This window comes from Microtus oregoni, unplaced genomic scaffold (assembly GCF_018167655.1).
Source record: "Microtus oregoni isolate MIOR12 unplaced genomic scaffold, Mior012 000054F_ref0000373, whole genome shotgun sequence".
Taxonomy (NCBI): domain Eukaryota; kingdom Metazoa; phylum Chordata; class Mammalia; order Rodentia; family Cricetidae; genus Microtus; species Microtus oregoni.
This window is the reverse complement of record NW_024543830.1, coordinates 9,249,621-9,310,568: the sequence shown is the minus strand read 5'-3', so window position 1 is coordinate 9,310,568 and position 60,948 is coordinate 9,249,621. Positions and strand designations below refer to the sequence as shown.

Sequence of the window (60,948 nt, the reverse complement as noted above, 5' to 3'; positions counted from 1 at the left end):
CCTCAAACATCTGCCTGCCTCTGCCTCCCGCGTGCTGAGATTAAAGGCTTGCACCACTACCACCTGGCTCAATGTTTAGATTTCTTTATTAGGTCTCAAATGCTGGCTTTCATAGACTAACTTAAATACAGATAACCTTAGGGTAGACAGAAGAAGGAACCCACATCTGAAAACAGCTGGAATTGAGGCCTGAGAAGACAGCTCTATCTAGACACACCCCAGGGGAGAAGGTATTTATTCCTTAATAAATGGGCCTCAAAACATCTTTGTGACAAAAAAAATACATCCATATTTCACTGTGCTGTGGAATTCTACACCACTGATGTGGCAAGACGCTAGCAGAGGTGCAGCTTCTCAAGGAAGGAATTTACGATCCCAGCCTTTCTACAGGGCAGGGAAGGGCTGGACCCTAGTCAGCTGATTAGGAGAAGGTAAGGTGGTGCCTGAGGCAGCAGCCACCCTAGGGCATGCTGGAGGGTAAAATTAAAGGGAGGGAGGGCGAAGGCTGCTGTTTGAGTCACGTGGAATCAGTAGAACAGGTTATTCAGAGAAGGGACTGCTTAGTCAATGCAATTGGCAAAAGCATCCATCTCATGATGCTGTCTGCAGTGAGGGGACATCCATCCTGTGATGCTCTCGGGTGAGCAGTGAGCGGGCAGTCCAGGGGCCCTATGTCTTGTCTTGTTCAGAGCATCCCAACCTGCCTCGTGGAGCTGGAAGCTTATTCCTGTAGGGCTGTGTATAAATGATCAGAAGATCCAAGTTGCTTCTAGAACATGGACCCTTTTAGGAGGAGTCACGTTGACTCAATGACTGAGCCAGCGGCAGCTGCACCCCAGGGCTCCTGGGAACAGGTGCTGGAATTGACAGATAACTTGTATTTGTCCCCCCCCCCCCCCCCCTGAACTTGTTTTTCCTTGGACTTTGTTTAGCAAAGAGACCTGACACACTGTCGCTACTGTTCAGTGTCCCAAGCTTCAGGTCACCATGACAAAAATATTCAGGCTTCTGCCATATTGTCCTCAGAACTGTCAAGTGGGTGAAAACAGGGGACTAGGGACAGCATCCCTCCCAGGGTCACAGCTAGGAGTAGCAGTGTCGAATCTAGTTTTATAGGGTGACAAAACTTACGCCCGTACTTGCTCCTCCTGCTTCCATGAGGGACAGATTTCAAGAGGGAGCCATGCTGTCTGGAAGACTGTTACCCACATCCCCACCTTGCCCCTGGCTCCTTGAACACGGGGCAGCTGAGAAGAGCAGGCACAGAGAATTCAGATTAGTTATGGATTCCCATGTTTGTGGGAGGCATGGAGATTTTTTTTCTCTCCAGTATGAAATCAGTGAAGAAAGACATTTGTCATCCAAACATCCATGCCTTCACGGCAGGTAAGACATCATCACAATGGTAGACTTTTGGGGTGTCTCTAGAGGTCGCTCTTATTAATTGATTTGGGCACACTGTTGACTTGCGTTGCATTGGGGTCCATTCAGAAATCTGAGGGCTAAGGCATTGTAAGTAGGCGTGGGACAATCAAAGATCAGCGAGGCAGGTGTCTCAAGCTGTGAACCTTCTCGGTCTTCCACCCGACTGGGGTACATGTGGCTAGGGAGGGGGGAAAGACTGCAGAAGAATCTGTAGTATTTCAGGAGGGAAAAGGCTAACGTGAAACTCGAGGGAGACCTCAGGTATTCCAATCTGGGCAAAGGGCTAGTAACAGCCACATTTGCTTCCTAAGGAGCACGAGAAATGAGATCATCTTGAGAAATGAGATCTTGGAAATTTTGGCTAAAATTTTGAAGAATTCTGTGACTTCTAATCACCCCTCCCCCAGCACATTCATCATGACTAAAAACCCCTGCTATGGAGAAGAAACACGAGTAAAAGCATGGGAACATTTCCTTCTAGAAATGTCCAGGGCAGACCACCCGGCCTGCCAAACACCATCAAATTTTCTTTCATATTCCACAGGAAATCCATTTATTTTATGGCCAGTATCCTTTAGCCTTAGAATCGTTCAAAATATTCCCTAAAGACACTTTCATGCCTCCTAAAGTCTTCGTAATAACAGTCTTAGCCTCAGAGAAGCACCCCCATTTTCCTCATGCAACATAAATGCTAGCAGCCTATGTTGTAAATCTGCTTTGATGATTGCTAATTGTTTATTAAAATCTCGCTTAGTAGGGCTTACAGTAAGGTGTGCCACTCAAGCCCTGTTCAAAGAGCTTTCAAAAGGGTTTGAACTCAGAGATACCCCTGATTCTGCCTCGTCAGTGCTGGGATTAAAGGCTTTTGAATATACTTCTCATTTTGACCAGCAGCTCGTGCCTACAGTGGCAGTTAACCAGGAAGCTTGAGACAGGATGGTCAGCTGAATCTAGCAGCTGCCAGTCATTCTCAGTAAAATCAAAGCAAATAAAATAAAAGGCTTAGGGTGTGGCTGGGTGACAGATTCTGTGCTTAGTGTAAGAGAGAGGCCCTAGGGTCAATCCCCAATACTCCTAAAAGAAACCTTGGTGGTTTTTGTAAAGATTTCTTCCTAAAGTAGCCTCTTTGATTAGAGCCCCTTCGTTTGCCAACAAAACAAAGTAACTGAGAAAAGGGGCGTTTAAGAGGTCATTTCCCTTTTGTTTATGGTTCTAGAAGACCTGTCATTTTCCCTGGAGGAATGCCTGTGAAACTCCCTCCCCTGGGGCAAGCTGACTGCTCCTCCCACTTTTTGGAGGAGTTCTGGGCCTGAGGAGGAGGCTGCAGCCTTCCAGTGGGAGGAATGGGAGATTACCCAGAAACACACTTGCTCAGTCAAAGGACAGCAGACCTTCGGAAGCAGGTTGAAGGGGTAAGTGTGGATGAGAGGGAACTGCGGGCTCGTGTGTGTGTGTGTGTGTGTGTGTGTGTGTGTGTGTGTGTGCGTGTGTGCACCCATTCATCGGTGCATCCACGAATGTGAGCACATGTACAGTGCAGGAGAAAACCCGGCACCCTGGCTGAGGTCTGCTCTACAGAGGGAAAGGCGGCAAAGGTTTTTCCAGACTGCATGTGGCCCCAGAAGAGTGTTGCCCTTGTTCAAATTATGGGAGCCCAAGGGAGTCTTAGGTGATGATCGGGAGACAAATGCTCATGCATGCTATGGCTATCACTTCTAGGGTGGATGGGCAGACCACATCAAAGTTCATTGGCAGGCTGCCACAGCTAGTTCACAGAAGCTGGTTCCGCCTGTATCTTTGCCATATGCTCTTTTTCTTTCTACTTTATATACTCGCTCTGAGCAAGCTTGACACTACCATCCTGGAATATTGAGTTCTGTGATTTGTAATATTCTTTTTTTTCCTCTTAATTATTGGTTATAAAAATATGTTGGGTGATACAAGAGAAGCTAACATTGAAAACACTAGTGAGGCATGGAGGTATAAACCACTAAATCCTACCTCTGGAGAGACTGAGGCTGGCAGGTAGCGAGTTCAAGCCAGCCTGGCATACTTAAAGAACTTAAGGCAATGGCTCTCAACCTTCCTAGTGCTGCGACCCTTTAATACAGCTCTTCATGTTGTGGTGACCCCCCAACCATAAAATTATTTCGTTGCTACTTCATAGTTGCAATTTTGCCACTGTTGTGGACTATAATGTAAAGATCTGATATGCAGGATATCTGATAGGTGACCCCTGTGGGGGTTGCGACCCACAGGCTTGAGAACCACTGGGGTAAGACCCTCCATCATTCAGCTAAAAGGGAGACCCCGTCCCAACAAAACAAAGAAAAGCTGAGTACAGACTGAGCAGCTAGCGATAGCCACGCCTAAGGTTTTGTGCACGTGTGGGTAATGCTTGTGATGCTTCTCACAAGCACTCCTTGTAGTCAATATCTTTCTAATTTACTTCTTAAAGCCTGCAGAGTTTGAGGCTGTGTTGTAGTTTACTTAGCCAATGTCCAGCTGTTACTTATTTAGCTCCTGTCTAATTTTCTTGTGTATAATGAGGCATGCAGAGAATCCCCCTCCTGCTTTTCCTTCTAATAATGTACTGGGTCAAGGCGCACAATTTAAAACGTTTTAATGAAAACATCTATGTAAGATGATCCTGCTACTTGTGATATACGAAGGCCAGGTTCTCACAGTCTCTTGAACACTGGGATGTTTTCTGCCTCTTTGTCAAACTATCATCTGTGGCAGGGATGTCTGCCGGGAGGATAAGGGGCTGTCTTATTGGTAGGGCTGAACTTTGCACATCAACATAGGTGGCTAGAGATAGGGCCTTTTTAGGGTTATTAAACATTTCTATTTCTTCACTTGAAGATTGCTTCTTCAAATTTATGGGTTTCTAATTTTGAAGTATATATGTGGATAACAATATAAAGTCAATCTTATAGTCCATGAGCATGGGATACATTTGTATTTATTTATATTTTAATTTCTGCCAGTGATGTTTTATAATTAAATCTATTCCTATCTGTTTTCTTCTCTTGGGAACAACCACAGATGAAATTGTTGCCTTAATTTCATTTTCAAATTGCTCATGGTTAGCATAGAGTAACAAAACTGACTTTGCTTCCCTTTGATGGTTCTATCCCTCAATTTAGCGGCTGGATGTGTTTATTGGAACTAATAGGGTTTTTTTGTGTGTATATATGTGTGTGTGTGTGTGTATGTATGTAGATTCCTTAAGACTGTCTGTAGGCCAGATAAAGCAAGTGAAAATAGTGTTGCCCTTCCTTCCCAATTCAAATGTCATTCATGTTTTTACGTTGCCTAGTTACCATGGACAGACTAGAGAATGATTTGGAGCAGCAGTGCTGAGAGTGGGCATGGCGGTCCTGTCACTGATCTTAGGCTGGAAGGTTCCAGCTTTTCATTAGCAAACTTCTTAGCTGGGCTTTGAATAGTCACCATCATTTGTTGAGTTTGTTTGCTTAGTTTTTGTTTGTTTGTTTGTTTTGAGTGTTTGGGGGCTTTTTTTTTTTTGAGAGGGTCTCACTGCATAGCTCTGGCTGTCCTGGAACTCACTCGGTAGACCATGCTGGCCTTGAACTCACAGAGATCTGCCTGCCTCTGCCTCCTGAGTGCTGGGATTAAAGGTGTGCACCACCACACCTGGTTTGAAATTTTTTAATCATAAAAAGGTCTTTTGTTGCTGCCACTTTATTTATTTATTTTATTGTTAACTTACATAATTAGTTATTGAGACAGAGTTTCAATAAACAGCCTAGGCTAACCTAGAACTCACAGAGCTCTTCCTGCCTCAACTTCCCCAGTGCTCAGGTCAAAGGCGTGTGCCATCACGTCAGCTCCTTTCCATCTTTTACAAAGAAGAGCTTGTGACTGCCTAGAGGCCTGTTTGGTGATGGTGGATTTCCTCTGTGGTGCTCTCTGGTCCTAAGGCTTTCTTTCTGGGAAGTTTTTGACAAGCAAGCCAGTCTCTAACTGTCCCTTCAGATGTTGATATCCTGCCTTGGCAGTTTGTAGCTTTCTAGAAGTCTGTTTTATCTAGGTTATCTAATTGTGACATAAAATAGTTACCGGCATTTTCTTATGGCATTTGGTGCCTCTTTTGCTCATCCTAGATGGTGTCAGTTCTGTCATTCACTCTGTCTTTCTTTTAGTACTTTGGGTGTGTGGGTCCCATTGCCACTCGCCTGCATGGCCTCTGATAAAAGGTGTCAATTTTCTTGAGACTTCTTTGCAGGGGACACGATGAGTCACCTCTCTTGAGGTTTTGAAGATTCTCTTCACATTTCAACAGTTTTTTCTGTGTCTGAGTGTTTTCTGTTTGGAGTCCAGCCAGTTTCTTGGCCCTGTACATTGTTTCTAATCCAATACAAGAATTTTTCAAGTATTTTTGCCCCTAATTCTTCTTCTAGGTTCCAGTGTGGATTTGTTTACAAGCTTGATTGACCAACAGGCATGTGAGCTTCTGTTGATGGAAAAATATTAGAGATTTGTTTTACTTTCTGTCTAAGAGTGGTTTTGCCCAGATGTATGCATGTGCACTGCAAGTGTGTCGTTGTATTTATTTATGTTTTTCTCCCATTAGCCAGACTGAATAATCTCATTGATTTATTCTAAAGTTGTCTGTTCCTTTATGCGTTTTATTTAGATCTTATGTTGAAGATTTCAGAGAAGTTTGTGTTTTACTTATACAGTTTAACACCAGGATCTCTGTTTGGTTCCTTTTCATAAATTCTGTCTCTTCATTGATATTTGGTTAGGCATTGCTCTCCCATTTTCTTTTGGCTTTTAGGTTATGACTTGCCATAGCACTTTGATATATTTAATAGATTTGAAGTTTGGGCTTCATAAATCCAAGTCTGGGCTTCTAGGAACAATTTATACTAATTACTTTTTCCTATGAACTGCTCATAATTTTTGGTTGGGAAAATGTAACTTTGAAAGATAGAAATCAAATTCCTCTTGCCCATTGTTCGTTTCTATTACTGTATGTTACCAAGGTTGTTTGGTGGCTTTTCTCAATTAATCCTGTAACAGCGATCTTGACTGTGTATGACCACTGACGTCTCTGTTCATGCAGTGTAATCGTTTATCAATTAATAATTGGGCAGCTTTTCTAGAGCAGTAGGAATCAGTAAGTCACCCAGCTGTTGCCAAGAAACTCTGCTGTGGTTTGGCCCATGTCTTTAAGAGCATCCAGGATGCTGACAGTTCTGACCCCATTTTCCCCTGCTTGGGCGGAGCTCAGGGCCTCCTTGGATCTCCAGACTTGGGCCTGGGTTCGACTGACACATCACCCTCTCTTAAGTTCAGAAATAGGAAGATGCTTACTAGAGCCCTGTGGACATCCCACCCCCTAACCTTTCTATTTAAGCTCTTGGGTAATGTGTCATCTCTCTTATTGTCCATTTGTTTGGGCAACTATGAAATTAAACAATTGCTTATAATTGTTTAGGAAAATCCCCTGAAGGAGAAGCTTTTAGCAGGGATGGCATCAAATAATGGCAGGTCTATGACACTTTTTGTTTGGTTGGTTTGGAGGTTTATCTGTTTTTACTATTTTTTGAGAAATTCATACATGAGTACTTCCCCCCACCCCGCTTCCCTTCCCTCCAACTCCTCCATGTGCCCCCTACTCAATCTCCAACTCATGACCTCATCTTCAGTTACTATTGTTGCATATACATGTAAAGAAGTGTGTATTGTGTGTGTGTGTGTGTGTGTGTGTGTGTGCAGACACACAACCCACTGAATCCATTTAGTGGCATTTACGTGCATGTATTCAGGATTGACCACTGGGGATTATGTAATCTGTCAGTGAGCTTGACCCTAGAGAAGACTGATTCTCCTTCTTTTGGCAGGCATTGGGGGCCTGTGGCTCTTCACCTAGGGGTGGGACCTTGTGAGACTCCCCCCATCCACACTGGCATGCCAGTGGGTGTTGTCGTGCAGGTCCTGTTTACGTGACCATATTGCTGAGATGTCAGGCACAGCTTCTCTGTCATGTCTAGAGGACACTGTCTCCCAGCAGTCATCCTGGTCTCCTTGCCCTTACAATCTCCCGTGCCCTCTTCTGCAAGGTTCCCTGAGCATAGGGATTGGATTAGAGATGCCTGTATACCCCATCGACAACTGTTCTCTGTATTTTTGACCAGTTGTGGATTTCTGTGATGGTCTCCATCTACTGCAAGAAGAAACTTCATGGAGGGTGAGAGCTACACGATCAGGCAAGGCTGGGGCAGGAGCTGCCCACCCAGGCTTAGGGAATGTGGAGATGGTTCTGGAGAACCTCACCAGGCAAGACTGGGGCAGGAGCTGAGTGACAGGAGCCAGGCCTGGGAGTGTGGGAACGGGGCTTCAGGTGAGGCTCTGGTAGATGACACTTTGAAGGCAGGAAGTCCCCTTTCTTTTCCCGGGACTCACCAAGACGCTGGGTTTTCACCATGAGTCTGTGTTATTGACGTGCAGCGCTACAGAAGAGCTAAAAAATCAAATATGAATTAAGCTAATGAATAAACCAGGAACATCAAAACACACAAAACTCATTCTCCTTACCCAGAAACCGTCTTTTTTTTAAAAAAAAATAATTCCCAAGATTGCCAAAAATCTTTTGTTTCCTATTTAAAAAAATGCATTCTGTCAATGTTTACCGGTTTTTCATTGTTTTTGAGAGTGTGATTTTTATTTTTCTTTTTGTAATGTATTCCTATTGGTGTATTTTTATTGTACCTGGGAGTGGGTTGGATGGCAGCATTTCTATACAGGTATAGGCGTTCTTTGAGGATTGTTCTTGCCCCCCACACACACACACCCATCTACTTCCTCATCGGTCCTCTTTGTTCCCCTAGACAGTTTTGTTTCTATTGACATACCATGTGCTCATATGCAATTCGGTGTATTTATATAAACCCAGGAAGCGCAAGTGAAAGAGAACAGGAGCTGAGGCTGAGGCTGGGAACTTTAGAGGTCTTTGTCTTTCCCCGACATCACTGGCTTTTGGTCTTCAGCCTGCTTATATCTAGAACATCGTTCCTGTCTGGGTTGTCTCACCAGTCTTTCTACCTTTCGTGACTAACATCAGCTTTCTCCTGTGACTTCCTAGTCAATATTCCCATACATGTACGGCTGTGACACCCTAGTCAATATCCCAGCACGTGTGTACGTCTGTGACACCCTAGTCAATGTCCCAGCACGTGTGTATGTCTGTGACACCCTAGTCAATATCCCAGCACGTGTGTATGTCTGTGACACCCTGGTCAATATCCCAGCACGTGTGTACGTCTGTGACACCCTGGTCAATGTCCCAGCACGTGTGTACGGCTGTGAAACCCTAGTCAATATCCCAGCACGTGTGTACGTCTGTGACACCCTGGTCAATGTCCATGCACGTGTGTACGTCTGTGACACCCTAGTCAATATCCCAGCACGTGTGTACGTCTGTGACACCCTGGTCAATGTCCCAGCACGTGTGTACGTCTGTGACACCCTGGTCAATGTCCCAGCACATGTGTACGTCTGTGACACCCTGGTCAATATCCCAGCACGTGTGTACGTCTGTGACACCCTGGTCAATATCCCAGCACGTGTGTACGTCTGTGACACCCTAGTCAATATCCCAGCACGTGTGTATGTCTGTGACACCCTGGTCAATGTCCCAGCACGTGTGTACGTCTGTGACACTCTGGTCAATGTCCCAGCACGTGTGTACAGCTGTGACACCCTGGTCAATGTCCCAGCACGTGTGTACGGCTGTGACACCCTAGTCAATATCCCAGCACATGTGTATTTACTTAAATTTGACTGTCCCCCTGCCTTGCAGTTGAGTGTCTCAGCCTTGACCAGACCCTTTCTGCTCGTCTATCTACAACCCTGCTGTGTGGCACCAAAAGTGTAGAGTGTCAGCGATGTCCCCCTGGCTGCGCACAGAGGCCCTCTGCTGCCTTGAGAGACTTAAGGCTTTAAAGAGGGGAAATGTGAAACCCTTTTGCCAGCAGAATAAAAGCAAGTTATCAGTGGACCTGAGTACAGACAGAGGTGTGACGTGTGTATTCTGTTTACCTTAGCTGCGGTCTTTCTGGAAGATCTGGGCTCTTCTGTGACTTAGAGTCATGGTGGAAAATGATTGTAGCTCCTTAGTAATTTCAGTCATGCCTCAGTGTACCGTTAGCTGAATCTTTCCACTAACCTGAGGATGTTATAATAGATATTGTGGTGTGGAAGCTTCTAGAAGTAGTTAATCAAAAGGAGTTATAGAGCCGGCCTGGGCACAGAGCTGGAGGTGTGACTGAGTTGGATCCTTTTTCATGTTTTCCTTTCTGAGGGGCCTTTTGGCTTCCCTGTGTTACTCAGCTTTCGTGACCATTTTAGTTTCGTTTAATAACTACGGCAAAGACTGGGCTGGGAAGTTGAGGTTTATGTAATCTTGCCCTTAATTGAGCATTAAAGAGGAAACTGAAATCTGAGAAGTCCCTGATGCCAACAGCCCAGAAGCCCTTGGGCTCTCCAGTGTTATAATAGGACCAGACCTCACCAGGAGACAGATCATTATTTGAAATGAAACCACAGGAGCTGGAGATAAGAGCCTCCTTTGTCCTTCTGTTAGACACTGTTGTACTAGTTGCTCATGATTCATGGGTGTTGCCATAGAGACAGGAGAAAATTCACTGGGAAGTGGCCGTGATGGAGAGCGCATTAGAGAAGAACGAAAAGGCCTATACATCATTTGTTCATAGGACTTTGTCCATAGCCTTTCATTGACTAGGTATGACGTGTCGTGTGGCCCCATGAGGGCCACGTTATGACATGTCACATGAAGATAGTGCAAGAATCCTACAGCTCTGCAGATCAGCTTGTCCCTGTCTCTACTGCATTCACCTATGATCCTAAGAACCTTAGGCACCAAGATAGAGACCTGGTTCTGTGTTTTTTACAGTTAGTTTAGGAACTAACATCACTTGGAAACCAGCTATCCGAATTGGTATCTGTCACTAGACCTTGTGTCCTGGTTATTTCTATGAGCAGTTTAATAATGAAGACTGACTGGTGGTGGGCGTCGTAACTCATTTCCCCTCTGTCCTTCCTGCCATTATCCTTTGCGTGGATGGGCTGACCTCGATCGCTTTTATTGAAAGGGTACTTGGCCTTTGGGCCAGTTTTATTTTCTTAACATCCATTCTAGCGCATATGCTCTGACAGACCTGTGTGGGAATAGCCACGCTTGCCTTGGCATTTGATTTTCTCAATTGTATGTCAGCATAAACCCTGTGGTTGTGGTCTCTAAGCGTGGAGTGGGGGTCTGGTGAGGCCTCTGGCATTACTCCAGAGATTGTTGTCTCTGCCAGGAAGAACACAGTCTATCCAGTGTAGCCTTTGTGGGCCTTCCTACTTTCCCGAAGTCCTGAGATGTTAGAATACTTGAATAGTCCACTTGAAACCACTGTGACAAAATCTTGAAGCTGGGTGATTTCTTAAAGACAGTGACTTGTTAAATTCCAGTTCTAGGGGTTCAAGAACATAACACTCCCTTACTTGGGCCTTATGTTTTGATTTAGGACTCTATGACAGATGTCACCATGGCAATCACAAGGTGGGACACAAAGCCAGAATATGGAGAGGAGCCAGGCTTGCTCTTTTGTAAAGAGCCGCTCATGAAAACCAACCCCAGATGCCATGAGAATGTTATAAATCCACCCAAAGGCGATGGTCCCTAAGACTGAGTGACCTCTCAGTAGTGTGCACCTCTTCGGGGCCCCCACTTCTTCCTAATGTCAGCACACAGGAGACCATACTGCTAATACATGAGGTTCAGCATGGAAGGCCTAGAGGGTGTACTCACTCCTTCCTATACCATAGCTGATGTCTAAGATTTCTGATGAGAAATTGTGGAGGGAAGAGTTCTCTGCGGGGAGGGGTAACAGCCATTTTCTTGTGGCCAAAAGGGGGAACACAAAGCTGTCCTCAGAGACTTGTGGGGGTGAGGAAAGTAGCAGAGACATGTTTCCGAAAAGTAAAACACCCAAAGCAGGCTGGGGATATAGCTCCCTGGCAGAGAGCTTGCTCACCTATCATGGGTGAGGCCCACCTAGGGTTAAGGGAACAAAGTCGGACACAAAGGCTTTGAAGGTGCTGCTGAAAGGTTAAAGTCTGGGAATGGGGCAACTGATGATGGCTTGGTCGGTGACAGAGGATGAAGTAACGGGTGGAGCCGCTAAGATGCTTTTGCCTAGCCCTGGTCAACACAAGTGGGTGCTTTCACAGAGGAGCACCCCTCTTCCCGTGCGGTCATAGAACGCCACAGACTTGGCCAGCTAAGGGGCAGAAGTCTTCCTCACACTTCCAGAAGGCAGAAGGCCGAAGTCAAGGTGCGGTTACACTTGGTTTCTCCTGATATTTTTTTTTTCCTGTGTATGCACACCTGTTGGCCATCATGTCCCTTTTATAATGAATGATGTCACTTCTAAGAACTCTTTGTTTAACCCAAAGGCACAAGGGTTTATCCCACCTTTCCTTCTACAAGCTTTAGATTTATGCCTTTCACTGAGGTTTATGAGGCATGTCCAATCGGTCTTTTAAAAAGACTGACTTCCTTTTCTACACTAGACCCATTGCTCACACCGCCCGCTGCACATCTTTTCTTCAGTGGGCTGTGTCTATTCTTCGTCAGAGATCAAATGGCTGTATTTGCATAAATCTATGATGGGAAATGTTTGTCTCCCTCTACATCCTCCTGCTGGTCCCTTTCGAGGAAGCAATCAGATCTGTCATGCTTCGTGAACACCAATGGGTGGGACGGGGAAGGGAGGCTTTCCTCTGAACACCCCAGAGGTAGAACTGTGGATTCCACTAACCAGGTGTTTCCTCCTGACTCAGACATCCCAGAAACTGAGGTGAGCAGTTACCAGACGGCATAAAGAAAAAAAAAATGAAGGAAAAGCCATCCACTTCCTGAACTGCCACTCTCCTCTCTCCTCCTCTCACTTTCTCTGGAGATAGCAACTTAAAAATAGCTCAGCCTCACGTGACTGGGGTGGCATCCTGGATTCAGGAGTTTTGAATGTAAATACAGTGTGCTTTATTTCTTTCTTTTTCCTAAATAGGCAGAGAGATGGGATTTGAAAATCAAGTGTTAGCCAAGCTTCATGGCCTTGAAGACTGTCCTCTGTGAAAACACCAAGTCCCCGGGCAGGTTTCTGGGCTTAGTCCACGGGATGAGGAAGTCCAGAAAAGTGTGCTAGTGATCTTGTGGCACTTGGATGGACACACGAACCCACAGGCACAGGCCTGGGAAATGTCCCTGCCCCCATCCACCCTGAATCATTTCTCATTCTTTCTCTCTTGTTAGACATTTTATCTTTGTAACTTTGTAAGTGTGTGTGTGTGTATTCATGCTTGTATGTGTGTACCCTGATGAGAGCAGGTGTCTAGAAGAGGTTATCAGATCTCCTGGAGCTGGAATCACAGCCGATGTGAGCTGTTGAATATAGATGCTAGCAACCACACTCAGGTCCTTTCTAAGCAGTGCATCCTCTTAAGTGCTGGGCAATCTCTCCAGCCCCACTTACTGGACATTTTGCACCTACGCCACACTATCTTTGCCCAGTGAACAGCTTGAGCTCACAGCCTGGCTTTCCCCACTCTCACCGACCTCAGGCTGCACCCCGGGAAGAGCCCTGGCCATTAAGCAGGCATCGTTATCTTTTTCTCTGAGGGGTGCTGTTATTTCTGGGAGTGCTGGGATATCCCGTAGCTAATAAACAGTATGATGTTCTTCAGCTGGCTAGGTGCAGCCATGGCTTTCACAAAGACTTGAGGATTCTGGGCTTCTAGCATGTTCTCAACATTGGGCTGTTTTTCAGCATTCCTGCCAGCATTAGGCTGTGAAAAGTGACTTCCTTCAGGTGCAGACACATCTGCTCCTTCTGCTTTGCTCCTTTTGGGTTGGAGTTAGCTCTGTGTGTGTGTGTGTGTGTGTGTGTTCATGTGAGTGTGGAGGTCAGAGGTCAGCCTCAGGCCCGGAGCTCTCTGAGTAGGCTAGCCTGGCTGGCCAGCAAGGCCCAGGGAGCCTCCTTTCTCCATCTCCCCAGTACTAGCATGGAATACCACACTTGACATTTTACATGGGCTCTGGGGAATCAAACTTGTGTCCTCGTGCTTGAACCACAGCTCCTTTACTGACTGAGACATCTCTCCTGCCCTGGGTCTCACCTTATTCCATTTCTACACCATCCGGGTTTGTTTTAGAGTCTGCCTTGCCCACATAAGTGTGTGAGTATGGGAAGCCTTGGCCTCTGAATCTAGGCAAAAGGTCAAATGACCTCAGTGCAAGAGGAAAGGAGACAGTACTCTTTGGTGGAACTGTGATGAATGACCCATGGTGTTGTAATAGGAGCAGTGGGCTGCTTCCCGCCACCCGGCTAGCTTTATACCCCAAAGTAATTACACGGAAACTGTATTCTTTTAAACACTGCCTGGCCCATTAGTTCCAGCCTCTTATTGGCTAGCTCTTACATATTGACCTAACCCATTTCCAATATCCCTGTAACACCATGAGGTGTCTTACCAGGAAAGATCTTAACCTGCGTCTGTGTCCGGTAGGAGAATCATGGCCACCATGGCATGATCTGACCCAACAGAAACATGGAGGATGACCCATACATGTTACAAGAAGGCCCTTTGTCTTCAGTGAATAAAGCAGAACATGAAGATAAACATTTACTAAGATCCTATCTTTTGCCGCATCCAATGTGAAGTTCCCTTATGTCAGGCTTTTCATAAAAGAAGATGATAATTGAAGTGACCACAGGACCATGTGTGTAGTTGGATTTAGAACACATAAAGTGAATGTTTTGTACCTTACAATATTTTGTTAATTATAGATAGATGGGATCCATGGACATTTCTAGAAACACGGATTTTCCCTTCTTCTTGCCCAAACTGGGATCATTGTTTTTCTTTGTTTATTTGTTTGTTTGGTATTTGGGGGAAGAGGGAGTTGGGAAAGAGTCTCACATTGAGCCCAAACTGGCCTAGAGCTCAAAGCAGTCCTCTTGCCCCAGCCTCCCTAGTGCTAAGCTGCAAGGTGAAATTGCCATGCCTTGCTTACCACTTATTTCTCTATAATTTTTATAGTGCAATGCCACAGATTTTAAGGAAGTATTTGATAATATTTACTGACCAACCTTGTGTGCACTAGAGGCTTCCCTGGACACGGAGAGCAGCCTGGGACACTGTTGCAGATGGTTCGCTATTGTGGGTTTCTTCCATCATCCAGTCTCCTGAGTCGCTTGGATTTGACTCTTCCTAATTAAAGCGAATCCGTGAAGGAATACGTTAGAATTTGCAGCCCTGACGTTCTTGAGTAAATCTGCACATTTTAGATTGATTTGGGTCAGGCTAATCTTTCCCCTTCTTGCCATGAAATGTTTAACCATTGGATAAACCAGTAAAAACATTGGGTAAGCCTGGATGGGCGTGGTCTTCCCAAGAACCCTCATTGAATACTAGATTTGGTTTAAGATTTTTGAAAATCTTGAGCTGGCTCCCTTAGTAGGGTTCTTGCCTTGAAAGTGTGAGGACATGAATTTAGACCCTGGGACCCATGTTAAAAACTGGCTGCTATGCCACATGCCTGTGATCCAGCAATGATGACGTGGGAGGTAAGACCCAGAGGTCCAGGAGCTCGACCTACACGACAAGGCCCCTGGACAGTGAAAGACTCTGTCTCCAGGAAAAGGTAGAAGGCACCCAAGGACTGACCTCTGACCTCTGTGTACACACCATGCTACCAGACCCCAGTACAAAACTATCAGGAACATTTTTTGACTACTTTGTTAAACAGACATTAAACGTGTTATTGGTCCTGATAATCTATTACATTTATCTATTATGTGTGTATGTGTGTGGAGGTGTACAGGAGGCAGTGTCCTGGGAGGTGGGGAGAGATGGAGCTTCGGTCTTCAGAGTCAGACTCAGTGGCAGACATATCTGCTGAGCCATTTAACCTGCCCGGTCCTCAAAGTCTAAACTGAGAGAGAGCTGGCTTCCATTTTCAATTTGCCTTGCATGTAAATCATGAAAAATGAGATTTTTTTTTGAATTTTCCAAAAATAAAGGAAAATTTGAATTAACTGGATCCTTCTTGGTGGCCCTAGGCACACCCTTACCCACCAGATTTTTTTTGCTGACCTATTGTCCAATTAACTAGAGACCTGTATCTGCTAGGCAAGCCTGTTTTCATCAGCCTTTCTGCCAGGAGCCACAAAAGCCGGTGCCCAGCCCTGTGCTGTGGAACCGTCCCAACTAGGAACTGGGCCATGCAGTGAGTCTATGCTGTGTTCATACAACCCACCCACCTGCTCTCTAGTGGGAAGGCGCCTGCAGGCAGCTGCCCTGGACTCACAGCTTATCCTTCTCCAGGTTCCTCTCCTGTAGCTCAATGATCTGATTTCCCTGTTCATACCTGGCCAGAATCTTTCCCTCTTGGAACAAGAGAAGTTTCCGAATACAACACTTTAACCTGCAGTACGGGGGTAACAGATGGCTCGGCATCTGAGTGAGAACCGAGGAAGGTGCGGATGTTTGATTCCAGAAAGCCAGGGCAGCTTTACTATTATCAAGAAAAGTCTGAGAGGAGAGGGATTGAGGTCATGGTTCCAGCAAAAGCAGAAGCCAAGGGCAAAACCAAAAGTATGCGGGGGAGAAATGGGGACTTTGATGCCGTTGAAAGTGACGCGGAGAGAGAATTCCAAAAGGCGGGTTAAGGGGAAGAGGCCCTTGTTTCATTTGTGAAGAAAACTCATGTGGTCGATTGGAATGTTGACCAGGGGAACAAAGTTCAGGGAAGAAGAGTCTAGATTATCTGAGAGCGTGTGCCCTAAAAAGAAGGGGATTTCCATGACACAGAACAACAGGTAGAAAATCAAGGAAGTGTGGAGGGAGTCTGAGGATCCCGGCGGAAGCTGTCACTTTTCAGGACGTGTTAAAAGTTCTGCATTGTCAGATGGAGCCTGAGCCAGGCAGCCTGAACACCCAGGAGAAGGAGGTGGGTGGGGTCTGATGTGGCTCTCACCTGGAGCTGTCTGGGAGGCTATGCAAATGCAGGGCCACAGGAGAGAGCAGAAAGGCGGGGTTGGCAGCTGTGGAAGAGCGCTGAGGAGGGAGGTTTGGGGAGCTGCCTGCCTGGAAGCCCAGACGTGAGCTGGGCTGTCAGTCCTTTGGATCACAGGCAATACACAGTGATTTTAACCAGCTTCAGGAAGATCAGGCTACTAGGATTTTTTTTTTTTCCCCTATAGTAAAACTATCCCCGGCCAGTCAGACTGGGGACATACTGCCTGAGCTATTGTCTAGAATGAGTTTTACTGGTAAAACGAGATGTGTTCTAGACTCTTTAGGGGACTGTTTATACTGATGTTATTTTGAATGTCAGCCATCAAGTGGGACAAGGAAATCACATTCTAAGGTCAGCAGGTGAGAGGCAGGACTCTGCCCTACTTTCCTCTGCGTGTATGTGCCTGTCTGTAAGCCTGCCTTTCTGTGTGTGTGTGTGTGTGTGTGTGTGTGTGTGTGTGTGTGTGTGTGTGTTCTCTGTGTCTGTTTAAGCTTGCCTCTGTATGCACGAGCTCGTGCTTTTCCAAATACTGATCCTGGCTCTCATCTGATTGACAAGGCTTGCACTGGGCATGGTGGTGAGACACCAGATGGCTTGTTTGCAATTTCTTATTTGTTTATGGTAAAGAAGTAAATCAATTTCAGAATTTTCTGGATTGGAGGGCAGGGGATATTTACTGTCAACAGGATAAGAACAAGGAGATGTAAAGACGCTGGGTGCCAAGGTACACCTGGTGTCAGGACAAGAGGATAAAAAAAGACAGGATAAACCAACATCGGGTAACGACAGGTGGGCTCCAATTCATTTCCATCAAGTCTCCTTTTAATCTTCCTGTAATTCCCTGGAAGATGGCAGATGGATTCGCTCATATTGGAAAGGAAAACTGCAGTGAGCCTGCGAGAAGAGGCCAAGTCTCTGGTCCGTGCTCACAATTCCAGAGAAGTTTCATCCAGAGAGTAACACTGCTGGGAAGGCTGCCCACCAGCTTTGTCCTCCATCGTGAAAAGAAGCAGAAGGTTGCTGCTATCCTGGGGATTGACCAAGACACCATGAAGTCTCTTCCAGAGGGAGACTTACAAGATTGCCTTCTGAGTAAGGTAAGCTGGGGCTGGCCTCTCCCGGGCACGCCCTCTTCCTCTCCATCCCACTGACACTGATCCAGAAGGATTCTCCTGCTTCTGGAGATCACAAGATGGTCCTTGGGAACACAGGACCACTAGCCTCAACATGTGGAGAAGGTCTCTGAGGTTCTAGTGCCCAGAACTGACCTCTGACTCTGCCCATGGCTGACACTTATGTGGTTGGTTACTCTATCTGAGCCTTAGACTTATTACCATAAAACCAGGGTCTGAATGCGGTCACTGGACAATGGCCAGCCAGGCACAGACACAATGGTACATACCTGTGATGCCAGCATTTAAGAGGTGGAGGCAGGAGGATCAGAAGTTGAAGGTTTCCTGGGCTACATAGGACCTTGCCTCAAAAAGAGAGAGAGGGGGGGGGGAGGGAGGGAGGGAGGGAGAGAGAGAGAGAGAGAGAGAGAGTGAGAGAGAGAAGAAAAACATTTTAAAACTGCAAAACTGATAGTTTGAAAAAATATTATTTGGGCACTGGAGGGAGAGCTTGGCAGCTAAGAGCGTTAGCTTCATGGGTGCCAGGCACTCTTGTGGTGCACTGACCTGCATGCAGGCAAAACACCCATACGTGTAAAATAAGAGTAAAATAAATACATCCTTAAAAGATAATATTTCATTTGTAAGTTGGTCATGGTGATGCACAGCTTTAGTCTCAGCGCTCAGCAGTTAGAGGCAGGAAGATCTCTGTGAGTTCAAGGCCAGTGTAGGTTCTTCTGATGATGGACTTTGTAGGGACCTTAAATATTATTTAATGTAAGATGACCCATTGTTCCACTCACGCATGAAGCTTCTAAAGCAGGCGGTTAATGTTTAAACGAGAGGGTTTAAGCTGAGAGGTAGGGACTGGTCTCTGGCTTTCAGGCCTTTGTATGTAAACAGAGCAAAGATCGTTATCACAGTGAGCCCTGAGTGCACTTTTCAGACAAAACCATCAAGGGAAAAAAAAATCTACGTTTAAAAAAACAGTAGCAAACAAAGTGACTTCCCATCACCCCTACACAGAAGCAGTGTTGATGGGCATCTTCCTGGGGTCCTGTGTTTTCTGGAAAAACAAAATTCCACCTTTTTTAGCTTGACATTCAAGTGATTTCACTCGCCTGGTTCTCTGACCCTCTGCCTCCGGGCGTTCCCACCAGCAGAAATCATAAATGGTATTCCTGATGTGGAATCCAGTCTGGGCTCATGCATGGTCTCTTCAGTCTATAAAGCATTTTCTAAAGTTTCCTTTCACAGATATTTCTGACACTTAGCACAGGAATCTGGATTTCTGTCTCCCATGGGGAGTAAGAGTCAGGGTACATGGCAACCACTGGTCTGGTGTCTGGCCTGGAAACCATGGGCTAAGTGTTTGTTAGAAATTGTGTCTGTCAGTTCTCAGAGGTTGGAGCGTCTTGCTCCCAGTCTGACAGAGCCTTCCTTGCTCCATCTCTTGTCCCTGAAGGGGAACCCGCCTCCACAAGTGCCCTGTAAGAGCTTTGCCCTAAAGGACTTCAGACCTGGATTTGTTTTTGTTTTTGTTTTTCGAGACAGGGTTTCTCTGTAGCTTTGGTGCCTGTCCTGGAACTAGCTCTTGTAGACCAGGCTGGCCTCGAACACACAGAGAACTGCCTTCCTCTGCCTTCTGATTCTGGGATTAAAGGCGTGCGCCACCGCCGCCCAGCCTTATTTTTTTTTTTTATTTTAATCCTTCTCATATAGCTCAGAGTTGGCTTAAAGGTTCCCCTAACACCTAGGCAGAGAGCACTTTGCAATCCTGGGAACTTTGGAGCTGATATTGTTTATTGATTGAACACTGTCTCCTCCAAGCATGGCTTTGGTTGCTGACTTGTACCCTGGAAGGTTTAATTCCTTCCACCTTATTAGAGGGACCAACAATGTCCTGGGTACATTCCTTTTCTTCCATATTCCCAGAGTATCTTGCACAGATGTGGCCTGAATCCCTTTGGAGTTCACTGAAGATGAGGAGAAACTGTGATAGGTTGAGGTGCAAGAAACACTTACTTAATGTAGCTGTCAGCGAACCTCCTTTTCTACAGAAGAAGAAAGACGTTCGTAGAGATGAAAGGTTTTTGCTAGAGTCCAGTGTTATATGGGGAAGGTACTGAGGTCTCATCACAGCTGCTTGGGCCCAGAGGCCATCTCTCCTCTGCTAAAGTCCTCTATCTCACAGACACATGCAGAAGCCCCTGCTTTATGTCAAATCCTGCTCTGTGGTTTGGAGAAGCTCAGGACTAGAGCCGTGGTCTGCTAAATGGGAAAGAAGTGCTGTGCCTGCCAGAGGGCTGGCTGGCCACACCCGCAGATTCTGTATTAACTCCCCAGGAAGAAGGGGACATCCTGTACAGTCACTGAGTGATGTCTGCAGTGCACACAAGACCCAGGGTGGCAATGAGTGCCTTGCAGAGCAAAAGGAAGGGGCTTGGCTCTGCTGGGAGAAGTGGTCCACAGAAAGAGGAACGGAGAGGAGGGCTTGGAGGGTGTGTCAGGTTTCCACAGAGGAAGAGGAGGAAAAAAAGCCCAGGAGGAAATCCAGTTTACCCACCCACCTCATTAGTCAGAATCCAAGGTGGCAAACACAGCCTGTCTGTAACTTCCTAACTTTGGTGCAAGCTGCTTCCTGAGCCTCAATTTCCCCATCTATAAAATGGGAATCATTATTGAATGCTACAATAAAGGAGGCTCCGGTACTCCTGTTCATATGAAGTGCCCAATACCCAGGAAGGACTGAGTGACCCCAGCTCCACAGTGCTGCTGCTGCTGTTGCTGCATTTGAAGCCACAAACACCAGAAGGTCTAGGCATTCCTCACAGAATTGAGCAGAGAAGAAGGCCCACTGTTCCCTCTGTGTCTGTCAGTAAATGTATAAGGTTTTCTCTCTTTAAACTGGCAGGCTCTAGAGAACAGGGAGGGTTCCTATTTTGTTTTAACTGATTATTGGATTTAAAGCAATTCCGAGATTAACAGCCCAACTTTCTGCTGTCTGGGAGGATGTTTTCAGCCATTTGTTCCAACCTGCCCTCCACCTGGGTGATGCTCATCTATGCTGACCACCTGTTCTCGGTACAGCCAGGACCCGTACAACTTTTCCCACATGCTGCTTACTTGGCCCTCCATGGAGTTCAAGGAAGAGGATTGCGACACCCGTGAGTCAGCACGGTGTTGTTACAGGGAACAGCCTTGAATCCCCAATCATTTATATTTGAAACAGTAAATTATTCGCAAACCTGAACTATTAATAGCAGCAAAGGACTTGTGTGTCAACAATAGCCCAGAAGCTCTGGCTGGGAAGGAGGGGAGGGAGCCTCGGATGAGACAGGGACATGTGGGAGGGCACGTAGACACACCTGGAGAGGAGACTGAGGACCTGGAAAGTTGTGGCTCAAAGGTGTCATCTGCTGCCCCAGGTGACCTTGAAGCATCCAGCCTCATGTGCCTGGTTGATTCAGTGTGGCTCAATTCTGCCTGGGACCTGCCGCACCCACAAATGCAGCCCTTGAGAAAGAGAAGGGACCCTTTTTGGTCCATTGACTTTAGCAGCAGAGGTGGTGGATAAAACCTGGATCAAGCTCGGATTGGTTATGCTTTTGAGTGCATTTTCTTCAAGTATCCCATTTCCTCCTGTTTCTTTTCAAGCTTTTTGCTGCCTGCAAGGCAGTTGGTGATGAGACTGTATGTATGGCTGGCCTGCTGACATTTGAAAGACTGTAAAGAAAAGGGGTTCTAGGGTTGGGCTTGGAGGGGCCTGCCCTTGTATAAAGGCCTCCATCTTTTATCAAAATGGCTCTGCAGTCGGCCTCAGGGCTCATCTCTGCATTTCTTCACCCAGACGTTGAAACTTCTTGCTCTGTCTCCCTAGGTTCAATCAAGAGAAGTGGGGGGCAATAGTTGAGGGGGGCTGTCAGGTTCTAGGTTGAAGTTGCAACCTGAGCCTGGGCCTGGGAACCCCAGCACAGAGCAGTTGGGGGCTGTAGATTGCTCAGGGATGCTGTCATCATAACAGCCTATCCCTGTGTGTGTGACCAGTAATGTGGGGGTAGAGCAGATATCACCTGATAAAGTTGTACCCAGCTTCAGCAGCCTAGGCACTGCAGGGACAGCCTACCTGGGGTTCTGGTCCATGCCTGCATCACTGTCTGGCCCCTGCTGTATTACCCTAGTATGCCTGTGGGATACAGGAATAGTCTGGAGCTCCCACCAATGGCAGCTCTAGACTGCTGTTACATGGAAGAAGAGAAGGGGTGGGCTCCACTAACAGCACTCGGGTCCTTGAGGGTGTGGCGGAGAATACTGGAAAATGGCATTGGAAACCCCGTGCATGCATGTGGTCTAGTTCTACTAATTGTCAGTGTAATGCAGGAGAGCCACCTGCTGCTCCGGTATTGTTCTGTTCAGTGACACCAGGTAAGATGATTTCTGAAGCTGGAATAATTCTAAGTTTAAGGCACCTAAGTGTAAGAAGTGCCCAAGAAGACTTTGTAGTCTTAGCTTCCAGACAGCACAGTCCTCCAGTCTGATTTTCATACCTGCGGATCAGAACACACAAGGAGGGTGAGCTAAGCTCCCAGATAATGAGTGATGATAGCTACCTTCCAGGGTGTGTTCAGTCTTACTCTGCCCAGTCACGGTCCAGTTCGTGGTCAAGCTCACCCACAGAGAAGAATTCTTGTTGAATTTTTTTGTTCTGAAGAAGGCTGTTCCCTGGGGTGTTTTGCATCCCTGCTCCCAGAGCCAACACTATAACGGATCTTAGTGTGCTGATTCGGGTTTGCCATTTTGACAGAAGCTTGAGTCCTGTTGCTGTTTTTGTTTTTGTTTTTGTTTGTTTCAGACAGAATTTCTCTGCATAGCCATGGCTGCCCTGCAACTCGCTCTGTAGATCAGGCTGGCCTCAAATTCAGGGATTTTACTGCCTCTGTCTCCTAAGAGCTGGCATTAAAGGCGTGTGCCACCATGCCTGGCCTAGTTAGAGTCATTTTGAAGAGGGAACGTCGATTGAGAAAACGCCTCCATCAGATTGGCTTGTAGGCAAGTCTGTGGGGCATTTTCTTGATTGATGATTGGTGTGGGAGGGTACAGCCCACTGTGGGCAGTTCCACCCCTGGGCAGGTGGTCCAGGACTGTTTAAGATAGGTAGCTGAGCCAGCCGTGAGGAGCAAGGCAGTAAGCAGCATCCCCCCAAGGTCTCTGCTTGAGTTCCTGCTTGCAGGTTCCTGCCCTGCTAGAGTTCCTGCCCTGACTTCCCTGGTATGGGAATATGATTGGAGTGAGTAAGCCAAATATACACTTTCCTCCTCCACATTTTTGGTTTATGTTTTAACATAGCAATAGAAATCAACTTAGGACACTTAGTTTATTAATGTGAGTGTGTGTGTGTGTGTGTGTGTGTGTGTGTGTGTGTGTAATCATATCCATGAGCTTAAAGATTTGGGGAGTTTTGGATTGTTAGCCTTGGCCCTCCATGCCTTCTGAGAATTTAGCTACTCAGCGCCATACCCTCCCAGTCACCCCTTCCTAGCCACTGATGACCACGGTGCTCTACCGAGTCAGAACATCTTGCATGGCTCCTTTATTGCGGTACTTGTAATACTTCTATGTAATTTTCCCTCACTACACTCGTTTAGCAGATTCGCCCCTGTTCAGTGCCCTGTAATCTACCAGCCTGGCTATGTGCATTTCATCCTCAGGCTCAAAAATCCAACTTAATGATGGAAACCCCACCAAGCTTCCACCCCTCCAACTCTTTCCTAGCCCTAGCGTACCCCAAACTGAGAGCCTCAGCCTGACCTGGAGGGTTAAGCAGGGCTTCAGACTATCAAACAGCTGAACCCACTCATACCCATAGCCTCATGGGCCTCACCATGCCTACTACTCCTTACTTCCCTCTTTACACAAGTACCCAAGCCGTCCCTCATCCCTCATCCCTTGGGAAGCTGGTCTAGTCTACTGCCTGGAATCTGGTCCCTGCCTCCTCTCCAGCTTCTTGTTACATATTGCCTCCTCTCCTACCCTGTGAAGAAAACAGATTTCAAGTAGGAAATGTCTTCAATCCCCACCACCCCCTCCCTTTTCACTAGCTTTCCTAGTCTTCTCAACTGAAGCAATGCAATGGTGAGTTACTGGGCATTTATTTGCATGACACTTTCCTCCAGGGAAATCCCTCCTCTCCTCAGTGTGTGGGCTTCTTCCTCCTGCACCAACACTTCCCTCCATGTTTGAACATGCCTAAGCCCGGGTGTCAGTTTGAGAGAAGCTGCGGCTGGCCCTCCTGATGTTGCCTAATTTGTTTGTTTCCATGGTCAAGCTTCTTGAAGTGGTGATCCTTGGTCCTCCTGAACTTGTAATGTGTCCCCATTCGCTCCCCTATTCTGGCTGGGAAACTCCACAGACCCTGGGAGCCACTGGCCTCTTCTTTTTTTTTTTTTTAGGACCTGCCACCCTGCACATGCATGCTGAGACAAGGTCCCATGTATCCCAGGATTTGCTGAGAAGCCACAATTGATCTTCCTGCTTCCCCTTCCAAAGCACTGGGATTATAGACTTGTACACTCAGTTTCTGTACTGATGGAGGCTTCATTCACTGTACCAGAGCCAGACCCCTTAGCCCCTTGGCTGACTCCCTCTGACCTTACCTTCCACCTCCAGGAAGGACCCTTTTCCTCCAGTTTAGACAACTGTCCTTTTGCTGGGCATCCACAGCATCCTGTACATGTCTTTCCCCAGCTCCTGACCTTGACAATTTCAATCTGTCTCACTTTGACAGTCTCTCTGTAAATCTTTTGCCATTCAACCAGTACACAGTCTAGCAAGAAGTAGGCATTCAGTGAAAACATGTACTTGATGTTTCCAGTGAGGTTCGCAGGTCTGTAGAGTTGGGGGCCTCCTTTGTCTCTTGCTACTCAGTGTAGCATGAGCATCTGAACAGTACAGATTTGTTTCTCAGAGACAGCACTTTGTATATGGAATTGTACATATCCAAGAGATCTGTGCATATAGATTAGGGATCCCCTCTCTTCTGTATCCTGCAGCACCCCACACTTTCCAGGGAGGGAGCCCCCACGCTAGCATTCTCTTCCATATGGCTTCCCCAGCACTGTAAGCACATAGTCATGTCTCTCTCTCTTGTTCCTGGACCCAGAATGAAGCGGTACCCAGCATACAGTGAATGCCAAATAAATATTTGTCAATGGGCTGACTCTGTGGGCCATGAAACCTGTGCAGATAGGTTTGTTCCTAGCCTTGCATTCTGTCTCTATGTGGGATGGCTCTGTAGGAACTCTCTGGTGTCTGGAGTGATGGGTGACTTAGCATTGGTCCAATCTCTTTCTACCACTTGGGATTTTCTTATCTGGCTGTTTTGAGTAGTTTGGGAATCTGTTTTCCAGATCTCTTTCCATGACTCACTCAAACGTCACCTTCTCTGACCACGCCTTATCCACTTCTCTTTATCCTAACTTGGCATTCCTTATGACGTTTTTCAAAACTGGTATGTATGGTATTACAGTTTGCACGCGCAACTATGTGTCTTCAACCAGAAAACAACATCTGTCTAATCCGTTGCTAAGTTTTTTTTTTTTGCTTTGTTTTGTTTTTCAAATTTAACTTTTTATTGATTCTTTATTGGATTTCACATCATGCACCTCAATCGCATTTGTTGCTAAGTTTTTGAGACAGGGACTCATGTAGCTCATGCTGGCCTTGAACTCACAGCAGAGTCAGGGCTGGTCCTGAACATCAGATCCCCCTGCCTCTACCTCCAATGTGCCCGACTATAGGTGTGCAATGTAACCCCCCCTCCCACCTTTGCTGTTGCCTTGATTGCTACTATGTCCCCAGCCTCTGCCTAGGAGTTAGTCCTGGATAAATATTAAGTGACCATACATGTTTTAGAAGGAAATAGTGTCCTTCTGGTCACTGTCAGACATAAATAGCTCAACTCCCTTGGAGTCCTGGGAGGCAAGACTTTGGTTTTGAACTTGGAGCAGGCTTTCCCGTGCTTTTGCCTTGTCCCCTATGCTGGTGCCTTGGGTCCCGTAACTGTTTTTCTGATCCCCCTCACATCCAGGTGGACCTGAGGCGCCAGCATATTTCTCAGAGTGTGGAAGAGGTGCAGAAAGTTATCCACCATCTGACAGCAGAGATCAGCCACCAGGATAGCCGATTCCAAGCCGTGCCCGCCTCTAACACATACAACAACAGCATTAAGGTAAGCAGGTCTCTCTGAGGTGCTCCAGGAAGCACCCAGGCCCTGGGATCGGAAGGGCTCCATGTGTAAGAGGGGCTCACCCCACTGAGAACATAGTACAGCTGCTCTTCCAGGCACTGTTCGCACATACACACACAAACACCATGAAGTTTTCCCTTGCGAGAGCCCACACACTCCTAGACCACAGAGGTTAGGGTAGAGGAAGCCAAAGTACTTTTCTGCAAACAAATCTCTTTTACTTCGCATTAGTTCGACATGTCCTGTTTCCCCACCAGCCTGTAAGATCCTTGGTTTTAAGACCATGCTAATTGGTTGCTTCGTTCCCAGCATCCAGTCCACACACCTTTGGCCTCTGAAGAATGAGCCTGGCCACCAAGATCTATACTGACCCGGTGCGTCCCAGACTGTGGATGCAGGGTTCAAAGACCTGTGGGTTTTGAGGCAGAGTCAGATTTCAGGAAACTTATTCTAGGAGGAAGATTGTAAAGCTGGCTTTGATCCTGTCATTTGAGAACACTTGCCCACCTCTTCCTCCCCGGGGCTAGTGTCAGTCAGGCAAATAGAACGCCAGGACTAGAGAGAGCAAGACTGTATCACTCTCCCCTGACCTGGACCATAAGAGTTCCCTGCTATGGTCCCAGTTAGATTGATAGCTCAGAACATATCCTGTGTTGACTAGCACCTTGTGCTGTTTATTAAGCTTTAAAATAGGGTTGGAGATGTGGCTTGGTTGGTAAAGTGCTTGCCGAAGCCCTGAGTTTGATCTCCAGCACACACACCTGTGATCTCGGCGCTTGGGAAGTGGAGGCAGGAGGATGAGACGTGCGTGGTCACCTCTGATTTCTGTATTAGCTTGCTGTTTACTGTACTGTTGCTGTGATAAAATGTTGCAATCAAAGCAAACTTTGGGAGAAATAATTCTTGAGCTGATTATGATGGTAACTTGGTAACACGGCAGCAAGCAGCAGGTGTGGCCACAGGAACAGAAAGCATCTTCAACCACAAATACGACACAGAATGAAGTGGAGGTAGAGCCAGGTTCCGAATTCTCAAGGTCAGCTTCCAGTGGCATGCTTCCTCCATACTACCTCCTCAAAGAGTGTCACCAACTGGGACCAACTGAAAAGACCTGAGCCTATGGGGGACGTTCTCATTCAAACCACCAGAGAGCCACGTCAAATCTGAGACCAGCCTGAGATACAGGAGACCTTGGAGAGAGAGAGAGAGAGAGAGAGAGAGAGAGAGAGAGAGAAGAGAAGAGAAGAAAGAGAGAGATACATAAAATGGCTTTAATTTTCATCTTGAACTAAATTTGATAAGTATGTACTTATCGAACACCATTTGTGTAGCTAGCGGTGCATTTGACGTCGTTGGGGATGTGGGTGGGTGCTTTTGTACCTGTTCAAGTGTGTGCTCCGTGCGTGTGGATGTGCTAAGAGAAGCCATAAGCTATATTAGATAGTGGACAAGTCCTAGGGATCCACCTGCCTCTGCCTCCCCAGCGCTGTGATTACAGGCATGCCCTCCACACCTGACTTTTTGTGCGAGCTGGTGACCAGAACTCAGATTCCCATGCTTAAGTGGCCAGCACGGTATGGTCAGAGTCATCTGGGCAGCTCCACCCGTGGACTTGTGAACCCATGTGAAGTAGGGGATCCAAATGCATCTGTCGTTTAGGGGTTTGTCCCCCCTATTTAACCCAGCATCAGGATGCCGGAAGGTATACGGTGCCATCGTCTAAACCATCAAATGTTCTCGGAAAGTGAGGCAGGATCAGCTCAGTCGGTCACTGCCCAGACCAAAGCAACTGTTGCTGCATTCCCCATAACTTTCTTCAAAGAAGAAACATGTGGCTGAATGGACAAAGAGGGTGCCAGTTCCCCGGGTCCAGCCAGAGTTCAGGGTCCCTCTGGCGGATCTGCAGTGCCAACTGGCTTACTGTGTCCTTGGCATTGTGTGTCTGCTGCGTTTGCTTTCTTCCTGATCACCGCTTAACTGGTTCCCAGAGAGTGGGAGTGGGTGGATTTACATCCATTTTTCCATTAAACACAGAATCAACTCAATGGCTCACATTGTCCAGACAGACAGGCTTTCATTTCACCTTTGATTCTGCAAGGGTTAGTCATTCAGACTGACCCTGGGTCATTGTGACGGGCAATGAGAAAGGGTGGGTGGCACTTCAAAGATCTGTCACCTTCGCTCTTTCACATCGGAGCGTTCAGCTATCCCAGGACATCGTTTTTGCTGCAGAACTAGCCCAGGGTAGAACCGCTGAACAAACAGCCAAAAGAACTCAATTAAAATTTCCACTCTTCTGCTTGCTGACAGCGTCCCTGAGGAATCTGCAAGCCCCTCTGAGTCTTAGGTTGCTCACTGAGGAGGTGGTATCAAAGTTACCTCTTGTTTGACCTCGGAGAAGGAAGTGGCTCAGTGGATACATTTCCCTTCCCTTTCTTCTCTCTTAAACTACAAGTCCCTCCAGGATTCCGAGTTTTCTTCATACTGAACTTGAGGTCGTACAAGACCCAGAACTCCTTAAGTCACCTCCTCTGCCACAGCCTCAGATGGGTTAGTGGCAAAACAAAACAAAACAACAACAACAACAAAAAAAAAAAAAGACGTAATTCTCAGTAATCCCTTGGTCTCTTTTCTGCAGGCCTCATCACATTGCTGAGGCTTGGACTTAAGCTGCCTGGTGGGATAGGTCAGCACCTCTCTACGTCACCACCCCCACTCCCGTGGGTGAGCTCATCTCTTCCCTCTCTTTTCTAACCCCAGGCTTTGGCCCCCAGCCTGTTCCACGTCACAGTTCCACTGAAAGGCCTTGCGGGATACAAGGCGGCCGGGGCACAGCGCTGGCGCTACTATGACCTGCAGGGCGCCAAGCTCACCTGCCCTCTGCGTGACCCCGAGGGCCTGCAGCAGTGGCTGGAGACCGAGCAGTTCATGAAGACCCTGTGGCAATGGCACCAGGCAGACGTGAACATAGAGGGGGACATTGTGCCTGCCAAAGTCCTCCAGGTGTTCCGGACACTGGTAGAAAACGCAGTGAGAACCTGTCACCTCTCAGGTGAGCTGATGATCAAGGAAAGCGACAAGGGACACAGTAGCCAGTTTTCTTTTACACTGTGGCAATGGGGGATGAGGGGCGGGGTGACCTGCTAGTCTGTTAACGAAATCCGCAGGGTAGGGATTCTTACTTAGGGAACACTTCTGGGACTTAGAAATTACCAGAAATTACTGCCCTGACATACCTTAGGCTGTGGGTTTTGTGCCCTTCCCAAACCTCAGTGTACATATTTATAGCAGCCATTACTCACCCCCCATACCCACCCCAACCCTGCCTCCCACCATGGTTACCGGGACTTTGTATACAACTCAGAGCATCTAACTGAACACAAGGTGTGGAGAGCGCATGCTTGGAAACTGCCAGCTTCCTACAGCAGCAGCCCTGAAGCCTTAGGACCCATTGACCTCGACAACTGCAAACACAGAAGGCACAGCACAGGGCGACATGTGTGCATGCATAAATGCACATGTGTGAAAACTGACTAAATTCCTTAATTACAGAAGTAGTTATACACCAGGAAGGAAAAAGATGAGCTGAGCAAGAGAACTAATGACACACAAAGCAAAACAGACTCAAACAAACAAAAATTCAGAAACAGGGATTTGGGGAGAAGAATATAAACGATTTTAAAAAAGGAAAATGTTGATTTTAAAAATATTAAAAATTCTAGCAGATTGCCAGGCGTGGTGACTGGTGCATGCCTGTAATTCCAGCACTGGAAAAGTTGAGGCAAGAGGATTACTACAAGTTTAAGGCCAGCCTGGGTTACAGAGTCAGGCCCTGTCTTATGAAATTAAACAATCAGCTACCAGGACAGGAGAAATGCACAGTTGTTAAAAGCCATGACTGTACTTACAAAGGACCTGAGTTTAGTCTCTAGCTCCCACCTCAGGTAACTCACATCCCCTTGTAACTTCAGCTCCAAGGGATCTGACACCACAGCTGACCTCCCGGGGTACCTCATGGGTATGTACGTACGTACAGTCTCTCTCTCTTTCTCTCTCTCTCTCTCTCTCTCTCTCTCTCTCTCTCTCTCTCTCTCACACACACACACACACACACACCACCTAATTTAAAATAAAGTCTAAAACAAAACAGTAATTACGAAGAATCCCAGCAGCAATAAAAGCATATTAAAAACGCCTAGCCGATTAGCAGCCGTGTGAAGTGTGAGAAGCATGCTCTTACTGGGTGAAGGGTGGGGCGGGTGAAACAGGCATTTCCGTGCTGTTCTTGGGAGCAAAAAAAAAAAAAAAAATCACTGTTTTGTTTTGAAAGCGCCATTTGCCCGTTATTTATTCTCTATGATGTGCTTACTTGGCAATTCAACGAATAAACGTTTGCAAACACACAAAGAAATATGGCCAAGACTATCCTCTGCCCTGGGTTGGAAAATAGTAACTAACTAGAAAAAAACAAAAAAACAAAAAAACAAAACTAAATGACTACTCAAGAAAATTGGCCCAGTAAATGATGGTGCCCTTGCCTGGCAGACCGCGTGCAGCCTTTGCTGAGTGAGACATAGGCAGGCACGTATGTATTATGAAAATTACACAGGCTGCAGGACTCAGGGTCAGATGATACATTTGTAACTGTTTGCTTGTCCGAACAGAACAGCTCTGAAAGCCTCCATCCTGGTCATGTCTCATGGATGTTAACTTCACAGAAAGTGGATGGGTGGGTCATTTAATTCTTGTGGCCGTTTTAGGCTCGGGTAACATGCAGCTTAGTTGATAACTATTTGCCTGGCACGCAGAACAGCCCAGATTCAAACCCCAGCACTACATCCATCAGATACATCGGCACACACCTCTGATCCCTGCACTCTGCCAGGTGGAGATGGGAGGATGAGAAATTCAAGGTCATCCTTTGCTGGAGTACTTGGCTAGGGTCACCCTTCAGCAAAATCCTGATATCAGAGAGTCCTTGCTCTCACCTGCCTTCTCTCTCAGACCAGCATTGGCGTGCTTGGGTAAAACAGAGCAGGCCTATACGTGTTAGACTCCATCTCACAATAGCCAATATGATCCTTTCCCATCTTTCCCATAGCTTCCCTTCGTTGAGCCTTCTGGAAAGAATCTATCTCTTAAAAAGAAAACCTCTGGGCTGGGATTATAGCTTGGAGGCATTGTGATCCGCGTGTGTGAGACCCTGGGCTCTATCTTCTGCAACACACACACCCACATGCTCACACACATATGCATGCTTGTGTGCACACGTACACACACACACACACTCGCACGCACATATGCACACACACATATGCATGCAGTGTGTGCATGTACACACACACACACGCACGCACACACACACACGCACACACACACACACGCACACACACACACGCACGGACACACACACACGCACGCACACACACGCACACACACACACGCACGCACACACACACACACACACACACGCACACGCACACCCTCTACAATAACGTGCTGAAAAGCTCTGGAGTAGTGGGGAGAAAAAGGAGAGACCCACTGACCATGAACTTTCCCTGCAAGGCTGTGACAATGACTGACTGGTGTCAGTAAAACCAGCACCGTGTGACAGACACTGAAGGCTGCCCAGACCATCTGCCCTGATGCTAGTGTAAAGCAAGGGCGTTCTTCCTCTTTATCAAGTGTCTCTCTGGTTGCTTTCCCATCAGGCAAGGTCAGCGTGCTAACCAACCGAGCTGCTGTTTGGGTTGCCATGGAAACGTCCACAGGCCAGGTGGAGCTAGAGCTGGCCCCTACTGTGGAGATCCCCACAGCCTGGTCTGAGAAAGCCCAGTGGCCTAGGTGTTTGAAGCGGTGGCCTCCCCCAGACAGAGTGGAATGCATCAAGGTATGGGTGGCCAGGCGGGGGCTCATTCTGCAGAGTGCTAAGGGCTGTGCTGATCTCGTTACTGACAATGTAACAGCTTACTGGGGAAGCAGGGGCTTCCTTAGAGCTGCTCCAAGGCGTGTGCCCCCCTCAAGCGGCAGCATCACCCCTGCTCTTACCAGAAGTGCAGGTTTCTCATCAGGAACCCTGGGCCTGCCAGGTAAACATGGGACAAAGTCCTGTGACCCAGGAAAGGCTGCTAAGTCCTCAAGGACTCTGACTCTGCTGCCTAAAGTGGTCTGAGCCTCCCCTGCCCCTTGTGTGAACTCAAAATGCTTTGTGTTTTTCCACGCTGCCCTTTGGCCTCTGTGTTTTGCCATCCACATGTGAGTGAGAATATTCAGTATGTGTTTGTCTTTCTCTGAATGGCTGCTCTTTACACCTTGGACTCCAATTCCATCCATATCTGTGAATGGCTAGATATGATCCTTTTTGTTGGCTGAATAATACTCCATCTCACAGACATACCCTACGCCGGGGGCCGTTGGGTCCCTCAAGCTATGCGCACTCATTTTCTTCCCAATTCTTTCTCTTTGCAGTCATTTGGGTTCAACCTGGTGGCCCGGTCCAGCTATCACTGGCAGCTAAGTTTCCCCCAGGCAGAGCAGATGCTGTTGGAGCAGTTGGATGAGGATGGGGGCTGCCGCAAGCGGTGCTTTCAGGTCCTGAGGCAGCTGAAGGAGGATGTGTGGTGTCCAGGGAAGAGGCCAGTCATCACCACCCACCACCTGCAGGTGAGCACGGGGTGTGGCGGGGGGAATCAGGGCAACTGTCTCTAGGTGGGTCCCCATGTGTGATGGGATCGGGAGGGGGCCGTGGGAACTGTTTTCAGTCCCAGGGTTTCCACAGGGACTGTGTTTCTGCTCAGGGAGCCTTGTAAACCCCAGCTGTGTGTCATGCCAGGGCTGACAGCAATTCTACTTTCTTTCCTCCCTCCCTCCCTGACTGCCCTTTCTCTTCCTCGTCTTCTCTGCCCCTCTCTCTCCTCCTTTCTGGTTCTGATTCAACATTAGGGATGATCTATTGTACAAATAAACACCTTATGTCACCTAATAGTTTGACATCCGCCACGGAAAGCCTCAGTGACCAGCATGTCTCCTCAAACTTTCGTCTTCATGTCGGAAGCCTTTGCACGCCTCTGGGTATTTCAAAACAGAAAGAGTCGCTGTCTGTCAACCTCGGGCACATTGCTGTGCCGGCGAGGCTTGAACTATCCCCCTGTAGTTTTTATATTACCACCCAACCTTCCTCTGACCCTTCTCCCTCCGTTTCTAACTTCTCATAAGCGCTGTTTTCCCCTCTGCTTCTGTGAGACCCTCCGTATTAGTGCACATGTGACTGGGAGCACACGGAGTCTGTCTTCCATTTCCTTTATCTCGCTCAGCATAAGTTCCCCGTTCCCTCCACGCTGCTGCACAGGGCGAATTCCACTCATTTTGTGTGTGTGTGTGTGTGTGTGTGTGTGTGTGTGTGTGTGGCTGAGTAGTCGTTCACCATACAGGTGTACCACATTTTCTCTGTTCTTCTATTAATGGGTACCTAGGCTGCTCTTTTTTTTTCTCGGCTACTGTGAATAATACTACAATAACCAGAGTATCAGTATCTCTTTAACATTCTAATTTCATTTTCTCAGTATGAATACCTGAATTTTAAGTTTTGTAGGAACCTCCAATCTGTTTTCTGCAAAAGTTACACTAATTTATATTAGTTCCCCTGTCCTTACTGTCTTCTCATTTTACTCCATTTTGCCCGCCCCCCACACTTTTTTTTCTTTTTCAAGGCAGGGTTTCTCTGTGTAGCCCTGGCTGTCCTTGAACTCACTCTTTAGACCAGGTTAGACTGGAACTCAGAGATCCACCTGCCTCTGCTTCCTGAGTGCTGGAATTAAAGGCATGCACCCCCAACACCCAGCTCATTTTGTCTTTTAAACAGTAGCCTGGCATTTCCCTGAAGACTGACTATATACTTGTTGTCCATCTGCGCGTTTTCTTTGAAGAAATGGCACGTTCTCTCATTTATCCGCTTTTCATGGTGGTTTTGTTGTTGTTATTTGGTTGTTGAGTTCTATGTTTATTCTGAATATCAACCCCCTCAGGAATACAGCTTGCTAACATTCCCTCGCACGCCACCTCACCCTGGTGATGGCTCTGCAGAGAGGATGCCTCTGAGTTCAGTGTGTTCACAAGCATCTATCCCCGCCGCCCCTCCCCCCCGTGCTGTTGGGTCTTCTCTGAAAACCTGTTATCAACAGTCTCATGAAGCATGTTCCCGCTTTCTTCAGTTCCATAATTTCAGGCCTTATATTTCAGTCCCATGATCCATTTTGAGTTGGTTTTGTATCATGTGAGAGATGTGGTTAGTTTTATTCTGTGTGTGTGTGTGTGTGTGTGTGTGTGTGTGTGTGTAAGCTCGTGTGCATGCACACCGTATTCTCTTTCTCCCTCCTTCCCTCCTCCCTCACTCCCCAGTTTTCCCAGGTCCACTTTAGTTGAAGATATTATCTACTTTTTAAAATCTCAAATGTGTGTTATTATATGTGTGTGTGTGTGTGTCTGCCTATGTGAGTATGTACCACGTATGTATAGGTGCCTGAGGAGGCCAGAAGAGGGCATCAGATCCTCTGGAGCTGGAGTTATAATCCATTGTGAGCTACCTGAAAGGTGTACTGGGACTTGAACTCATGTCCTCTGAATGAGCAGCAAGTGCTCTTCATTAATCCAGGACTTTAAATATACAGTTTCTTAGAATTGATGATTTTATTTTTGATTGGCGTGTTTGTGCATACTAATTGGGTCTGGTGTGACATTTTTATATGTGTGCACAGGATGCACCAATCACACCCAACCTTCCTTTGCACTGCCCCCCTTTGCCCCACCCTTTCCCCAATTCCTGGTCCTCAGCACACCACACTCAGATCAACTTCATTTCTTAGTTTCCATTGTGAGAAGCACCGTGCCGTGTTTGTCTTTCTGTGCCTGGCTCATTTTACTTAACACATGTCCCTCCATTTTGCTTCCAGCCATTTAGATGTAGAGAGGACAGGGTTTCATTCTTTCTGGACAAACAGTTCTCCATTGTATCTTTGTGTCCTGTGTGCCCTGGCCAGCCACCATTGCCACTTGGGCTGGTTCCATCTTGTTCATGATACCTGCATCTGTCGAAAGGCTGGCAAGCAAAGCAGGGGCCAAACCTCACAGAGCATGCTAAGAATTGCATTCTCAGCCAGGTGTGGTGGCACCCACCTTTAAGCCCAGCCCTCAGGAGGCTGAAGTAGGAGGTTATCTGTGAATATGAGGCCAGCCTGGTCTACACAGCTCCAGGCCAACTAGGGCTACATAGTGAGAAACGTGTTTTGTATTTTAGTTAATCAAGAGTGAGAGGAACTGTTAATTAGATAACAAAAAAAATCATGAAGATTTATACTTTAAAAATAAACAACAAAACCCATACAGATTGGCTGGTAACTGGAATAAGCACAGACAGCTTAGACTACTGCCAAAGAGGGTGAGACACGGTGGGGAGGACAGTGGGAGGGGAACGAAGCTGAGTGGCAGGGCTGAGAGACCAATGAGCAGGAAGATGAACCAGGTTGAACTGTGAGTGACAGGGAGGATGCTGCCCCAGGTTGTGTCTGGCACTGCTGGCTGGATAAGCAGGTCTAGAGGCAGAGCAGGTTTGTGGGGAAAGGCCACGAGTTCAGTCTGGGCATGTTGGAATGGAGGGAACTTTTCCATACCCAAGACTAAGCAGGTCAGAAGCATATTCTGGGCTGGAGAAGGTGCGGTGTGAGTTTGCCATCTTTCTAAGAAGGAGGGAAGCTAGCACTGAGCACCAGGCAGGGGAGAGGTAGGTGGGGAGGAGGGGTCTCCTTAGAAACCCCAAGGCAGAGCAGACATAGGTGGGTACAAGCAGAGGAGTAGCTGGGGTGGAGGAGAAAGTCTGGAAGAGCATTGTCTTAGGGGTCAAAAGAGCAGCAGTTAGAAAGGCAGGGTGTAGTCGACTGTCTGATCCTCTGATAAGAGGTGTGAGGCTAGAAAGTGCCTGCCCTGCCTTTTGATGCTGGGAGATCTTGGGCTAAGAGAGCAGCCTTCAGGATTAATGGCAGAAGACTCCTTGTTTGAAGAGTAGAGGGAGGCAGGGAATGAGTGAGAGGAGAGGAAGTTAGCAGGGCACCTGGACTTGCTGGAGCAGAGACTGCCATGGGAGAGCAGGAAGACAATGACTAGGCCAGGAGGACATCTTCAAAGAAGGGGGTCCCAGGAGTCCTATAGACCCGGGCAGAGGCCCATGAGAAAGTGGCAGATGCAGCGACGGAAAGAGGAGACCACCATGATGGCAGTAGTCTCTGGTCCAGGAGAGGAGGGCTTCCTTGTTCCCTGTATGCCAGAAGGCAGAGGGCCTCTACTCGAAGCAGGGAGTATGTCTCTCTGGGAGAGCATAGAGGAACAGGAGAGAGAGTAACTCGGAGGTGTGAGGCAGCTAGTTAAGCCCCAGGCCCCAGGTGAGGCAATGGATCATGAATTTCCTGGGGAATCCAGTTTTCCCAGGATGCCTTGCTCCTCCTCCCAGAGCCCCGAAAACTCAACTCGTTCCCACCATCTTTCGTCCACAGACCGTGCTCTTCTGGACCTGTGAGAAATACCCAAACCTCAAGGACTGGCAGGTCTTCCACCAAGGGCTCTTGCGCCTGGCCCGGAAGTTGCATAGATGTGTGAGCCAGCACTTCCTGAAGCACTATTTTGTCCCAAAGAGCAACCTCCTTCAGTCAGCCAACCCGAGTGAGCTGGATGCTGTGGCCCAGAAAGTGGCCTTCTTCCTAAAGAACCCACAGGTCTCTTTGCCCTGAGGTGGCCCAGGGAGCCCTGGCTACATTCCCGCCTGCTGATTTGGTTCTCAGGGCGGTTCCTCAGCCAGCTGCCAGGACCCTACGAACAGAGAGGCCAACAAAGCAGACCAGCAGCTCGCGCATCAGAGGCAAAAGCTCCTACCCCAGGTCCATGCAAGCAAACATTTCGTCTTTCCTACCTCCCCCAGGGACAGCTCCCTCCAGCTTCCCCAAGTGGTTGATTTTCCTTGCTCCGGTTCTTATTGTCTGACAAGGGGAATGGAGATGGGTTCAGGGAAGGCCAGGTATCAGCCTGCTGCCCGAGAATATTCCAGCTGGCTGGACCAGGACCCACACACTGACAGACGGCCCACCCGGTTGCTGTCCCTTCATGAATCTCTCTCTGTCCTCCGGCTCCAAGCAGGGCCAGCGGTCCAGGCTCTTGAACTTTTCTGGTGTTCCTCTATCAGTTGTGTGGAGCCTTCCTAAGGGTTAGCGAAAATCCAAGAGAAGAAAGCAGCTGGGACCCACCTGTCATGTGACTCTAGTCAGCCCGCTCTTCTGTGGTCAAGGAACTTGCTTCCACTCCAGGAATGAGCTCCATGCTGTGGCCTTGCATGGACCCACCCCCAGGTCACTCACGTCTGGATGTCTTCCTTCGCTCAGTCCACTAATTTACTTGTGAATACATAAATACTCTCTGGGTACGGAGAATGCAGGCGAGAACAAGACAGACTCCCTGGAGAAGACAGGAAGTGAACAGCACATCGGTGACCATAGAAGGAAGTCTACTAGAATAAGGTCACAGAAAGATCCCAAGGGAGAACATGTGGGCAGGCTGGGGTGGGTAGGCATGGGTCCCTGGCTGTGAAAAGCTGGGGAGTAGTTGGTATTACTATGTTCTGGGATCCAAGGTGCAGTGTTTACCTCTGACAAGCACACTTCAGATGATGGCTCTGGTGATGGCACCGGGAGGGGACTCCGTGGCCCCTGCACCTCCCACTTTTGAAGGTCACTGAGGTCCGCAGCATCACACATCTGCACGCTGGCTGGGGATTCCTGGTGCTCTTAGAAAAGATGGCTTCTTTGGGCATTTTCTTAATGCCTCTCAGCTCCGGGGATCTGTCATGACTTTTGAAACATTCTCTCCAGATAGCCTTAGCAAGGTACTCTTTCTAAAAGCACAAACCACTGGTCTGGGGGGCTCTGGAGAAGCCTGTGTGTTGAGGACTGAACCCGAGGCCTCTGACATGCTGAGCATGGGCCCTGCCAATGAGCTAGGTTGACTTTATTTTGAGGCTGGATCTCACTAAGTTGCCCAGGTTGGCTTTATTTTTTTATTAGTTTTTTTTATTAGAATATATGAATTATCCATAACGATTGGTTTTGTTGTGATATTTTCATGCACATGGGACATTTTGTGTGTGAATGTGTGTGTGTGTTTGTGTAAACAATGATTTCTGCAAGGGTTCCGTCCAGGAACATGGATAAGGGGCCAGTTGCAGGAGAATGGGCATCTTTAGTGGCTCTACCACTGAAGATAACACTCCTCTTAGTCCCCAACAACCATTAACTGCCTATAAATCCTGGGGTTTAGGGGGGACTTGTGAGCATTTCCTGTCCACGATGGGGTGCTCATCTTAGAAGAGTGAGCTCAGCTTCCGAGAGCTCCAGTACATTGATCATATTGTAGCTGAAGACAGCAGCCCACAATGCCCCACCCCTCCCATCTGCTCTTGCCTTCTCACCCCATTCCATGGCATTTCTCAAGCCTTGCTGGGGGGGGGGGGTGGTGACAAAGATGTCCCATTTAAGGGTGAGCCCTCAGCAGCCACTGCTTCTCAGCACTTGGGCCAGTTCTAAGTCTGTGCAGTCGCAGCTGGCCACCGCAGGGGGATGCTTCTCCAACTACTGCTGGCATCTGAACAGATCTATAGACACCAACATGGACATTTTGAAGGCATTTTGGCAGACCTGTAATGTCAATTTCACAAAAGCCAGAAAAATCTTCCCCACCAGGGCCTATCATCTCTCCAACCACAGGATTCTGAGTGGGTTTGCAGTCAAATATGTGGATTCAATCCTAAGAAGCAGCCTAGTGTCCAAAAAGCTATTGCCCTCCCCCCGCCATAACAGTAACGCCATTATTACACCAGGGGTGTGGCACACAGATCTTGCCTGGAAGGCAGCACACAGGGTCTACAGTTGGATAATATTATGACAATCGTCTCCAGCAGCCTTCACAGCACCTTCTGGCGCCTTATAATCCAGCCATTAGGGAGAAGCTTCTGGCGAAGGCCCAGCTTGATTCTCTGCATCTTGCAAACAGAGTATGGTGTCTTCAGGGTCTTTCCCTTGAGTTCTGGTGAGCCTCCAAACAGCAATGGCAATAGATTAGGCCAGCTTTGAACTCTTAACTCAGGCAAGCATTGAATGTGCAATCCCCCTGCTTCAGCTTCCTAAGTAGCTGGAATTAGAGTTCTGTACCACCACTTATGATTTTGTTTTGGTGAAAATTAATATTACTTTTAGTACTGCAACCGAATGATTTTTTTTGTTGTCCAAGGTTTCTGTCCCACCCAGTCCTGTAGCAGTTAATTCCCAAAGAATCACACATTAGTTATAAACTGATTGGCCCATTAGCTCAGGCTTCTTATTAACTAATTCTTATAACTTAGATTAGCCCATAATTCTTGTCTGAGTTAGCCATGTAGCTTGGTACCTTTTTTAGTGAGGCAGTCACACCTTGCTTCCTCTGAGGCTGGGTCACGACTGCAGACCGAAAACTTCCCTCTTTCCACAATTCTCATTGCTCCATCTCTACTTCTTGTCTGGTTACTGGCCAATCAGCACTTTATTAAAAATAATACAAGTGACAGGATAAAAGACCATTGTCCCCCAGCAGGTTATCACACAGTAAATCATATTTTGAAAAGGCTGGAAAACTGTCTTTCTAAAGTAACTGATTTTTTTGGGAAGCATGAAGTGGTAGGAAACCCATGCTTTGCTAAATCACCAAGATTAGCCATGTTCTCTGACCAAGGGGAACTTTTGTTTGTTTTGAGAAGGCAGCGGCTGAAATAAAGTTTTGTTTCTGTTTCTAATATGTAAATGTCTTAAGAAAGTATTAAAACAGCTATAACAGTCCCAGCATACAAAAGTCAAGTGGGCTGAGTGGTTATTTAACAGTGTGGAGTTGTAGAGAGGGTGGACTCATATGCCTGTCAGACCAAGTATTCAGAGAAGTAGCTTGTTCTGTTGATTCTTGGCGGTTCCCACATCTGGCCAGCAGAGGGCAGCAGGCACCAACAAATGAAAAGCCAAACATGGCTCCCTCATTTTCAGGGCCAAACACTTGTTACTGTCTTAGTCTAAAAGCTGCACCCTGCTCCTCCTAAAAAGGTGGTTTTCTGCTGATGCTAAATTGTCGGTCTTTTATCGTGCTTTAGCTAATGTCCCAGTCTTTGTCCGAAGCTGAGCTCAGACAGGGAGCCAGCAGCACAGGCCAGCCTGGACGCTGCAGACGTTCAGCTCCAGTGTTTCAGAAGACAGACTGCCAGTACAAAGTGAGGTCTGATCACGATGCTTCTTTACTTTGGTCAGTTTCTCCGTTTGTCTTTACTGCAGTACATAAAGACCTGATTGTGTGTCTCTGTGTGCACATGCGATGTGGGTGCAGGTGCCCAAGGGTTCCAGAAGAGAGCGTTGGATTCCCTACTGGAGCCGCGTGCAGTTGTGAGCCACTTGACATGGATGCTGGGAACGGAACTTGGGTCCGCTAAAGCCCTCTTAGTTGCTGACTCATTCTCCCTGTTTCCTCTCTCCTCTCTCCCCCTCCCTCCCTCCCTCCCTCCCTCCCTCCCTCCCTTCCTCTCTCCCTCCCTTCTTTTTAAAAATTCTCCAGAGGACCTTTTCCACCTCCCATAACGCCCCTGGATGTGGGGCTATGCTCTCTCAGGGAACAGCAGCTATCCAGCCATTCAGATGGACCTGGCTGTGTGTGCTCCTCGCCTGTGAAGTACATGGCCTTCACCAGGTGCTTGACTTCTGAGTTTCCAACTTCCCTCTTTCTCGAGACAGCTGTTGGTGCCTAAGTGGTATCTCTCCTCCAGTTCACCTCCAGGCCCTTGGAAAAAATTATTTAAAATTTATTTAATTAATTTAAAAAATCATCCCTAGCACATTGAAAGCAATAAAAGGGGACAAATGGATGTGAAAACCTGGACCTTGGTACAGGGTCGCTGCTATGGAAACATTTGTCACATCAGTGCCTACTCCTCCCTTACTGTCCGCCACCCCTCAGAGCTAAACACACTCTTTATAGAAACAGGAACCAGCCATGGAATGGCCAGGGGTGTAGCCCAGGGAGAGAGCACTTGTCTCAAATGTGTGAGCGGCTTTGAAGTTTTTGCTTGTTTTTTTTTTTACATTAAAATCTATTTTTAAAAATGTAAGCAATCAAAACTACCACTATAGAAAAGTCTTTCTGCTGCATGACCCCTGTGGTTGCCATCAGAATGGGCAATTCACAGAACTTCAGGAAACGGTGTTAGTTTTATCCAGAGTTATTTGGGCACAAATGGACCTAAAACTGATAGTAATGCCCAGTCGGTTCCCATGAGTTTTGGAGTTTTAAAAATGTTATTGTTTGAAAACATCGAGCTGTGTAGTGGTTTGAATGAGATTGGCTCCATGGGCTTAGATGTTTGAATACTTGATCCCTGCTTGGTGGAACTGTTTGGGAAGGATCGGGAGGTGTGGTCTAGCTGGAGGACATATGTCACTAGGGACAGCTTTCTTTCAAAAGCCCCCATTCCGATGGGAACTCTCAGCTGCTGCTCCAGTACTGTGCCTGTCTGCCTGCTGCCATGTTCCCTGCCATGACAGTCATAGACTCTAGCCCTTCACAATTCTGAGCCCCAATTAAGCATCTGTTTTTATATGTTGCCTTGCTCAGGATGCTTTGTCACAGCAATTGGAAAGTAACTAAGACAGGTGGCTTGGTTATATTTGCATTCTTAATCACAGGGGTGGTCTGAAAAACCCCAATCCTTTCACAGTCTATGCAGCCAACTTTTAGGTCAGCATGTCCTCATTAGCCTATGTGCATGCCAAGAAGATATGCAAATATAAATTTGAAGTTCAATAAGTAGCAGCTTACCTGGTCACATGCTGATCTACCTTTCTGTATTTCTGATATTTTTTCCTCTCTGTTTTTCCAACATTTACTGAACAAATTGTTTGCTTGTTTGTTTGTTTGTTTGGTTGGTTGGTTTTTCGAGACAGGGTTTCTCTGTAGCTTTGGAGCCTGTCCTGGAACTCCCTTTGTAGACCAGGCTGGCCTCAAACTCACAGAGATCCGCCTGCCCCTGCCTCCCGAGTGCTGGGATTACAGGCGTGTGCCATCACCGCCCGGCTGAACAATTTTGTTTTTAAGTCTCCCATGGGGTCATTAGTTTTTCAGTTTCTTATGGTTTTCATTAACTTTTGCTTAATGTTGAGACTGTGTGGTTAGGGGCATATAGGCTCAGTAGTGCTATTATCTGCTAAATAGCAGATGCATTTAACGTTAGAAAGTGGCCTTTTCTAACCTTGTAAATACTTTGCTTGTATACAATTTTGTTGGAAAGGCTCCACTTATTTTTGTTAGCATCTCTCAGTGTAACTATCTTCCAGTCAGCATCCTTTTGCTATTGAACCTTTTGTTTTAAAGCAGATGTTATAAAGACACATTTGGTAGCTGAGCTCTTCAGCTTGTGTTTTGGGGCCATATGTTTATGTATTAACATGCATGTGGCTTCATTTCTCCTCTCCTGTCACATGGTTTACTACTTATCCATCTTGTCCTCTCTCTATGCCTCCGGGCCCACCTTCTTGCCTCTGTTAAAATTAAGATGATTGTCTTTCCTTTCCTTTCCTTTCCTTTCCTTTCCTTTCCTTTCCTTTCCTTTCCTTGTGTTTCTTTTGCTTGGGAATTTCTTGCTCTGTCTAATTTCCCTTAATGGTTACCATGGCTATGGACCCAAATCCAGAGCTAGCCAACATCTTCACTCTAATCTGATGAGGATCTTAGTAGGCCTGGGTTCCCATCATTTCCTCTCTGTCTGCTACTGTCAATAAGAATGTTGGTTTTGTTTTTTTTTTTTTTTTTTTAGCACATCTGACACTCCATACACACAGGTACATAGACAAAAATGGATATTTTTCTTATATTACTTCTTAAAGTTCTATTTTATTTGGTTCACACATTTAGCACTATCTTTACCCTCTGGAATCTCAGACTTTGTGTTATTTCCTTCCTTTCCCCAAACACACATGCTAGCATTTTCTGTACCAAGAGTATACACACTGTAGGTGCGGCAGACTGGGAGTTTTGTTCTTCAGAGAAGTTTGCAACTCTTGGTTCACACAATTGTTCTTAGCACATTAAAAACATGTCTTCTGCTGTTAGCCAGGCAGTGGTGACACACACCTCAGGAGGCAGAGGCAGGCGGATCTCTGTGCGTTTGAGGCCAGCCTGGTCTACAAGAGCTAGCTCCAGGACAGGCTCCAAAGCTACAGAGAAACCCTGTCTCAACCCCTCCCCCCACAAATGTCTCCTGCTACCTTCTGGCATGCAGGCATGCATTATGACTTCTGACAAGTCTTCCAGCTGACCATTTGTCAGAGGGTACATGTCTTTTCTTTCTGTTTTTAATGTTTTCTCGCCCACTGTGTGTGTGTGTATCGTTCTCCTCTTTTCCTTCGGATTATTAGATTTCCTAAATTTGAAAAATAATTTCCAGTAATTCTCGGGAATGATTAGCATTTAACTCTAAAACTGTCTTCACACATTCTTCCTGTGGGAAATCCAGTGTGGGTGTGAAGTAAACTCAACATTTTACCCTCTGCGACTATCAACTTCTTTCATAATTCACATCATTTTATCTCTCAGAACCACATTCTGGAGGTGTGTGTGTGTGTACGCGCTCACCTGTCTTTAAGATGACTAACTGTCTTCGGTTGCATTTAAGCTGGCATTGGTTGTCCCAACTGAATATTAATGCTACGTTTTGTTTACTATTTTAAGGGTCTGTTTGATCATTTCTCAAACCTGTGTGATTATGCTTTAGGGTCTCCTGTTCCTGCTCATGCTCTAAGTTCCTCTTTCGCATCTTTAAATATAATAAATAATTTTATTCCATATGAGAGCATTCTAATATCTGAAATCACCAGAGTTGTTTCTGGGTTTTCTTTTTCATTTCTATAATCCTTTTTTTTTTTTTTGACAATCAATGGTAGTGTTTGTTTCTTTGTGTGCTTTGTTAATTTTTAATGTGAACTTTTTTATTTTTCCTTTAAACTTCATCCGTGGGAATTGTTTGAGGTCTGTATTGAAGTTGAACTACATAAAAAGATTTGCTTTTAAATCTCCCAGTTATCCCCAAAACACACCCAAGGTCATTTAAATTACATTTGATGTTTGTGGCTTTTCAAGCCAACGAATAGACAAGTCCAGAGAGAAAGCAGTCAAAGCCACCTTGTGGTCACAGGTCCCTAGGGGATGTCTGCGTGATTTTCACCACTCAGTGCTAATATCAAGGTGTACAGATCTCCTCCATAGCAAGTTGTTCTCATCCACCCCATTCTAGAAATGTTGTCTTATCTACCCAGACTTAATCAGGAGACTCCAGAATGTTAGATTCCCCTCTCAGGCAGAGCGCAGACTTCCTTCTCCACTCCCTAAATAACCACAGCCCTGATGAAAGGCTCCAGACCTCCAGGATGCCACACCTGGCTCCAATGAGCAATGCCAGTTCTGCTGCCCACCTGTCTGCCAGGGTTCTAAGATGTGCTTCACCTTCAGAGCCAGCAGAGTCCTGTTTCTATGTCAAGAATGCATTTAGAAAGATTTCAGAGGCCATATATTCAACCCAGTCGGTTGAGAAGGTGATGTACTGCGGTCCTATTCTGATGAACGACTGTCTGTAATAGCCTGATCCGAGCCAACTGGATCTGTGTTCTTTTCCTACTTTTTCTGTATGGTCCCAATCCCTCGTATATCTGGGCTAAGCCATCACCTTGCCCCTCTAGGCTGCTGCAGATCCAGTCTGGCTTCAGTCCCATCTCAGTCCTGCCCCCACACCACCCCAGCCCCAGGAGCTGGGATGCTCTTAAATATTGAGTCGCTACTCTAACCCTTCCAGGAGCCTTGCATCACTTCATTTAAACCCTCGCCCATGGCCTGCAAGGCCAGCACGGTCTCCTTCAAGCTACACGGGCTCCCTTGCTGTGCTTTGGATAGAGCAAGTGCATTCTGCGCACCTTGTACCTAGTCATCCCTTGGCTCATGAACCTCCCATCCCATATGATGGCATAGCTCACTCCTCCCGGCTTGACACGGCAAGCTCCCCACTACCCTGTTGCCTTCTCGCACTGGCTGACTTGTTTCCCTCTGTAAAATTACTCTGCATGGATGGTGCTGGTTTTATTTTGTTCACTATGCGTTCTGCACTCAGAACGATGCCTTGTGTTGAGCAGTGGATGCTTAGTAAATGCAGCCTCACATGGAAGGACGGATGGATGGATGGATGGAAGATGGAAGATGGATTTTGCTTCATGACATGTATTTTCTGGGGGTTGGGTGAGGGGGCTAAACTTCATCTCTAGTGAGGTTCTTCCTAAAGTAATTTTGAGATGTCGAAGATCACACTGGGAAAGAAGGATGGCCTCTGGCTTCAGAAGCCAGTCTTCTGTGAAGAGCCTTGCTCTTCCCTCTGTGCAGAGCACAGCCCCACACCATTGACCTGAGAAGGCACTTGATAGCCCAGCTTGGCGGCTCCCGATAGCTGGTGTCTGCCACACTCAGCCGTCCTAACCGGGGCCCAAGGTGCACAGCGTGGACAAAGCACACACTCTCTGCATGAATACAGTGCACGTCAGAAAGGAGTGCAGGCTGTCTCCCTTCCTGTCAAGCCTGGGAACAAACAGCAGTGGTCTCGGCAGAAGCTCTCCCTCCCCGTCTCTTTGTTTCAGAGTCTAGACCATTCATTTCCTCTCATTCAACAGCTTTGCTTAGGAGAGAGTCTCTTTCCTTTGCCAGCTTTATATTGTAAAGTTCTCAGACTGTACCTCACGACTCCCCTGTCAGGACACAGCCCACGGGTGTTTGGATACCAAGGGGCAAGGGACTGGTGCTCACTGTTAGAGGACTGTCCTGTACTGAGCAAATCTCCTCAGTCAATTACAGCCCGAACTTGCTCAAAGTGCAGAGAGTAGCCTTCTCCTTCTCCCCGGAGAGGGATGAGATATTCTACGGGGCACCCGACACTAGTGCTCTCAAGCAAAGCTAACCTGTGTTTCAGGCTTAGAGACAAGCACGGATGGGGGACTCATTTGGTGAACCATGTATACAAGGGGTCTGGGCTCCTTTCTCCTTCACCCAGACCCACACCCTTCTCTCACTTTGCTCTTTCCTCTTCAGCCTCCTTCTAGAAGGTTCTTCTTCTGTCCCTGTGGTAAGGGTCATCAAGAACGCCCTCTGCCCTTGGTTCTCTCCACGTCGGATCCATATACGTATCCAGGATATGTGTTCCAAACTGAGTAAGGACCAACAGCAGAAGGGGTGGCCTTGGACATCATTGCTGGCTGATAGAGACCCTCTGGCTGCGGCGGCCCTGCTTGTGCTGCGCCGTGGAGGCGTCAGGGGGCGCTCGCGGCTCCTTTCTGGCTCCCCACAGCCGCCATGGATGCGGCCCCCAAAGGGGAATGTTGACAGCGCGGGATCGGTCACCTCCCAGTCCACTCTGGATACGCAGGGGAAAGCGCTGCCCCCCTCCAGCCCCCACGTGCGGAGAACAGAGGGGTGGAGGGTGAGATTGTTCTGGAAAAGGACAGGACGAGCCTCTAAGATTCAGAGACACGTGTCCACTCCTGTACATTTCCTGGGTGGTTTTTTTTTTTTGTACTTTTTCTCGTTTGATCCCTTCAGCCTTTGAACTAGCGTAGGCATTATCAATTTACCCATGAACACATGAAAAATCCTAGACAAAAAAAGAACCGAAGGTCATCGCCTGGACGTGCGTGCGTGCGTGTATGTCATCGCTGGTCGTTCACAGTGCAGGTGACAGAAGAGGCAAGCGGAGAAGCAGACCAGGACGGACACATGAAAAATCCTAGACAAAAAAAGAACCGAAGGTCATCGCCTGGCCGTGCGTGCGTGCGTGTATGTCATCGCTGGTCGTTCACAGTGCAGGTGACAGAAGAGGCAAGTGGAGAAGCAGACCAGGACGGCTCTCCAAGTGGAAGCCTCCAAGGTTCCTGGCCAGGTCTGCGGATCGCCGGTGGGGCAGGTGCCTGCCCTTGACAAGCCCTGGGAGACACAGAGTGTCCTCCCAGGAGGCGAGGTGGGTGGAGTTCTTCAGGTGACAGACTGGGGAGGAAGACTTGTTAGCATTTGCCCTGGACTGAAGTTTTCAGGCCGCCCCTTTGAACCCTGTAAATCTCCTCAAAGCCTACTGTGTGGCAGAAGCTAATCATTCACTTCCCTCCCTCCACAGGCCCTATGACCTTTGCAATGCAGTTGAAGTTCGTTTGCTTTTCTTAAAAGTCCTGTAGTTTATGATCGGAGCAATGTCCCTTAGGCCAGGAAGAAAGGAACTTCAGGGTTCAGTAAAAGACTTGTTTTTTTTTCCAACCTTCCACCTCTAGAACCGTATTTCCTCAATAACAGTGAATGACGTTAGGAGCAGGCGGCAGGGAATTGATCTTTTAGAACTGTGTGTCTCATGGAGATCCTAGCAACCAAAAATTTCCAAAAACAGCAACAATAAACTCCAATCTATCACCACCGTACCCCGAGGAGGAGGGTTGGTATTTGGAGGTACAACTTCTGAACTGGCTGTACACAGGGAGAGGGAGCACGTGCAGTTAGGAGCTTTCTGATAAAACTGAAGGTCTGAGAAAAGTATTGAAATTCAAATCATCCAAAGTTCAGTGGTCTCTCATCAGTATCACAGGAACAAAATTTCTACCTGATCCATCAAGTCACCGGACTCCCAGCCCCCTTCCCTAGTGGCCTCAGATCCACCTGTGTCATCCATGGAGGAATGAGTGTCATCCATGGAGGAATGAGCCTCACAGTCCCCTGCCAGGCCAGCTTTCTACAGGCTGGAGGCCTGCAGGCTGTCTCAAAGAGTCCCCTAGCTGGGGACAATGGTGCACACCATTAATCCGAGCACTCAGGAGGCTGAGGTAGCCAGGTCTCTATGAATTCGAGGGCAGCCTGGTCTACATAGTGAGACGGCCCTCCTATCTACAACAACAAAACAAATTAAAAAGTAAAAACTCCCTCAGTGGCCCAGTTGTGTTCCCGTGACTGTTTAGAGCTCAGGGGTCCAGAAGGGCAAGCTGTACTGTGCTGATATTCTGGCATCTAGGTAGCCATTTTCACTAGGCAGTTCCCATGAGACACTCAGACCTGGGATGCACAGAGCAAGCACATCGCATTGCTATTTATTGCGGCTAGACTTCACCCGCTTCCATTGTGTCCTCCTAGCGCCCGGCCTCAGAATGTCAGGGTCACCGCTGAGGTCTCACAGTCCTTCAGCCTCCATGTTTCTGACACCCAAACACACCATCTGTGACTGGCCTTCCTATTAATAGTAACAGCGTCTCTGTCCTACACGTCCTTGTCACCTGTAGCCTGGGCTCCTGCTATCATCCTCCCCTTCCCCCTCCCCCTTCCTCCACCTTCCTCCCCTGCCAGCCTCCCAACAGCCACCCTGCCTCTAACATCACCCTCCCACCCCCATCTCCTGCCCCTCAGCCATCCACTGGTCCATCGGTCTGGTTTGCCTCTCCTTTGTGGAAGGATCTGGAATGGTTTCCTGTTGCCAACTGGACAAGCGCTTCTCACCTGGGGCCCTCCATGAACTAGCACATTCTCACACTGCAGCCAGACTCCCTGATGCTCTCACACAACCCCGCTTTCCTGCCCCCTCCTCTGTGTTCAGTCTGAAACATGAATGGCTCTCCTCCCAGTCTGTGACATCTCCACCCTTCTCATGAAGGCTCCCTTGTCTCAAATCTGTCTAAGAGGCCAAGGCGAGGTCCTGGGTTCACTCTCTGAGAACAAGAAAACAAACTTTCCAGGAGGTACCTGCTAAAGTTCCTATTCTCATTTGTTTATTCGGCCAAAAATAGATATGGTGCACAGACATCATTGCCAGATTCTCTTCCAGGCACCAGGAACTCAGTGGCAAATGAGAGTGATGAGTTCTGTCTGCCCTTGGGGAGCTTGCTGTTGCTAGGTGACAGAACTAAACAGGTAAACAAACAAAACCCTGTAGGCTGCAGGTGGGCGGCGGAAGAAGCCCTTGTGTGGCTTGGCGGTCACCATGGTCTACTTGCACCATGTCTGTTTGCCTTTATGCTCTCCCTTGGAGCCAGCTAGGAGGGTGCTGATCTTAGAAGCCTCCAGAAACCTAGCTCATTAGATCTCCTCCTCCATGATGGGTACTTCTAACTGTCAACTGGACAGGGGTTGGAATTGCCTATAAGACATGTCTCTGAGCAAGCCAGTGAGGGAGCTTCCAGAAAGGCTTAATCCAGGGAGGAACATCAAGTCTGAATGGAGGTGGTGCTATATGCCAGGAGTCCAGAAAACTAGAGAAAGCCACACGAGTGCCAGCATGCCCCTGTTTCTGATTCCTGATCCACTCAGATGTGAACAAGCCTCCCCCACCGTGCCTTCCCTGTCACCATGGACTGTACCTCCAAACCATGAGCATCAAATAAGCCCTTCCTCCTTTAAGTTGCTCCAGCAGGTATCGAGACACAGCAGAGAGAGAAGCAACTTAGCTTACGGGCCATGTAATTGTCAAGGGGTGTTAAGTAAGTCCCTTCCTCTCCATTTACAAAATGAGGGACCTAGAGTATGTGTTTGTGTGTATGTGTGTGCAGTCAGAGGACAACTTTTGGGGGGCAGTGTTCAAGTCTCTCTTTACACCCCGTGGGTCCTAGGGATTAAACTCAGTTCATCAGCTTTGGCAGCAAGTACCCTTGCCAACTGAGCCTTTTTGCTGGCCCTGAAATGGTTCTCATAAAACTTGCATTACTGACCTGGAACTCCAAGTGAGAAAGGGAGCGGGAAAGCAACTGCCTCTTGGTCAGCCACGAAATCAGATGACCCTAGCTAGCTCCCTGGGCAGACTGTGCTCTGGGAACAATAAAGTAAGCTAGCCACCCCAAACACTAAAACCCTTCAGACTCAACGGTCTTTAAAATCTTACATCTAAATCTACCCTTCTAGATTACGAAGGAAGGATCCTGATATTCCCAGGATGCCCTCAGGCTGCCCGAGAGGCAAGTTTCTTTTTTACCTCTCCCTGCATCGGTGTCTTCTAGTCTTCGGGGTTTGCTTCTGACACAGGAGGCGTATGATTACCCTGGCTGGAAGGCATGCCCTCCGCCTTGTGCTCCAGAAAATAGGGCACAATCTGACTGCTAGAGGCAGCCGTGAATGGTGGCTCACTCCAAACTGCCACTTACCCAGCACAGATTGCAAAGACCCTGAGAGCTTCTATTTTCTCCCAACAACATAACAGTCTCAATTTTACGACTTTTATTATTCCATTCCGTGGGTCAGAGTGGCAGGGAACAGCTTAGCCTCAGGAAGGGTCAGCTAGCACAACTCTTGAGACAGTCACTTCAACAAGATGTCATTTCTTCAGTATCAGGGCCACGCGGGGGACCCCCAGAAAGCAGATTCACCCTTGGGGTGACTGAAGTTTCCAGGGCTTTGGTATAAGTTCCTGCGGGATTTTGAGTTGTTTTATAATCAAGTCACCCTCCCGCCACATGACTCCTGGGTGCTGAGATCTATGGCTCTGACAAAAAACGGGCTATTAGCAGTCGCTCTGGCAAACATCGGGGTTCGGTGACTGTTCATTGAACTGAAAGGAGAGGAAGAATATATACAAATTCAGAGCAGTATGTCAGGACATCTCTCACTACAGTTCTAGCCTGTCACCCTCTCCCAACCACCTCAAGCAGGACCCTGCATGTGTCTAGCAGGACCCCGTAGATGCGCTTCTAGATTCTTGCTCTTTGCAAGAAATGAACTTGCTGACTTTGGACACAATTGCTGTTGTGTTTGCTTTCTGCTGGGTGACAAGGATTTCACTTCCATCAACACCTGGGGGAGAAACAGAGAACCATGGCCCATTAGTGAGAAAGGAGCTCTCAGGCAGTGGCCTGGATACATTAGCATGTATGTTCGAGTCATTTCCTGTTGCTTTGATAAAATACTCTGACAGGCTCAGTGAAAGAAGAAAAGGTTTATTTGACTCACAATTCCAGGGTTCAGTCCATTGCTTTGGGGAAGACGAGGAAACAGGAGCTTGAAGCAACTGGTCACATATGAAGTCAAGGGCGTGTGAAATGTCACGATAGCACACATGGTGATTGCAAACAGTAATTGCCAACCTGACGGAACCTAGAATCGCTGTAGAAATGAGTCCCAAGAGGGGTTGTCATAACCCCTGGTGGATGGGTATATCTGTAGGGGATTGTCTGGATGATATTAACTTTGATATGAGAAGAACATTCAGAAAGTGGTAAGTGCCTTAGGCCTGGGTCCTGGACTGCCTGAGAAAGGAGGTGAGCAGAATGCATGCAGGCAAGCATGTGTTTTCTCTCTCTCTCTCTCTCTCTCTCTCTCTCTCTCTCTCTGCTCCTTGCTGCCTAAACTGCTGCAGCTGAGAAGAAAATGGATGCCTAACATTGTTTCTTTCACAGAAAGTCTAAGACACTTTCCCTGCTGCCAACCAACTACCACCATGTGCCTTGTTGACCACCCACTGCTCCTGACTGTTAAGAGATGAACCCCACCCCTGACCTGGCACTGTGACAATCAGAAAACATGTATCCATGGCTGTCTTCTCAGTTTAAAAAATGCCAGGAGGTCAGGACAGAGGGTGGCCCCAACACTCAGTTGTGTGACTTCAAGGAAAATAACCACCTTTCTGTGCCCAGCTCCCTTGCTGCCTTCTTTGTTATCACATTTGGTCAGGAGACCCTGCTTCTCACTCTCTCTGGTAGTACTAAAAGCTCCTGTGGATGAAGTGTGAAGACCGTTGAGGCCTACAGTTCATCTCAGCCCGGGAGCCATTGCTGCTTCAGCAGGTGCTCCCGTGCTACCAGCAACTGGAAGCCACAGAAGTCTGAGCACCCTCTTCCTTCCTCTGTGTGCATGAAGCACCTGGGCACTGTGGTCTTCTTGCCCTGTGACATCGAAGTGAGACCTACACCTTTCGGAGACAGACAAAATGTGTGACTGGGTTTCCCACCAGCTAGAGCTGTAGGACCCTGGGGACAGCAAAGGCCTGCTGCAGTAGGCAGGCCTTTAGAGAGGACTCCACATCCGGCAGTCGGGAGCTCCAGAATGACACCATTAGGAACACGCCCCTTTTCATCTGAAAGCAAAACACCAAACATGGCCCCACAGTCGAACGAGGCAATGTGTCTTCTCAGGAGAGTTGCACTTGGTCCGGGGAAATCTGTCGCCCCCAGCATTTGGATTTCAATCCCAAAACAGAAGCCTCTCTGGAAATGGGATCCACTGTGCAGTAAAGGCTCACACCCTCCTTCCTCCTCTCCCACCTTCTAGCAGAACTACTCAATAGCTTGTGACCTTCTCTGACTCAGCCCACAAAGGAGGCTGGGAGCAAGTACCGGTCTGGAGCAGAGAGGCTTACAGAGCCCTCCCAGGCCTCCCTGCTTCCTGTAGAGTGTAGCGGGCAGACAAGACCCACTCCTTTTTGGATTCTTCTCAGACTGGCTGTTGTGCTGGCTTTGAAGAGAGCCTTCTGAGTCAGTCCCAGGAATACTGAAGACGCTGAGTGCGGTGACTCTCTGTGACACCCTTGGCTTCTGCTTTCTCTACTGCAGTGCAAACCTGGTAGGAATACCTGGCAGCCTCGGCCACCAGCCCAAGGCCTGCGAGTTGGGCCCTGAGAAAGCAATCTCTAAGTGCTCTGGACTCCTCTGGGAGGAGGACATTAGCGCTGATGTTATTATATAGTAATGAGAAAATGTTCCCGTGGCAGTGCTTTCTGGCAGAGCACACTGTTCTCTGTGAGGAAATATAGTTACAGGAATTATGCTCTTATGTATCTCCCCTCCAGGATATCAAAGTTGACAGCCCGGACTCAGGCCTGTGGTCATTTGCAGGTCACCTAACTGGTCCTGGCTCAACCTCCTCTGGCTTCTGCTGCTGGAAGCTCAGATTAGGTCCCTTCCCACCTGTCCAGAGAGCTGGGGTCGGGATCGGGGTACAGCAACTGTGCAAACGCTTGGCTCAGATTTTCCTCTTCAGTTCATGTGTTGGAAGCAGGGGTTGGGCAAAGTTTGCTTTAACAAGAAAATCCAGGCCTGGAGTGGTTAGAGTCAGTTGGTCAGTGGCATAGCCAGGAAGGAGAATCCAGGACATTCGGATCCATAAATGGGAGGCCTGACCCCATGCTTCCCAGCCCTGGGGTCTGCGATTTCTTCTGTGTGGGTCTGGAGACCTAGAAAATTGTAGGCGTAGTGGTCTTTGTCATCCCGAGCATGGGGTGAGCATGGGGTACCGTGGAGTCAAGAAGTGCTATAGATGTGCTCCCCAGCTGTGTAAAAGGGGGAGCCCCCAGGCAGGCTGTGGGTCCACAGAGTGGGCAGAACTCCTCAGGTCCCGCCCACTTCAATCACACGTGGTTCTAAAGGATGGCCTTCCCACTTTACGGCTGAATTCCACTCTGACACCCGAGAAATTGCATTAGCTTCCTGCATACATCCATTAGCAGGGCTGCTGGAGAGGGAACTCAATAGTACTTTAGAGTAACTTGAGATGACCAGTTTTAAGCTTGAGGTCCTAGAGCTGAGAACAGTGACAGCCATGGAGAAAGGGGGGTCCAATTAGCAGATATATTATTTTCAAGACTCGGAACAGATTATTTATGTTGCTGAATTTTGCTTCATAATATGGCTTTGTATGAATGCCATTCTGAACAACAATTTAGTAAAATAACGTATTTCCACATACATAGAAAAACGAGACAGCCGGAGTCTCCTTTGGGTCTTCCGTACGAAGTGTACCCGTGGGAAGGGAGAAGCTCCCAGTCCGTCATTATGTATTTTCTGGCTGAAGCAAAATCTCAGGGATGGTGTGACCAATGCAATGTGTCTTAAACGTTTCCTGCTTTTAATGTGTAGGTTTTCGTACCTGTGGATAGACTTGGCATTTGTTTTGCTTTCCTTTTGAATTTCATTAGTTTAATTTATCTTGATTGCCAGGGGCCCCCAGAAGCCTCTGTGTGTATGGGCAGCTGAATTAGGAGTGCCAGCCGCTGGCCAAGGAGAATATTCTAGCTTCATTCTGAAGCTTTGATAAAACACTGACCAAAAGCCACTCTGGAGAAGAAAGGTCTTATTCAGCCTACACTCCCAGGTTGCTTTCTGTCACTGGGGGAAGTCAGGACAGGAAGCTGAAGGTAGACATGCTTGATATCCCATACAGCATTCTCTACAACCAGGAAACTCGCTCCCAGGCAAGGAAGAACAGCAGGAACTGTGGAGAGGGCTGCTTGCTAGCTGGCTCACTCAGGAGCTGGTGCTCAGTTAGCTGGCTTTCTCCTGTGCCCAGGATCACCTGACCAGGAAATGGTGCTATCTTCAGCGGACTGGGCCCGCCTACACTATTAAGACAATGAAGAAAATTCTCCACAAACACGTCTACAGATCGTCTCGATAAAGACAATTATTCATTAGGGTTTTTTTTTGTCCCCTAGGTGATTCTAGGTTATGTAAAATTGACAGTCAATATTAAGTAGGATAAGAACCTCCCAGGGACACCGGACAAAATGTGCTGGAGGCTGTCCCCACAAACAGATTCCATATCTGTGTGCATCTGTCTAGTGATTAAAGAGGCACTAGGGTGGCCTTCACCATGTTACCACATTGTATCTTCACATCTTCCCACTAGAATATGTGTGTGGAGTTGTCCAAATACAGCTGTGCACTAATAGGGGTCAACAGAGTGTGCTAAAGTGTGTGTGGGGGGGGGGGGGGGTGCAGGGTAAGCTATGTGTCTGCATGTCTAAGGAGGTTAGGTAGGGTGAGGTTTATGGTTATGTATCCCTGTGGATAGAGGTTTGTTCTGGAAGTTTTAACAATGGAGACAGACATTGGTCCCTCTGCCTCTGCTCTGAACCCCCAGCAGTGTTCTGCTTGCCTTCCTGGAGGACACAGCCTCCCAGCTCTCCCCACTCCGCCCTGGCTTTGCAGGCCTCCCCCAGGCTGAATCAGGATGAAGCTGGGTATCGCGCTGTTTGTTGGAGAGCAGTCATCCTTGAACAGAGAAAGGGACAAGTACTCAGGATCCGGGGAGCCTGGAGACTGTGGCCACAGACCTCCATCAGATCTTACCACCCCCTTCTGACCCAAGTCTCCCTGCTACCCAGGCAGGAGCAGTCTAGGAGAGGGTCCTTCTCCCTTAGTTCCCTATCATCCAGCATCTGGGTGGTTCCCAGGACAGGGAAGGGGGCTTCCCTAGATGCCACCAGAGGCTTCACCAGAGCTTAAGGATCCCAATCCATCCCGCCCTGCCCAGTTGAGAGAGCTGGAGGCTCTGGGCTCCTGATGCTGTGTGAAGACTCTCGGAAGCCTTGTCAAGTGAGTAGATATTGAACCTCACCCTGAGGAACCATGCCATTCCTTCTGTAGCTTCTCTTCCTCCTCCCAGGTCTCAGCATCCCTGGCCCAGGTCTTTCCTGACTGGGCGGGGTCAGCCTCAGGCTTCTTTTCACAGAGGGCTGGGCAGGGTGCCTCCATGTGGGGGATGTTGCTAGGTGAGGGAAGCAACCAGAAATGTGGCTATTTTGCCAAAGCCTTACGCGACTTCTTTTGTCTGTCTGCAAAAACGGAAGAGTGAAAATTAAAGGGGACACTCTATGCCAGGCGGTTGGACCAGCATCTGGCAGGCGGGAGACTTTAATGTCTTCAGTTAAGAGGTGGTCTCTGCCAGCCATGCTGACTTATCCGAGTCTGCTGAGGGGAAGAAAGGACACTTATCTTTTGCTGAGCCTGAGATGGGAAGGAGGGAAGAACGTGACCCTGTTAGCTCCAAGAAGTAGCAACCCCATCCTTATAGGGAATTCCTCTGTCAAGGCAGGTGAGGACACAAGCAGGGCACAGACCCACCTTTGCAGGACAGTGTGCCTCGTCCCTGCCTCTGCCTGCCACCTCTGAAATCTTTCCTTAAAGTTGAGTCAGGGGAGCGCAGCGACCCTCTCTAGACAGCATGTCCTGATAAGGCCAGCAGACACAGGTTCTAAAATTAGGCTTCAATAAGATTTTAAGTAAACATTACCAACAACAAATCTGACCGCAATTCTTTTCTCTCCTGGAGCCCTGTGACCTATTGGGAGGCTCAGAGGAGGAAATGTCAAAGGCTTCAGAGCATGGGGGTGGACCCCTGGAAGAAGGCCAGTCTGGGTGCTAGCCTGGCTTGAACGGTCTGCTCCAAGGGCCCTAAGCCACACCCTGGGGGCCCTTGCAGCCCACCATACCCAAGGCGTAGCTAAGCCCTGCTGTTTTGTCTGGTTAGAGCCAATGCTGGCTCCCTTCACTCTTTCAGTGAGTGTGGTGGGCACAGAGCCTGTCAAGGGATGGGGGAGGGGCGGGGCTGCACTCGGGGCTCCCGGGAGCACTCGGGAGGCTGGGGACACAGATGTCCAAAGGTCCTTCCTGCTCCTTCTTTCTGCGTCTCCCTGCAGATGAGAAATGGTCAAAGGGCTTCTGAACCTGTCTGTAGCTCCAGCCAGGCTGGGGCCTTTCATAAAGGAGGAGGGGCAGTGGGAGGAAAGGAAGGGAAAAGGAACGACCTGGAAAGGGGAGGGGTGAGGGATGGGGGTAAGAGGTGTAAAGGAGGGGCAGAGAGAGTGTGACACTCAGTTTTCTCCGCCCTGTGTGTTTGGGGGGGTGGGGGCGGGGATCCGCTGTTCTCTCACTGGGGCCCCTCTGGATGGGGCGCCCCGAGCAGTGGGGCAGTGGGGAAACCGGTTGGGTGGGACGGCCTGAGCATCTTCCAGCCAGAGGGCGTTGCAGTGCGGAAAGCAGGCTGACACCTGCGGAGGATCAGGGATGGCGGTCTGGCTCAGCAGCGCCCCCTGTCGGCCTGAGGGGCAACCAGCTTCCTCCAGCTTTTCATTTCTCCCGGCCTTCCCTTGACCGGATTGATTTCACTGTTTCCTTCCTGTGGTGGCAGTGAATTATGATTGAACTTTCACCTCTGTTTCTGGTTAGGAACCTGAGGATGGAAAGGAAAAAAAAAAAAGCATTCTCTCATAATTAATTCAGATGACTGTCCCTGTGGCCACAGCTGGCCCCAGGCAAAGAACACTGCTTGAGACGTGGTGGTGAGGGAAAAGAAACAGAAACCACAGCCTAGAAGGGGCACAGGCAAACCTGGCTCAGCGCACCACTGAGTGTAGAGTCACACGGTGACCCTGCCTCAAGCTAGCTTTGCATTGTTATCTTCTGTTTCATGCAGCCCCTCTTGACTTACAGTCCCTAGAGATTCGTGTGTGTGTGTGTGTGTGTGTGTGTGTGTGTGCATGCGCGTGCGTGCGTGCGTGCGCGCGCGCTCATGTGTGTCTTCCTGTCCAGGTGCATGTGGAAGCCAGAAACATCTTATTTTTAAAGACAGGGTCTCTCCCTGAACCTGGAACTCAGTGATTTGACTGGACAACTGACCAGTAAACCATATCCCCCTCCCAACTCCTGTGTCCACTCCACCCCAGCCCTGAATTACAAGGCGTGTCTCTGTTGTCTGCTTTCTGTGTGGGTTCAGGGGGTCTGAACTCTGTTCTCCCGCTTGCAAGGCGCTCTGCTGGTAGAGCCATCTCCCCAGGGGCAACCAAGCCCCACATAGATTTTTTTCTTCGGAGAGTCTCAGTTTCCCCCTAACCTCTCTTAGCCTAACCCTTCCGCTGGCATCCGTTCTCCCTCTGCCTCACCGCTTTAATATAATGTGCTCTGTGAGAAGGGTCTGGAGGCTGTGCATATTAAGCCTTATGAGGGTTTGAAGTATTCTCTCCCCTCTCAGATTTGTCTTTATGCAGCCAATAAGTGCCTGCGTTAGGATTCAAGCCCATTCATTCCAGCAGCTCCTCGGTTAAGCACATCCATTTATTCTCTATCTAAATACTGTTCCGCCTGTGCTTCTGGGTAGGAACGGGGATTAACCCTTCCCTCCCCGCCTGCTGGGTTCCCAAGGCCAGGCAAACAGACCTGTAAACACACCTCTGTGCTAACAAGTGGGAAGAGAGCAGAAGGGGGTGGAAAGGAACAGGTGGAGACCAACTGTGAATCCAGGCAGCTCTTCATCCTCCACAGGCCTGTGCCCCTGGGGAGGGAGACACCCTGGCTTCTTTTGGAGCCCTTTACAATGTCCCTTGACTGAGCCCTGCTGTGGGCCATCCCATACCGCTCCAGTTTTCCAGGGATTCGCAGATTGGTACAAAGGGCCCCACCTTGGATGTATTTGGATGGAATAAATCCAGAGGAGCCAGCATTTTCCTTTGCGCTTCCAGTTCAGCACAAGAAGATTTAAAATTAATCTAAACTTGAAGAATAAAGGCTGTTTTTTTTGTAGGAGTCTTAGGTAAAAATGGAAAACCGTTGAAACTTGATGTATTTTCAAGGTGTCTTTTTCTGTTTCTATTTTGCAGGTTTTCAAAGCGGGATTGAAGTGTAAAACAGAGGGAAGCTTCTCTGATATAGCATTTACATAAGAAACACACTCAGAAAAAGAGGCTGTGATTTTGAGAGTGTCCTTATTATACAGTTCTAAAAATTTCTCTTGGGCTGGGGGAGGTTTAAATGTGTTGGAGAGAGGAGGAAATAAAGTCCCCTTCTTCAAAATGAAAATTGCTTTTAAACCTAAAACTCCACCTTGAGAAACAGCCCTGTTGTGCTCAGGAGCAGACACAGCCCTCCTTGTGGAAGGGCTCCACCTTCTCCAGCCTTCATCACAATTGGCCAGCTCTTCCTGCATCCTCTTGACAAGCCCCAACCTTGAGCTTGATGCTAATGCAAGCCGTTGCACAATTCACAAGGAGCCCTTGTTTCCACTGGCGGCGTATTTTGCTGCAGAGGTGTATCTATGGGACATTTAATTGGCTGCAGGAATCAAAGTTAGCGGGAATAGTACAAAAGGTCACATACCTTCACAAGCCCATACTGTTATCATGTGTTTTGAATCTGTTCCTCTGACACTGGTCAAATATTTGTATGACAAAGTGCTTGGATGTCACACATAAGGCTAATGCTGTTGGCAACATGATTCCGATTGCCTATTGCAGCAGAACAAAGTACCCCAAATTCAGTGTCTCAAATAGCAACCCCTGCATCATGCAATGTGATTTTGTCGGGAGTCAGGGCAGGGCTCAGCTGGGTAATTCTCCTGCTCAAGGGTGGCTTTGTCTGGAGTCCTCTGATGGTAGTCAGTGTTCAGGCTGCGCTAGAGGACCCCAAATAATTTTAGTTACATGACTGGCACCTTGGCCAGGAAGGCTATGAGACTGGTCTCCACAAACTCCTCTTTCTCCATGTAGCCCCTGGGCCTCCCCACACAGTCTCTCTGGCGAGGAGGTCGGAGTTCATACATGGAAGGTTAGGGATCCAAGACTGAAGAACAGGGTACACAAAGCCTATATTGCAGGTCTCCATTAAAGAACTTTCTTTGGAATCACAGTGTGGCTACTTGGTTTGTATGCTCTCCTCTTACACCATGGGTTTGTTCATTGCTGGGTTCATGTGACAAGCTGATTGTGAAGTGTTGTCAGGGTCTATGTGGCAAGGGCACTGCCTGAGAACTTGTTAGAAATATTAAATTGGGGGTTCCAGAAATCCTAGGGGTGGAACTCAATAAGCTGAGTTTGATAAGGCCTCGAGGTACAGATTCTGATGTGTATTCCAGTTTGAAAACATCTGTTCTAACACGATGAAATTAGTTACAAATATCAAACCAGCAACTGAATCCCACTCAGAAACTCCATGGTCACTGTGATGCCTCGGCCAGGATGTTTTCAAGGCTGGTATCCATGACAACATTAACATGCAGTCAGTGTCAAGAGGCAGACGGAGTAGATAAGAAAGCTGACACCGGTCAGTTAGACCAGCAAGCTCCCAGCGACTTAGAAAGATGATCAGAACAACATGGACCCCAGGGCCATGGTAACTGGGTCACAGGGAGTGGATGTCTTAGCTAAGGTTTCTGTTGCTGCAGTGAAACACTGTAACCAAAAGCAAGCTGGGGAGGAAAAGGTTTATTTGGTTTACACTTCGGGATCATAGTCCATCAATGAAGGAAGTCAGGACAGGAATTCAAACAGGGCAGGAACCTGGAGGCAGGAGCTGATGCAGAGGCCACCAAGGGGTGCTGCTTACTGGCTTGCTTCCCAGGGCTTGCTCAACCTGCTTTCTTAGAGGCCAGGATCAGTGGCTCAGGATGGGCACCGTTCATCATGGGCTGGGCTGTCCACACCAATCACTAATTAAGAAAATGCCTTAAAGCTTCATCTTGAGACATTTTCTCATTGGAAGCTCCCTTCTCTCTGATGACTCTAGCTTGTGTCAAGTTGACATAAAGTAGCCAGTGCGGTGGAACACAGGGAAGTCTGTCCCCATTCCCCTCCCTGACATCAAGTAACTTATAGGAGGAAAGGTTTGTGTTGGCTCCAATAGAATCTGTCATTGTGGGGAAGGCACGATGTCCGGAACCTCTGCATCTGAGTGGACCAGTAAACCAAAAGATGGGGATTCTGGTGCTCAGATGATGATCTTCTTTTCCTGATTTTCATTCAGCCTAGCACAGCCCCCCCCCCCACTCATGGGGCGGTGCTGTTCACATTCAAGTTAGAGCTTACTCCTTCAGTTCATTATCTCTGCAATAGCATGCCCAAAGATGTTCCTTATTAATAATGCATTAGGTGTTTATTAATCCAATGAAGAGGATAATTAAAATTGGGTATCACACTGCATCAGCACTAGCGGTATCAAGTGAAGCTTGTTACACACAGAGAATCCTAGGCTACGGCAAGATGTGCCTACTGCCGCAATAGTGGCATGATCGTTATGGCGTGATACCTTCCTAATTAGTTACGAGGGCTGCCCCACAGGAGGCATGGCTGGCACTACACACCTGGTCCAAAACCAATGACTTGGGATCCTAGATCCCAGAGGGAACCTACTACTGTTGCTCACAGT

At 47.9% G+C, this 60,948-nt stretch overlaps 1 protein-coding gene across 2 annotated transcripts; it reads left to right on the top strand.

Moving 5' to 3' along the window:
- The first annotated feature begins 16,361 nt into the window (after nucleotides 1-16,361).
- On the top strand, nucleotides 16,362-38,031 carry Mab21l3 (mab-21 like 3). 2 transcript variants are annotated; one of them, XM_041638146.1, is made up of 7 exons: nucleotides 16,362-16,480; nucleotides 17,398-17,646; nucleotides 25,748-25,888; nucleotides 28,667-28,958; nucleotides 31,618-31,796; nucleotides 32,375-32,569; nucleotides 36,448-38,031. In XM_041638146.1, the coding sequence occupies exons 1-7, from the start codon at nucleotides 16,439-16,441 to the stop codon at nucleotides 36,679-36,681; spliced, it is 1,332 nt and encodes a 443-aa protein (XP_041494080.1). In that variant the 5' UTR covers nucleotides 16,362-16,438; the 3' UTR covers nucleotides 36,682-38,031. The 2 variants fall into 2 exon arrangements, with proteins under 2 accessions (XP_041494080.1, XP_041494081.1); XM_041638147.1 differs by lacking the exon at nucleotides 16,362-16,480 and adding an exon at nucleotides 16,642-16,900.
- The last annotated feature ends 22,917 nt before the right edge of the window (nucleotides 38,032-60,948 follow it).

Coding starts and splice junctions, on each gene's coding strand:
- Mab21l3 (XM_041638146.1), top strand. CDS start 16,439: ATGGAGCCTGAGCCAGGCAGCCTGAACACCCAGGAGAAGGAG. Junction 17,647..25,747: donor AAGATTGCCTTCTGAGTAAG/GTAAGCTGGGGC, acceptor CCTCACATCCAG/GTGGACCTGAGGCGCCAGCA. Junction 32,570..36,447: donor TCACCACCCACCACCTGCAG/GTGAGCACGGGG, acceptor TTTCGTCCACAG/ACCGTGCTCTTCTGGACCTG.